Source organism: Chelon labrosus, assembly GCF_963514085.1.
Source record: "Chelon labrosus genome assembly, chromosome: 7".
Taxonomy (NCBI): Eukaryota; Metazoa; Chordata; class Actinopteri; order Mugiliformes; family Mugilidae; genus Chelon; species Chelon labrosus.
Window position 1 is genome coordinate 8808773 of NC_140343.1, and position 65992 is coordinate 8874764.

The window sequence follows — 65992 nt, forward strand, 5'->3', positions numbered from 1 at the left end:
TGAAGACACACAGAAGGCTCTTCATCTAATCTGGACATTCAAATGCACAGAGTTATTTCTTTTAGAGGTGCAGTACACATACTGTATGTGTTTGTTGCTGGTAGTTCTTTGATGGATTTGAATCCAGGCTGACTGGGGCCTTTCTGTGTGGAGTTTGCATGTTCTCCCTGTGTCTGTGTCGGTTCTCTCCGGGTACTCCGGCTTCCTCCCACCGTCCAAATGCTTGTTAGGTTAATTTGTGATTTGTGTGAGTGTGAATGGTTGTCTGTCTGTCTCTGTGTTAGCCCTGTGATAGACTGCCGACCTGGCCACATATGTCTGGGAATTGTTGTTTGGTAGCATTGTCAAATCTCCTTTCTTACTTCTTGAATAGAACCAGAGGCACTGCATAAACTATGTTTATAGTGTCTACAAGACTCAGGAGCCTCAAGTCCATTAAACTTACTGTTACAGAGGATTCAATCAAGTCAGACATGGCCTCACTGCATATTTACAGACAATTTGATTAGTTCCTAAATGATCTCTGGCTTCAGTAAAGCTTTCCTCTTCTCCCCTCTCTCTCTCACTCTCTCTCTCTCTCTCTCTCTCTCTCTCTCTCTCTCTCTCTCTGTGCCTCTGCATTGCTTCCCAAGTGCATGCAGAGCAGTAATACATCACCGGCAGCTGCTGCTGTGTGAACAAACGTAATCAGTTAAAGATGACGCCCATTACAAGACATAATGTGGCTGCAATGAGGCCCTCTGCACATAAACAGACCTTCACTGTTGCTCTCCGTCTCTCACTGCGTACAATTCACTTTGCCAGCGCTTTACTTTTTGACACATTACCACATTAAAACCGGCACACACAACGCACGCCGACACATTCTTACAGGAGAGCTGTAAAAGGATGTACTGTCGAGACACTGCCAGGTGAAAAGTGTGATGATGGGTTGTTGGCAGCGGCTCCTGGCTGAGTACCAGAACTGCATGTAAAGCCGTGTAAGCCTTCCAGGTGTGTGCATACTGTGAGTGCACGTGGGCATGTGTGTGTACCTATATGATGATCATGTACACCAGTGCTGTACTGGAAAATGCAAGTCAGCAGTTTAGGCGCGGTGGGAGAGAACAGGGGAACGTTTAACCACCACACAGCTGCTCCTGCTCTCGCTCTCTCTCTTTTCCCTTCACACAAACTCATCCCATTCTACCTGATGTTGCCGCACATTGCACAACGTAACTACAAGGCAAACATCAGCCATGTTTTTATCTTTTAAAGGAGACAGTTTGTCGGTTTGAAGCAGGGCCAGCAATTTACAAGCTAGGAAAGGGTCTGCATCAATGCGTAAGGGCATGAGAAAACAAAGTGGAAGTGGAGCAACGGTTGACCCAACGTGTTGAGGTCAATCAATCAGTCAGTCTCCAAACTCTCCCGACCATGAGGTGGAAACGCAGCAAAGCATTTCATAGTAAAAGAAAACCAACATTTCTGCGATAAATAAAAGAAATCTTTAAAAAAAATAATTCTCTTTAGGGCTGAAGTGTCAAACGTAAAAGCTATTTTCATGTGTTTGTATATAATGCTTCAAAGAGAACCCTAGCATTTAACAGGCGAGACGTTATGGGGGCATGTCTCTCTCTTAACTGATATAGCAGCCCCTTGACAATATAGAAAAACATTTGACAAATATGCCCATTAAAGTCTCCTTTCTAGTACTTAGGCTGACGGATGAAAAACAATCGGCACCTCTTTTTGAATGTGTTTAGTTTCTTTGTGATGGACAAGCTCGATTTCGATAGGCCCCTCCGTCGCTGACCTGCGCTGCAGAGGGCTCCAAACAGTGTAGTTTTAATGAGCTGTCTGTCTGGTAGTCCATTTGGATTTAATAAGCTCATCAATCTCTATCTGCTCTGCTCTAGGCACAGCCGAATCAAAAAAACAAAACAAAAAAAAACCGAATCTTTCACCTTACAGTCAGGCACTCCTATTGATAAATAGTCTAAATGAAGTCCAGAGAAGAAGCTGTTTACGTCTCTTTTCTTTGTCTCTATTCAACCTCAAGGTTTTCTGGTAGAAATGGCTTTCGAGACAGGTAATGTCTGAATGGTGGCATATGAAAGGAATGATGACAGCGTTAGAGCCTGATGAAGAGAGATGAAGAGGAGAAAATGAGAGGAGCAATTGCATCACCTTTACTGGCTGATGCAACGGTGGAAAACTTCAGGTGACGACACCGCTCCTTTGTGCCCCTCTATAAAAGTCTGGTCAACCACTTTTTTCAGTTAGCAGCAGACAATAATTATTCAAACAGGGTCAGACAGCACCTGTCATTCAAGTGTGCAAAGAGCAGCCGGTGGAGATGTCTTCTGCACACACCCTGGTAAAGCTCATTTTCCAAACACTGAAGTGTCAGTGAAGGAAGCCTTTCCATTTTGGCTTCACAGTCACTTCATCATCATCATCATACTCCCTAAACTGTCCCATTTATGCTTCATCTTTCGACACACTACTTAGGTCTCAAAGAGCAGCAAATAGTTTTCAAATGTTTACCCCAGCGACAGAGAAAAACAGACCTGGCCTTTCATTCCAAATTTCTCCTTACAACTTATGACAAATCAACACGTCTTCATAAATAACAGAATAGGTCAATTGGCAATAATTGATAGATAGATAGATAGATAGATAGATAGATAGATGGTTGCAGGGAGGCTGGAGCCTATCCCAGTTGTCATTGGGCGACAGGTGGGGTACACCCTGGACAGGTCGCCAGCCCATCGCAGGGCTAACACAGAGAGACAGACAACATTTCACACTCACACCTACGGCCGATTTAGAATTACCTAACGAGCATGTCTTTGGACGGTGGGAAGGCCCCAGTTGACTTTTTCAGATATTTCACTTTTGTTTTCAGTCGTTTGTTTCGGTTTGAACTACTTGGTTAGGTTTAGAAAAAGGTGACGGTTTGGATTACAACAGACCCTTCTTTGCACATAAAGGACGGAACAACTGCCAGTGACTCGTGAAATGTTCTTGTTATTTATGCACTTTAAGAGACGGTACTTTTAATTTCGTTTTACTTGTGCAATGACAAAGACATTCATTCAAACCTGTATGTAATTCTTTGCAGAAACAACCTACGTATGGTATGCCTAATGAAAATCGTGCAGTATTTGCAAATTTGCAGATGGGCATGGTCGTCCAAAGTGCAACAGAGTCAACTTTCGGAGGTCCTCTCCTAGACTTTTACTCAGGGGAGTGGGGTTTGCGTGCCATGTTGGATTATAAATTGGATTAAAAGGCAAACGTCTGCAATCTGCAACAAGCTTGGCTACCACAACGAGTTCCCAACCCGGAGATTCCACATGCTAAATAAACACTGGTCATTTCAATCTGAACACTACTCTCATTTTTCTGGTGAGCTGATAGATAACACACCCTGGATACTCTGCAGCTCTACAGGGCAATGATTTAAACTGAATGTCATGCACAGTTGTTACGGCCTGGCTCGAAGGTCACAACATAAAGTGGAAACACATGACGGAATAACAAAAATAAGGGTTCATTTTGCGACAGGTGAGACATGGTGAGCTACTCCAGCTGAAAAGCAGTCCGTCTTAAGGCCTCTTTAACAGGGCCCTTAATTCAATCTTTTCAGGTGTGGCTAGTTGAGGTGAAGTCACAAGCCGAAGATGCTTGCACAGCCACTGCAAGGCCAGTAGAGTTGCAGAGGGGCGTAACAACGGTCGTAATGCCACACATGGTTTCACACTACTCACAGGGAACAAAAAAAAGAAAAGCCGCCCGGCAAAACACTGGTTTTACAAACGCTTTCTAAAAAAGGACGTGCATCCAACAGATTTGCGAGGCCTCGAGGATACTTTAAACACTCTGGGAAGAAAAAACAAATGAAAAGTTCATATGGAAAAGAAGCACATTAATGAGAATGTCCTGCAGCTTAAGCTTAAACACATTGTCCTTGATTTACAAAGCAGCGTGTATTTACAAAATTTGCAATAACCACAGTTTAACTGGTAGGAAATACGAATGTAGGGGCTTTACATTTGACAATGTCACAATCTAAATGTGTGTCAAGATTAAATATAAACGTCTTACTTGAGTGAAGTATCTTTAACTCCAGAGACCCACTTCTCATGTGTCAAGCTTCTCCTGCAAACACTGCAGCAGCAACCTGACTCCTCTTTTGTCGCTCGGGGTAAAGTGGTAGTCGCTGACAGATCTGACATTTAGCTGGACAACGGGAGGAAGAGGGAGAAGGCTGCAGCGGCAATTCAGTTCTGATTTCTCGACCAAATTACACTGTTCCGAGCGCGAGCGTGTGTAGTGATCATTCAAAAAGAGGTGATACTTTCACCCAGAATTTTAGCTTTGCAAAAAATTCCAGTCTAAGTAGCGGTATAGGGGTTATCCTTTCAGGGCACAGGGAGGAATCACTTGGGTAATGTAATCAGAGCTTTTGATTTGCAGCATGCATCGAATAAATGCGAAACTTCCTTGAATCCCTTTTTTCTGGCAAAAATTACGACATGGAAACATAATCTTTTCAGTGACCTTAGCCATCATCACACCTTATTATATCCGTGCTGATACACTTGAACCTTAAACTCCCTGCCAAGTTATATACGGCCCGTTTTAAGTTTCCTAATTGATGGCTTGACGTATTTATCATCCCTGCATGTCATGGCTGGTTCGGAGTCTTTCACTGACTCCATGTTGGGAGTGATTAAGTGGCCCTCTTCACTTTCAGTGTCTCAAATCACACATGAACACCTCCTATCTCCAAGACGCTTTAAAGGACTTGGACAAAATGTTTTTTTTCTGATAGGTTGATTGACTGATTGATTGATGGCGCAACCGTAATGAAAGCTGCGTTTCAGTTACTTTCGAGTTGCGAGGACTCCGCTCTGCAGCGACGGTATCTTCTGAGGTCGTGTTCCGCTGTCTTGAGAGCTCCTTTCACTCGAGGGGAGTGAGTGACTGCCAAGCCGTGACAAAGCCAGATCTTTTCCCAAACAAAGTGGCCACTTTGGCCCAGGAATTTGACATGAGTGATAACCCCATCGCTCTCTCCCAACAATCTCCCTATTCAAGAGATGTGAGCCATGGACACTTGGGTCTGTGTTATTAGCCCCACAGCTACAGAGGGTTAATGACGCAAACCGGTGTGGCAGTAAACATCACAGGGCCGGAGAGAGCTGCTCGTCTGGAGGTTAGAGAAACTGCACAGACACCAGACGATACGGGATATATCATTTAGATGTGAAGTCTTATCTCTGACTGACACTGATTTAAGTGTTTCCAATAATTGGGGTTGTTGTGTCAGCGGGAAATTAATACGGCAGAATATTTTGACAGAATAACGCATAAACCCCTCTACAAAATTACAGTCTTCACATTCAGCTGTCTGCAAATGTAGCTTTTGACTTTTTACTTGAGTCTGCACACACTGGAAAATATGTGGGTGTTATTAGCATTCATGCAGTTTTAAAATGAACAGGAATGATGCTGCTTTCAGATGGGGTTGTGTTTACTGTGTGCAATAGCTAGCGGTGGAAAAAAGATTCGGGATCCAGCTCATTTAACCGGCCATCAAAGACAACTCAAGAATCATGAATGTAGACGTCTATTTAACAGTTGAGTCCTACCACATTTGATTGATATATAATCAATAAACGGCACTATTCAAACATCTTACTTCTCACTCGGCAGAGAAACAAGACGTACCTGACCACTAGCAAGCAGCGCAAACTAAGGCACTCAGCTACTCATTCACTTATGCATGATACGCAGACAAACAAAACTTAACCGACTCATAACCGAGACTTGTGGATCCCTACTTTACCGAGACCAGGTCCTCATTCATTTTTATGCACAGCCTAATTTTGAGCTTTAGGTTTAGGCTTTTGTAAGCTACTTGATATGATCACACTGATAAATGGCAATAACAGGTAGCTGTAATAATCCGTTCTTAAACGGTGTTTACTATGCTTTATTATATCTCGAGTGAATGTACTGGAAATGCTTTCTTTCGCAATTGGGCTATTTTGGGTCAAGTGACTCAAGTGACTCGCACAACCCGGCTCATATCACTGAGTGACTCAAAATGAGCCGAGTCCCCCGAAAGATCCGGGTTTTACACTACTAGCAATAGCTGTGTTCCCTATTGTGCCATGCAAAACCTCAGTAAGGGTGCACAAGTTGAGTAGAGGTAGATGGTAAACTTAATAAATTGTAAATTATGTAGAGTTTCTTCCTTCTTTTTTTTTTTTTAAATACTGTAACGTCTGAGAAAAATGTTGACATTCCCAATGACTTCATCCTGTTAACTTCAGTGGTTCCTAGATAACAACTGTTTTCTAGGAATGCCAAGCATGTTTTAGTTTGTTGTTTTGTCCTGTGCTGTAATCAGTGCTCCAAGTGGACTGGCTGGTACTCATTACCGCAACTGATGCACAATTACGTAAAGGGAGTTCTCACAAGCAGTCCGTACCCTCTCCTTCATCATAGCCATTAAATTACATTACCCAGGAGGCACTAACTGTCACTCGCCTTTTCCTCTTCTCGCTGGCATTACGTGACGCTCACTTTTGTTAGATCAGAGCTGTAACGTCACACAGTAACTTGTGACACAACAGTTTTGGATAAATGGTGAAAAGCTGAAGAAAAGGAGCATGACAGTAATGTCCAGAAGGCACAGGGATAGCATAGACTAGAAAGGAGTTACTCACCAAGCAGTGAATGAGGGGAGTACCCTTCCAAAGTCATGTCGTCATGATTTCCTGTGTGGTTACTGGTTGGACAAAGCACTGTAAAACAAAACCATTTAGTATGCAACCATACAAAACCATAAAGATGTCAACTGACCAATAAAGTGAGAGAAATTTCATTTTAGGGCCTAAATAAATGAACCGTCTAACCCACAAATTATTATGTAGCACCCCCGGACGGGGAGTTTTTTCCACTTGAAGCACTGGTCGTAACCACAAACTCACAATATAGCTTAGCTAATTATTTCAGTCATGTTCCGAGTCCTGCCTTTGTTTTTCATGCATCATTCCTTTCCACCCAAATGAAGTCCTGAGTGTTTGACCAGTCACCTGTCCTCCCACCTCACCTGCTCCCAGTGCGTCAATCAGCTTATATACACCTGTTTTATATGTTCATTATACCTGATCTGCATTTTTTTCCTGCTTATTAGCTTGTTTGACCACAGCCTCTCTATTTTACCCTGTTTTTTTTCCTGCAAGCTTTCGCATTTTTTAAACCACTTTCATAACCCTCTTGCCCACCTGGGTTCGTCTACTTTTCGCTCAGTGGAGAGGGTATCATTTCATCTCATCATTAATCTTTCCGAATTTTCCAGGGTATTAAAACTTATGTTAGCAACTAGAGCCCGACCGATATATCGGCAGGCCGATACTATCGGCCGATATTAGGCATTTTCAAAACTATCGGTATCGGCATTTATAATGGCCGATAAATGAATATTTCAAAAATAAAATAAAAACGAAACACCCTTCAACCATGTCATGAGTGTTGGCGTTGTATAGTTTAGTTTGTCCACCAGAGGGCACTCTACACCGTCCCTGTTGGCAACACTCGTGTATAACTCGTGCTGATCCAGCCAGAGTCGGGCAGAGAGAACCAGTTATCCGCGAGTAAGATCATCGGTGAAGTGTGTTCATGGTGAGTTGGTCACGAGACATACATTGCTGGAATAACAATTAAAAGAACATCCCCATCAGTTCTCTTAACTCAAATAAGCATGACAAAATTCGTGACTATCATGTCCAGTTTTGCTGCTGTTAAATAAGCCGAGAGTGAAGCGGAATTAGCTAATTACGTTGCGTTGTTACAGTGTAGTTGACTGACTGTCCTTTTAACTTTTGACAATGTGACTGAAGTATTTCTTTAATAGCGTGACAGTTATAGCAATGAGACGTATCATCTCTCCTTGGCCTGTTATATTGAAAATGTATGTTTTACAATTTGCAGTATGACGTTATCCATTGCTAAATTATGGCTCATCATAGACTAGCTAACCACAAAGCTAGCTAATGCCACTATCAGTGGAAGAGCTCTAACGTTAACATTAATGAGCTTGGAAACCACAACGAACTTATTCTGCCTAAATAAAGTACTGTAATGATGACTGTATTTATAACTAGCATATCTCTAGTTACAGTCCCTGCATTGTAAAATGTAAGTTAGACTTGCGAGGAGTGAACATTTAGACATAGAGAAAAAGTATCAAACGTAGCTTGTGCATAAAAGTAAGCTTTTCTTTTACGCGTGTGTGAAATCCAATGACGCCAAGTGTGCGTTGCAGACTGTCGTTCAGCCGCAGCATTAACGAGTCACATAATGGATTTAGATCGCTAAATAGTAGGTTTTAGAAGGCAGGCAGCAACTGATGATTGAAAATGGTTTGATGTAGCTTGATGGAAAGAATTTAAAAAGTGCAGGTAAAGGGATGCATTATCATATTATTTCAGTTAAAACTCATAAATAACTACAAATAACTAATGTTAGGTAAATCAGTTAATGTTTTGTTGCGCGTTTCTGAAAAAAAAAATATCGGCCGATATATCAGCATATCGGTTTTTAAAACCAACAAATATTTGTATCGGTATCGGCCTTCAAAATCCTTTATCGGTCGGGCTCTATTAGCAACTCTGAGTCACATTTTCTCGGGAAAAGTATCATGTAGAAACAATCTTTAGTGGGACTTTCACCCATCATCACAATTTATTATATTTGCGCTGACACACCACCATTAAGCGATAGCCAGAACGAACCTTAAACTCTTTTTCGTCCATCTAATAATATGACTACAAGAGATGCCAAGTTACACTGTACAGTATGTTCAGTCCATTTTCCTAATTATTGCCTTTGTTTTTATTATCCCTGCATGTCTTCCGCTCATCTATAAACCAGCTTAAAACTCTGTGACGGCTAACATTATTTGGTCATTAAGTCAATGCTGCATTATTATTCTTGAAGTATAATTTGAGCTCTTCCCCACTGTATATCATCATAAAACAGCATGCACCGTCTGTTATGTTGCATGCCACACAATGTTTCCACTGCTTCCACATTCCCATTTCTGATGAATTGCACATTACCAGTGAGACTACAGCGGGTTTTGATGCATGGCTGCTGAGGCGGCACTCCAAATGGACATGCAAGGGATAAGCGATGATCGCGACCCTGCTATGAAAATGAAACATTTTCAAAAAAATCACTCACAAAAAGTTGCTCTAAATGCAACAAGAGATGATAGTCCTGCTCACAGCTGTGAACTCATTCATCCACCCAGGTGCTGAGCTGGAGCATGAATAATGCAGAGAAGCTGTCATCCGGCATGCTGGATGATCGGTTCAAATGCATAAACAGTTTTCAGCAAAGTGAGTTCTGCAGTTTATCATCTGGTTGTTGAGTGATATGTCCTCTTTTTGAGATCAAATTGAATGTCATATAGTGTGGCTCCATTTGTCAGACTCTTTACAAGTGTCTGTCATTTTTCCAGAACATTTTTGGATTCAAATTTGATCAGTAAAGCTAATGAAGTCTGTGATTAAATCAGAACAGTTGTAGAAAAAATGGAAATAGTAATAGACCTTTTTCACAACAGACATTTTTCCAGGTCATGACAGGAAGTGCGACGATAACACCAACGATGGCTCCATTCCATTTAAGTGAGCTCTCTCTGGGCACACAGTATTGTGCATGCTGGCTGGCTGACATAGGTTAATTAGAAACTCAATGGAACTTGAGCCATCGATAAGGTTATTAATTGCACCTGAAAATACAAGTGAAGGCGCATTCATCAGCGTGCGTACTTTCCTGTGCTGTGTTCAGTTCTGTGTTCTTGTGGAATTGTGAAACGTCGTCAGTCGTTGTCCGAGCGCTGCTCCACATTCAAAGCGTTCATCTGACCAAGAACAGTCCAAATACCCGGAGGTGTTCTCTTGCCTTGCTCGTTTTATCTAGGATGCATCTTGAGGTAACCTGTGTGAACTTATAAACAGGTATCTCAGGATGCATTTCGAGGTTGTCATCAAGGACGGTGCTGTTCCAGTTCTGGACTGTCCTGTACGCGTTAAATTAAACTTTTCAAATCCAAACTACCAAGTATGCGGAAGAACTCACCCTTGTGTTGTGTAATAAACCAAACAGAAATGTTGTCTCACAGTCACCGTTCGTGCAATAATCAGTTTATAAATATGGCAACTTAACATAAAATTGTTAGTACAGTAACTGACTATTCAGAATATTATCGGACTTCTAATGTCCATATAAATGCAACAACTGTTTGTTGACATGTCTTGAAATGCCAGCTAGTGTATCCTGGCCTTATTTCTGTGAATACAAAAAGTCTCTGGATGGTAAGACACTTAAGCACCGGGCTGAAAACCAGTCATTATGGAGATGATTGTCTGAGCAAACGCATCGGCTGGGATTCATGCCTCATCTCACTTTCTCAAGCTACATTTACTGATGTTCTCCAAATGATTCTCTCACAAGATGTTTGGGAAAGAGGAAGGGGGGTAGGGGGGCTGCCTTTAATCTCAATGTGATCTGTTCATGTATCGCACACAGGGAGTGGAAATCAGGACATTAAAAAAAATAATGTAAAAGGATTTTATTTTATTTTTTCTTAATGAAAACGATTGCTTCATGTTGCGATAAGGCTTTAGTGAGCCGTCTGACTTCAGTGCTGCACAGACAACCAGTAAGAACATTATGAAACCTTGAAATTGTTTTTCACTTTCCCCAGGCGAGTCTTTTCTCCTGATATGAATTCATTTGGAGAGAATTCTCACAAACAAATTAAAAGGTTGGATGTGCCCACGAACTCATTTCAACTTACCGAAATGAGACTTCCTCTGTTTATGATATTAAGCTGCATGCATCCTCATCTCCTGTTTTCTCCTTCTTTTCAATTCATAGCCTTGAGAAAAACCATTGTGTTAAAAACAAAACAAAACAAAAAACAACTCACAACTGACAACAAAGTTATTTTGCCTCGAGGTTTATTCTTCTTTAACCCTTTCACTCTCGCTTTCATGAGTATCGGTACCCTGTCTGAATCAAATTATGCATGGTTTGAAAGCACAATGCCTGACACAATGAAGATACACTATATTACCAAAAGTATTCGCTCACCTGCCTTTACTCATTCTATGAACTGAAGTGCCATCCCATTCCTAACTCATAGAATTCAATATGATGTCGGTCCACCTTTTGCAGCTATTACAGCTTCAACTCTTCTGGGAAGACTGTCCACAAGGTTGAGGAGAGTGTTTATAGGAATTTTTGACCATTCTTCCAAAAGCGCATTGGTGAGGTCACACACTGATGTTGGTCGAGAAGGCCTGGCTCTCAGTCTCCGCTCTAATTCATCCCAAAGGTGTTCTATCGGGTTCAGGTCAGGACTCTGTGCAGGCCAGTCAAGTTCATCCACACCAGACTCTGTCATCCACGTCTTTATGGACCTTGCTTTGTGCACTGGTGCACAGTCATGTTGGAAGAGGAAGGGGCCCGCTCCAAACTGTTCCCACAAGGTTGGGAGCATGGAATTGTCCAAAATGTTTTGGTATCCTGAAGCATTCAATGTTCCTTTCACTGGAACTAAGGGGCCAAGCCCAGCTCCTGAAAAACAACCCCATACCATAATTCCTCCTCCACCAAATTTCACAGTTGGCACAATGCAATCTGAAATGTACCGTTCTCCTGGCAACCTCCAAACCCAGACTCGTCCATCAGATTGCCAGATGGAAAAGCGTGATTCATCACTCCAGAGAACGCGTCTCCACTGCTCTAGAGGCCAGTGGCGGCGTGCTTTACACCATTGCATCCGACGCCTTGCATTGCACTTGGTGATGTGTGGCTTGGCTGCAGCTGCTCGGCCATGGAAACCCATTCCATGAAGCTCTCTGCGTACTGTACTTGGGCTAATCTGAAGGTCACATGAAGTTTGTAGCTCTGTAGCAATTGACTGTGCAGAAAGTCGGCGACCTCTTTGCACTATGCGCTTCAGCATCCGCTGACCCCTCTCCGTCACTTTACGTGGCCTACCACTTCGTGGCTGAGTTGCTGTTTTTCCCAAACGCTTCCATTTTGTTATAATAGAGCTGACAGTTGACTGTGGAATATTTAGGAGCGAGGAAATTTCACGACTGGATTTGTTGCACAAGTGGCATCCTATGACAGTTCCACGCTGGAATTCACTGAGCTCCTGAGAGCGGCCCATTCTTTCACAAATGTCTTGTTTCACAGTCTGCATGCCTGAGTGCTTGAATTTATACACCTGGGGCCAGGCCAAGTGATTAGAACACCTGATTCTGATCATTTGAATGGGTGAGCGAATACTTTTGGTAATATAGTGTACCAATACCACGGCAACAATAGTGGTCGCAGCAGACGTTGTTCCCTAAGGTGGTAAAAGTGCATACAGAGCAAAACTGCAGATTCTTAACTTTTCTGTCACCTTTAAGGCTCATTTCACTAACAAGACCACGCCTCTTGATATTCAAAGAAGTTTGTTTGACCAGGTTAAAGAGGAGGGAAAGATAAGAGATCGAGTGGAAGGGTCGACGGGATGGGATGAGAGGGGTCGAGGGGTAGGATGAGGGGGTAAGGGATGAGGGGATGAAGGGATGGAGGGATTGAGGGGAAGGGAAAGAGAATGGAGTAGCAACTGATGGTGATCCTTGGAAGACTGGACGTAGGAACCCAGGGAGATTCAGGGTGGGGGTATATCTCTGGAGGCGTTGGCTCCATGACCCCCCCGGTTCCTGCAAAGAGATTGTAAAGGAGAAGAGAGAACAGAGAGGGTTGGGGTGGAGGGGTTTGAGAACCGAGTCAAACGGGCGAGGGGAGGTTAGATGCGCCTATATAGGCAGGTGCGGGTAATTTGGTGTTTGAGGCGTGGCCCTGTTCCTGAACCTCAGTTATTTAACTTAATTTAAGGTACTGCTGGACGTAGACGCCATAATCTATGCGTGTAGCCTACACCAGTGTGAGCCATGTATACTTGTGCACTCCTCAGTCTGGCTCGTCTTTTTTGCGAGTCGGGTTCAGTTTTTCTACTTCCTGCGTCACTTCGCCGAAGTTTCGTAAATGTTTGCATCTCCAAACCTCCTCAGTTAACTTTTCCTCGATGTGTTCCATCTTTATTGATCCAAAACAATCAATTCGAAAACTGTGGTGATGGAGAAGCAGCCGGAGATACTAAAGCGGAAACAAGCTACTACCAAGTGGACCAATCTGCGTCACCGCAGTGCTTAGTTACATTTCTGGGGAGGTGCACGTCTTCAAATAGTAGTTACGGCATTAAGTGACGCAGAAGCCTGAACCGCCTACCAGGCTCACTGTTTTCTACATGTCTGAAACCAAAAATACTTCCAAGCTTTTTTTTTTTTTGCATAAATGGCATATCCATAGATTAATGCAACGCTGGATAACTGGACTGAAATGTAGAAACTAATCAAAGGTGTTTGATACAGGAAAAGATGCTAATCAGACAGGCAGCAGGGTGGCAGGTAATGCAGCACAGAGCTTTTATAGACAGGTAACAGAGAGACAGGTGCAGTTGATAGAAATAGCTGCAGTGCTGCAACTGTTTGGCAACACAGACAATCTGGCAACGTGGTCCTGTAAGGTGTACTCCATTTATGTTGGGAGGGTGACGAGGGAATAGGGGGGGTAGCTGAGCATCTGCTTGAGATTTGCCAGAGTCCCAGAATATGCAAAACACGGACTAACAGCAAAACCGTAACAGAAGATGGATCCTGAACACACACACTCGCTTTTCTAACTTTCTAAATTGATAAATTATTAATTGTATTTAATGAAATCTGAATTATTGAATGAACTATTGAAATACTTTGTCAGTTTTGGCTCGCACTCTTTAGTGGTATACTGTTTTACGGGTCCAGAAGTCTTCAATAACTTATTAAGTTTACTGGCAGGATAATGAGATTTAATAATTTAGCTAATTTAAAGGAAAAACGTCTTCAAGCAAGCACTGACATGGATAAACCCTCTGGGACGTAACCTATATGATTTCTAAAGAGCTGAAGATTTTGAAGCTCAGTGTCGTGACTCTGGCCGTCGACCATCTTGGCAGTGCCTGATTCCGCCTAACCCCTGGCTAATCCAGAAATAGGCAAATAGATGGAGCTGAAGCAGGCGTGGGACACCCAAGCTAGCAACTTAAACATGTGTGTGTGTGTTTTCTCTGCCTTGTGTTCAATAATGATGACATGGGAAATAGATCTTGAGTTTCTGGCCGATCTGTGGTACATGAAAACAAAAAAACAAAATGAGCTGTGTGTGCACATAGGCACTAGCCGCTCTCCTCGTGTATTGTCTTAACAGCCTTTTTTTATTTTTACATTGAAATAATTCAGCAATACATAAAAATTTGATTTGGCCACCAGGTTCACGTTTTTTTTTTTCCAAAACATCACAATAAACTTGGTCCCATAAATACATTAAATACCAAGTACAAAATAAAACATTATCAATTCAATATTTATCCCCATACCTGTCCTACATGAAAACAAAAATGAGCTGCGTGTGCACATAGAAGCCAGAAAAGAGCAAAACTACGTTAATAGGGGACAACGAAGCGACACGAGCAATACGGCTAACGTAGCGCGCTAGCTGCTTTTCCGCGACTAAACACCATTAAACACCAAGAAATTAACAATTTGAAACCACGGGACTCACACAGGACAACTCGGACATAATGCTCTGCAAGGTTCAACAGTCTGTGTGCCTTTAATACCAACTATAATAAACTTTAAAAATATAAAACTGCTGAACGCAGCAAAATAGCGCTTACCTCTGTAGGAACAGCTTTGACCCGGAGCGCGCACGCACCTGCGTCGCCACGCCACATGCACACGCATCGAGCACGCACACACACAGGCAGGAGATACAACCACAACACAACAAGAACTCCTGTTTTGGTGAAATTCATACCGTTAATGAACACTACATATCAAACACACTGCAGAGACCACAGCCAAAGACCAACTGTCTTATACACAAATGAGGCATAACATTGTGACCCCCTGCTTAATATTGTGTAGGCCTCCCTTGTGCCGCCAAAACAGTTTTGACTCATCAGAGAATGGACATGGGCCTTCTGAGGGTGTCCTGTGGCGGGGATCTTTGGGTCCAATTGGTTGAGGGCAGGGGCCTCTGTGGATCATCCCACAGATACTTGATCAGTTTGGGATCTAGAAAATTTGGAGGCCATGTCAACACCTTGTGCTGTTTTTCATGTTTTTTTTTTGAACGGTTCCTAAACGTTTTATGTGTCTGTGTCAGGCTGCATCCTGCTGGGGATGGCTGCTGCCATCAAGGAGTGTCATTGCTATGATGTGGGGGTGTCTGGTCTGGTCTAGGTGGGTGCTACATGTCTAAGTAACATCCACATGAATGCATGCCACGTCCAAAAGTTTCCCAGCAGAACATTGTATTGTCACAACGTTAGTTACTTCTCCCGTCAGTGGTTTTAATGTTGTGGCTGATCCGTGTATATCAAATAACAGTCTTCATAATAATAGTAAAATTCTGAATAATTGTATGGAAATTACAGACCTGTAAGACAAGCATTTTTCTTGTTAATTAATATTATATTTATGTAGTTTTTTTCATCTTGTTAAGCTGCATAATTGGTTGTGATGAACTCAGATGTGTCTTGTGAGGAAGTCACTGATTGAAGATTGCCACCAGGTGGTGTACGTGATGGGGGGCGGCTGCTCTGGTCATGCTCATCCTGCAGGAGAAACAGGACCGAAAGAGTGGGGCTACCTGGGCTAAGTGTTCAGGATGCCTGTACAACATGAGTGTCTGTGTTTTTGGCACCATGTTTCCACTGAGCACTCAAAACAAATTCTCCCATCAAGCAACCCCACAGCCCACACACCTGCCCACATACAGGCCACATCTGGAGCTCTGATGAAAACAGATGATTTGTTATGAGCTTGCTGCATGAGTGCACTCTGTATGTGTATACGTGTACACAGCCCTAAATGCGCCGTGGACTCTGGGTGTCTTCAGCAGAGGGCCAAACACACACGTTACAGAAGCGGGTGATAAGTGAGGCACTGGGGCGGAGCGCGAAAAACACAGTTTCTTCAACAAATCGATGGAGTGTGCGACTCAGAGAGCACAAACAATCGCTCACATTCAGAAACACTTCATCTAGTATATCCAGGCACACTAGCTCTCTCATGCACGAACAAGTGCACAAAAACCCGGGGGTTTCCTGTTTTACTACCACTTCTCCAGCTCAAGTTGAGCTAATCACTTGCTTGCGCTGGAAGCCAAAGCAGAGGAACCCCATCAACATAACACGCTCACTCCAGGCCATCACTGAACACGAAGACAAGCTCTTGCAGTCAAAAGGCGAATACAAGGAATATTATGAGTCACTTAAAACCCTGTTGGTAATGTTTGCATCTGGGCAGCACTTTATTCTTGGAATGCAATCTGCTTTTGCACCGCTGTCAAAATACAAATCACACTTTCATGTCATTTTACAGCATTATGTGACACAGTTTGAGATATGTCTAAAACCGGTAACACACCAGGCCGATAGATGGGCTGCCGGTGAGCATCTGTGGCCCTGGTTTTGGCATTGAATCCCTCCCCATTGCCACCAGCCCGACCTGTTTTGGTTGCTTGTTACAAGACACAAATGTAGAACATACACCGGTCAGCCACAACATTAAAACTACCTACAGCAAAATGAATTAATATTGAGCATCTTGTGGCGGCACAGTGGAGAGGTGGTTAGCACTGATGCCTCACAGTGAGAAGGTCCCGGGTTTGAATCCATGGGCCGACTGGGCCTTTCTGTGTGGAGTTTGCATGTTCTCCCTGTGTCTGCGTGGGTTCCCTCCGGGTACTCCAGCTTCCTCCCAACATCCAAAGGTTCATTGGTGATTCTAAATTGGCCGTAGGTGTGAGTGTGAATGGTTGTCTGTCTCTCTGTGTTGTCCAGGGTGCACCCCACCTCTTGCCCGATGACAGCTGGGATAGGCTCGAGCAGACCCTTAACAGGAACAAGCGGTTACAGAAGATGAATGAATGAGCATCTTGTGACAATGCAATGCTGGGAAACTATTGGACCTGGCATTCATGACAAGTACCACCCATCTAGACCAGACACCGCCACCCCATAGCAATGACACTCCTTGACGGAAGCAGCCATCCCCAGCAGGATGCAGACTGACACAGGCTGGTTTAGGAACAACTAAAAAACATGAAAAACTATGAGTCACAACTGTTTTGGAGGCACAAGGGAGACCTACACAATATTAGGAGGGTGGTCATAATGTTATGCCTGATCGGTGTATGTGCCAGTTGGCCGTTGGCTGCAGTCTCTGTGATGCGTTTAAGTCCAAAGTGTTGTCCATACGCACTTGTGGATTATTAAGGTAATCAAGCCCGTGCAGCGCCCAGAGACACAATAAACACAGAGCAACAGGGCAACGGCGGGACTTCATGTGTTACTCATGTGCAATTGGGTGACACCGGGCCGTGTAACATGGTGCTGTAAAGCATTACGTTCTTCCATGATCTCACCCAATGAAGTGTGAAAGAAAGAGTCCTTTGGGGCGCAGTGTCGACGAAACAAGCGCCATTATCCCTATTAGAATTCAGTGTACCATCAAAATGATTTTGAAGCTGTTATTTTAACGTAGAATCGCCGTTAAATCATTTAAATCACAAGAAAAACACTGTGGGACACGCGTTTGTGTGAAATTTTGAGCATTTTGCACATTTGAACATTTAAAAGTGCTTTAAAGGAACTACATAAATCATGTCAATATATTGCTACTTTCCAAGATTAAGTAGAAAATAACAGTTTTAACAAAACTAGTTGTGGTATGCCTACTTTAGTGTGTCTTCTGCCCTAGTACCAACATTGTGGACATGCAACGATGTCTAAACTAATCTATACCACAGTAATCTCTTCTGCGCTCTGTCCCACCTGAGAAAGTTTCCTTTACTGAGACAAAACAGGAGATTACAGACAAGAGCAATGGTGACACAGAGCTGCCATCTGATGGAAGACGGCTTTCCCACGACCACGGCGTCTCCAGTGGGACCCAGACACCTACGTGAATATCAAAACAAACGGGAAAGCACAGACGTGCACTGTATGTGTGTGTTTACGCGTGCACCAGAACGCGAGATCTGATATCGGCCGTTGTTTCCAGAGGAAGGTGGACGGATCACACAGCAGAGGTGGGTGTGAGTCCCTGCAGAGGTGCCCTGCTTCTCCAAAAGAGACGAGAATAAAAATCCATCAGATAAGTAAACAACCACAGGTCAAAAAAAGGAAGAAAAAAAAAGACAATCAGATAAAAAGAAAAAATGAAATTATTATCACAGTACGTGAGGAGACAAAGGGGTGAGATGGGTGGGATTTTATCTGTTGTTAGATTGGTGTTTTGGTTGACTGGCAGCCACAGACTGAGCAGACACGGGGGTCCAAAGCCAAACCACAAAACCACTTTCTCACGGTCTTTACTGGAGATTGTTGCACAGCTTAGTGTGTGCCCAGACACCATACCTCAAATCTTTAAAATCAGCTGAGAAACATAAGCTCTGAATCTAAATATGAATAGCACGCACATACCATTTAGTTTCCTCGTTAACCCTCACAACATACACAGATCAGGCATAACATTATGACCACCGTCCTAATATTGTGAAGGTCTCCCTTGTGCTTCTAAAGCAGTTGGACATGGTCATGGGCCTTCTGAGGGTGTCCTGTGGTGTCTGGCAACAGAGCGTTGTTAGTGGGTGCCTTTGGTTCCTATGGGTTGAGGGGAGGGACCTCTGTGGATGATCCCACAGATACTTGATCAGTTTAGTTGTTTAAGTATCTTAGTTGTTTAGTTGTTCCTAAAGTGTTTTTGTGTGTGCGCTTGTGTCAGGCTGCATCCTGCTGGGGATGGCTGCTGTAAACCATCAAGGAGTGTCATTGCTACGGGGTGGGGGTGCCTGGTCTGGTCTAGGTGGGTGCTACATGTCTAAGTAACATCCCCATGAATGACAGGTCCAGAAGTCTCCCAGCAGAAAACTGAATTGTCACAAGATTGGCAACATTATTCACTTCTCCTGTCAGTGGTTTTAATGTTGTGGCTGATCGGTGTATACTAACCACGCATCGTGCTTATTTTAATTTGGGGAAGTTGCGTCACTCCTTCATAGTTTGCTTATCACTGGTTAAACTGGTTGCATTTTCAATGAAAGTGACTCTTTAAAAATCCATTTCTGGCTGCATTTGAACACAAGATCAATTTACATTTTTATCAAGTGGTTCCTTCCTTTGAATCTCGGTCACACACTCTCCATCAAAAAGGTCAACAGTTACCAGGATAGAAGAGGGAAAAAAAATAGATAGATAGATAGATAGATAGATAGATAGATAGGACTTATTTGTCACATGCACAGTTATACATAGTACAATGCACAGTGAAATGTATTGTTGTACCTGCAGCCAGTAGTTAAAAAAATATAAGTACTACAGTAAACAGTAGTTTGCACACAAGGTAAGCAATATAAGTGTAATGTACACCGATAGAGAAATAAAAGAAAATAAAAATAAAAATATAGACTGTAAGACTCAAGTCTAAACTTGGGGGGGGGGGGGGGTAGTTGTATATGTACATAAATTTACAGTATTTAGCACCTACATGAATAAAGTGCAGTGATATTTAAGTCCAGTTAAGGCTCAGAGTTGAGCAGGCGGATGGCATGAGGATAAATACTCTTCTTCAGCCTCTCAGTCTTTGTCTGCAGGCATCGGAAACGCCGGCCTGATGGCAGTAGAGAGAAGAGAGAATGTCCGGGGTGACTGGGCTGTTTCAGGATCTTTGTGGCCCTTAACCTGCAACGTTTGGTGTAAATGTCCTGCAGGTTGGGGAGGGGGGTTCTGATGGTCCGCTTCACTGAACGGACCACCCTCTTGAGGGCCAGGAAGTCCTGCCTGGTACAATTTCCCATCCAGGTGGTGATGCTCCCACACAAGATGCTCTCGATGGTGCAGGTGTAAAAGTTCCTGAGCACCTTGAGAGGGAGCTTAAAGTCTCTGAGGCGTCTGAGGAGGTAGAGACGCTGTCTGGCCTTCCTCACGATGATGTTCAGATGGTGAGTCCATGACAGGTCCTGTGAGATGGTCGCTCCCAGGTATTTGAAGGTGAACATTTGTTCCCATACCGGGAGTCGAACCCGGGCGAAAACCAGGAATCCTAACCGCTAGACCATATATAGAGAGAGGAGTTTATTGAAGTTAAAAACATTTTCTCCTCTTAGAAAAGTACCTGCGACTTTCATCTGACAGTAAAAGAGTGCACATCTCTCATTTTGTTTTAATGCAATAGTGGAGAAAATAGCTGAATAATACGCGACACAGCTGGCGATGGAGGGCACTTGTTAATTAAAACAGAGTCTTGTTGGGAAAGGTCAGAGGCTGGTTCTGGGGCTGGTGATCTAGAAGTCTCTCATTTCCTATCGTCTCTTCTTAAGGGTCCAAATGCGAATCACTTCCTTCAAACTGAGATGGAGATTTTGTTCGTGAAAGCGTAATCGGGGCGTCTTCATCGTGATTAACCTGAAAATTGTCCTTGCACTCTGAGTAGACTTTCAGCTTGATGGTGTGGTGCTGTTTCAAACTGCTGCCTTGTCATTTCCCTTTGATGACCAGCACAGTACTTATAGAGTTGTTCTCTTGGGTTGGGTTGGACTGGGAGATGATCTCTTGGATGAAGTCGTCAGATGTTTCCGCCTTTTAACCACTTTCGGCGACATTGACGAGCTCCTTGATGGTCTTGCGTTAGGCCTTTTCTCTGATTCCAACCTCCTTTAGTAGCCTTGTGGTGGAGCTGGCTACAAAGCCCCTGCAGCCCATCTCCACTGGACGCACCTTAACTTTCCAGCCCAGGTCCTCTGCTTCAGCTGCTAAGTTGGCGTACCGCAGCTTTTTTCTTTTGTAAGCTGCATCGATGGCTTCTTCCCAAGGGACTGTCGGCTCTATGATGAAGACACACCCACAGGATTTGGACCAGAGGACCAGGTCTGGGCGCAGGTTGGTCGTTGCTATTTCGGGTGGGAAGTTGAGCCTCTGGTTCAGGTCTACACGCATTTCCCAATCCCGGGCTGCGTTCAGTGGACTTGAGTTCGGTGGTATGTTGCTTTGCTGTAAGAGGGAAGAAATGTGTCACTGCTAGAAATAAAAGAAATTCCTCATCGGTGCACTTTCTGCGCTATATTAAGACCAAAAAAAAAAAGTTTCCTTCCTACCAACACTCAGGGGATGACAGAGATTAAATCCCCTTAGTTAAACCACATTACTTCACAAACAAATGGCTTAAAACGCCTCCTCTTAATCTGTACTGTCTGAGGGGAAGAATGGGAAATAGTTTTCTGAGAACCTGTCACATTTAATAAACTCACACACCATCTGTTGTACCTTCCTGGGCAAGTACGAGTTGAACAAACTCACAAACTGGCCTTTGACTGTTCCCTGCCCGAGGAACTCAAAAGCCACTTTGATGATAACGTGGTCCGACGCTGTGACAGGAGCCGGGGAACAAATCTCGACACCAGAAGCCCTCCCATCCTCCCGTAATACATATTGCTCACTCTTCCTCGCACACATACACAAACTCCACAGGGGCCTTGTCGCCCACCCACACCGAAATCTCCCGGCCTGCCTTTCCAGTGTTTGAGTTATTACCTGTTTCCATTATATCTCTCACGCGGGGCCAATAAAGCGTGAATCGGGTTATGAGACGGGAACCAAGAGCCGAACATCTCAACCTTTATTAAGCTGTCTGTTACGGCGAGAGGAGGCACGCACGTACGCACGAATGCGAAGTTCAGACGATCAACAAAGGCAGAAACAGGGGAGCAGAAAAAACACAATGATTGCTTCCAAGAAGAGCAGATGGGACGGTGTGAAGGGGCGGGGGGCTGGAAGAAGAGGGGAAACCAAATGAAAGGGAAATGAAATAAGATATGAGGAGGCAAGTGTTAGGAAGTCTGCAGGTGGTGCAGGATTCTCGCCGCAGCCTTGAAAGTAAATCGGTGCGTCCACAGCAGCCCACTAACCATAAGCACCGTTTACAAAATGTGAAAGTACGGCTATTTATGTGGCATACGTGACACCACAGAGAGCAGGGGAAGTCAAGTGTGGTCCGAGACAATGTTAAGAAACGCCACTCCACTTTCTTCACGCACACTGCACCAAAGTCACTCGGGGAGTTTGTTGCTTTCTTAAAAGTTCGACTCCAGTTAGTGTGAAACGTTCATAGCACACACACACACACACACACACACATTCAGACAAAACGTGTGCAGAATTTAAGCTTACAGCACAGACCCGGTGAATGAGCTGAGATAAATATCTGCATTGTCATCTGCCGCCTTAAGAGAACATATGCAAACAAAAATCATGCTGGGCACATCCATTCATTCATCGCTCCTCCACTACATCTTGACAGGGCCGGGTTTGCGGCAGGTAAACATTTCGTCGTGAAGCAGGAGTGCACAACTAATTAACTGTATCTATTAATTAAGCACAAATAATAATAATTACTTCATTGTGCTGCTCTGATCAACAATAATATGGTTTTGTGTTTATTTATTACCTGAAAATGGGAAGAAGAACGGCATTGCAACTGATATAACACTCAAACATTTGGGTGTCAAAGCTAAATTTTGATGTAATTTCTGTAGTGTAATATTTCTTTCAAACAGCCATGTAATTAATCAAGCAGTGTAGGCCATTCAATATGAAGTACTCCTGGGTACGGTAATGAATTCAGTTACAACAATAACCTTCGCTTCATTAAATATTATAGTGTTGGTTTAAGGTTTGCATCTCTTCTGTGCTTTTATCTGTTTAGGATTTTATAAAGTTGAGGTGGTGATAGTTTATGATTCGGTTTATAAAAATCTGAGCACGTGGCGCCATCATGTGGTCGCAACTCAAGCTGCACCAGCGGGACTTTTTCTTATTCTTTGAAAATTGCATTGTGGGACATGCAGTTTGTGGTCACTGTACTTTGTAGTAGTATTCTTGCTCTCTCAGGCCACATGAAATGAAAAGATGAATCACGAGTCTGACACGTGTGGTTTACAGGATAGGCCTACTACGAAACTGTTTGTTGACACCGATTTGTTTCATGGCTGTATTTATGCGCCAAACTGGGACAATCCTAAGGTTTTTAATAATTTTTTTTTTCTCTTCTACCAAACATGTCAACACATAATCCTATTATTGGAGGAGATATAAACTGTGTACTGTCATCTCTTGATCGGAGTACTCTTGGGAGAACATCCCTGACCAAATCTGCTCAGTCTTTTAATCTATTCCTTGAGACTTATGGAGAAGCTGATGTGTGGCGCTTTCATAATGCCACTTCAAGGGCCTATTCTTTTTGCTCTCCAGTCCATAAAACCAGAGCCGTTTCTTGCTATAGGCGAACTAGGCAAATGCCTAGGGCCCCCAAGCCACCAGGGGGCCCCAAAGCTGCATGTTCATCCTCATCTGAGGAGAATTAAAATGTCCTGTCTTTATCTGTAGCTATCTCGTGTGTTTGGTTACATACCTTATATGATTAAAAATAAACGTAGGATATAAATAAAATAAACTGCAATGATAAGCAGTGGCTGGTGTTTTTATGGCATTATTGTGTCTTCCAGTGGTTTTCAAAGTGGGGGTCGCGACCCCCTGAGAGGCCACCAGGGGACGCTTGGGGGGCCTCAGACAATTGGAGGGAAGATAAGAAAAAAAAATTAGAAAAATGAAAAAATATATAACCGAATTATTGTTAACCATTATTATAAAATATAATCTAATTATTTTTTAAATCATTATCATAAAACATAATTATTAATAATATATCATATCTAAATGTTATTTGCCATGCTCATCTTTCTGATTCCCTGCCAGTCAAAACATCGTTCATGACCTCATAATCTGTGTAGACCTGGCGGTTTGCACCATTTATCAAGCTGCTTTGCCCCTCAAGCTAGCATGTAGCTAGCATGTAGCTAGCACAAAATGGACACGTTTTTGACAAGAAAGAGACCGAAGGACTGCTGCAAAAAAACCTAAGAACTCCAGGCCAACTAAAACCAGAAAATATTAGGCAGAAATTATGCTAAACAAATGTAATAGTTATTGAATAGGCATAAAAGTAAGAACAAACATTATAAAAGATGACGTTTCTTTACATATTTTGTAGCATTGTCTGTAGGTTTGCAAAGGGGGTCCCCGGCCAGAAGCTAATGCTGTTTGGGGCCCTTGGCATGGAAAAGTTTGGGAACCCCTGTCTTATACCATGGTCTAGGTGAATACTCGATTCTGATTGGCTGGAGGGTGTAGGTTAAAAAGTGTTAATGTACACCTAGGAAAGACGTTCCGTCAAATTGCCTGACAGTTCTAAATTATTGCGCTGGCTCAAATGTGACAACCCATGCAAGAGCTTTATGTTTACGATAACGTTTGTTTTTGAGACAGTGCGTTGGCAGTTGGCATACGAAGAAAATTTCTGTCTAGAGTCTAGCCTGAATGTTAACAAGGCCGCGCTAACGTTTAGCTATGTGGCTAACGATTAGCGTTAGCTAACGAAAGTGCGGGTCAGGAAAGGATGAACTGCACTGTTTTGCTGTTAAACTTCCTTATTCATTTTGACTAAATGATATAGATGAACCTTTGAAGTAGATATAGAGGAATGGAAACACTTGAGGTCTGACCAGAATATTGTCATCATGATCAGTTTTAATAGAATTACAGTAGCCATATTACCTACCTAATGACACAAAAATGTTAATTTCCAATCATCTGTGCTTTGTGAGTGTATGTTTCAGCTGCTGTAAAAAAAAAAAAAACAACAAAAAAAAACATTTGCTTATTCAAGATTCAAGATTTCTTTATTGTCAATTTCTCAATACGTTAACATGGAAAAAAAAAAACGTTTCTCTCTTATAATAATAAAAGAAAACCTAAGTAGACGAAAGTGAATGAAGTTGACAGTGAAACAGTTACTAAGTTAACAGTGATAATAAAGTTATAATACTGTACTTGTTGATTATATATATATGTGTGTGTGTGTGTGTGTGTGTGTGTGTGTATTTATATAAATAATCTGGATCAAATATGGCACATAAATTAAATGGCTGAGTTAAAGGGCAACTCCGGCGCAAAATGAACCATGTGGGGTTAATAACACATGTGTACCGAGTTTGACCGTTCTCTGGTATTTGTTTTCATGCATTTGTTTTGTTAGTCAAACGTGACCAGTTTTCTTGCAAACCGCTGTTTAGCGTATGACGCTAGCCTTCGGGGCACACCTACACATAAAAAGAAATCGCTATTTCTATACCACTAACAAGGCTCACAATATCACCACACTTACACAGTAGCATAACTAGGGTCTCTACATGTAAACCGAAGCATTGAGAACTTTGCAAGTATACAGGCAGTTTATTAAAAACGGAACACAGTACCATTCGCGTCTGGCTTGCATATCCAGGCGGGCGCCATCTTGGGGAAACTGAACTCTCTTCGTTCAGTGCTTCTCTATGCTCTCAGTGTTTTCTTCCGGCAACAGACAGTTCAGTTTCCCCAAGATGGCGCCCGCCTGGATATGCGAGCCAGACGCCAACGGTACTGTGTTCCTTTTTTAATAAACTGCCTGTATACTTGCAAAGTTCTCAATGCTTCGGTTTACATGTAGAGACCCTAGTTATGCTACCGTGTAAGTGTGGTGATATTGTGAGCCTTGTTAGTGGTATAGAAATAGCGATTTCTTTTTATGTGTAGGTGTGCCCCGAAGGCTAGCGTTATACGTTAAATAGTGGTTTGCAAGAAAACTGGCCACATTTGACTAACAAAACAAATGCATGAAAACAAATACCAGAGAACGGTCGAACTCAGTACACGTGTTATTAACCCCAGGTTCATTTTGCGCCAGAGTTCCCCTTTAAGGTTGAATTAAGGCTGACATCAGAAACCACTTCTGAAGATGGTTTAGCCCACCTTGGGGCCAGATTAGGGCCAGCTCTGGTTGCAGTTTGGATGAGTTGTGAGCCTTATGTGGCACACATGTTGGATGCCAAATGTGGACCACATAAGGGCTGCAATTCATTCACGCATGTGGGCCAAGTGTAAGTGGGTTGTGTGGCCCATCACTAGGCCAGACCAGTTTTGCTATGCGCGAATGACCGATAGCATAGGTCTTGTATGAGAATCAATGGAAATTTGTGAAAACAGATCAGATCATTGTAATATTGAAATAAATGAAGGTTTCTGTCCCTGCTAGCTTAAAATAGAGTCTCATGCCAGAGATACATAGCTTTCAGAAAAATATTTTTTAGTCAGTTAGTTAGTGCATACTGTAAGCTAAGTCGACTAGCCTGCTAGCAAGCTGCAAATGATAATTTTGGTGAAGTCAAATGCAACATAACGACACAAACATTGCCTGCAGGCCAAGGTAATTAAACATCCATTATGGGTGTTGAATTACCTTGGCCTGCAGTGATTTGTCCAAATTCAAAACACGTTGTGAAATCTGGAATATAACTCCAAATGGCCTCCAGGGAGAAGCTCGTCTTCATTCCTTCTGTGTTTGTCTTCAAGGAGTGGAAACGCTTGATCTCAACAGAGCGAGGAGGCTGTTGTTCTGGCTGTCTGCTTAGCCTTGGCCCAGCACCACTTGTTGTGTATTGACTCCAGGTCTCTGCAGATGGTATGCTCCATCCTCCACTCCTGCACCGCCTTCTGGACTTAAATTCATGTTTGTTAAGACTAATATAACACTGTATAAAAACTATTAAGAATTTAATTTAACATTATGATATGGTGTACCCCTGCCTCCCGCCCGATGACGGCTGGGATAGGCTCCAGCAGACCCCCACCACCCTTAACAGGGGTCTGGATAGGAGGGGGGGGGGGCGTGGAAATGTATTGTGGAAGTGGGTGAAAGGGACAGGGAGGTCAAAGGAGGTCAGTCAAAGGTGAGCATATGGGAATACTTAGAGCCTTGTGTGAAACTCACAAGAAATTCAGATAATTATTTATGAGGTGATAAGTTGAAACAGTACAGTGTGTTAGTGTTTTGATGAAGTTGTAAGTGGCTCGATCCACTCTGGCCCTCTGCCACACAGGCAGACACGCATGCACGCACACACACATACACACACACGCACACACCCCCATACTCCCCAGGGACCAGTCCAGACATTTAAGCGGGAGATTATGAGCATGCGCAGACATATTTCTATGCAGTTTTGCACCGGCCGGGACTAGTCCAGACATGTTTAACGGGAAGATTATGAGCATGCGCAGAAGGATTTCTATACATTCACGTGATGCCAACCAAGCAAGCCCGCCCATGTTCTGAGCACGGTGAAAAGCTAACGTTAGTGAAAGATAGTTTCAGTCGATGAGATCGTTTCAGTGCTTCATGCTTCAGTCCAAGCCAGATTTAAAAAATAAAAATGAGCAAGAGAGCGTACACATCCACGATCGTTAGTGAGACGCCTGTGAGCGTCATTCATGAAGCCTCAGTGTGGTGTTTAAATGTAAATTTCAGTTCAGGATGCCCCAGTGAAATTAAAGGTGTTTAAACGTAGATTTCAGCAGCCGCAAAAAAACAATCAAACCATGTAAACAATAAGAACCAACATCTCATGCTGAGTTAAAAGCCAAAGAGAAAAAATGTGTTTTAAAGGAGGATTTAAAATGAGGAAGACAGTCGTCCTGTCTAATGTGCAATGGCAAATTGTTCCACAGTTTGGGGCCAGCAACTGCAAAGGCACGGTCACCTCTCATCTTCCTCTTTGTCTTTGTCAGAAAAAGCGAGAATTAAAAAGAGAAAAGCACTGGAGACAGATGCAGCCAAATGTGCAAAAATCGGCAGCTTTTTCAATAAAACGTGCTCGCGGTCTGAAACGACCAATGAAGACGATGAAACGGGTAAGACAAGATGTTGAACAAAATGCAACTGTACCTGCACCGTTCAAGTTAATTAATTATCGTGTATATCTGATCAACTATGTCGTGGCTGTAATTTGTTTGTGCATAGATGTTGGCAAGAAATATTTTTCTTTTGACTGAAGAATGAGGATAGAGAGAAATGACTTCATCACAGAGACCAGTAGCGGTTTTAGGCACGGGCGAACCGGGCAGCCGCCCGGGGCGGCATTTTTTCATGACACAAGGGGGGCGGCACGAGAACTTGGAAAAAAAAATAAAATAAACAAATAAATCTGCGCCGCTACGTGGTTTTCTATTATCTGTCATATCTGTGTAGGGGATTGGCTAATTAGCGCCCCCTGCAGTTGCAGGCGCCCCTGCTGCTGAGAAGGTGCCGTGCATAGAAGCTGTGTGTGAGAAAGGGAAAGGGGAGGAGGGCGCGGGGGACAGTTCGAGCACAGATGCGCCCTAAGCAGGGAGAGCTCTGGGTCTCTCCCAAATTGAACGGACGGGGGGGTCCACTGTATAAAAGTTAGTAACACCTTGACTTTCTTCCATATAACGCACATTTCAATCATAATATAATAAATACAGGCCTATAATTCATGCACGTTTTGGTTTTTATGAATTGTGTGAAATGGCCAAATAAAAATAGGTAATTATGTGGTCACCAAGGTGAATTGGTTTAGTCTTGACTTCTGGTCGTGAGTGACAGCGTTGGAGGATGGAAATCTGTTGATTGTTGAGTGTCAAATAAACGCAGAGATGGACAGAAAAAGGAAAGATAAAAGGTATGTTCTCTCTGTATGATTACAGTATCATGTCATGAATGAAGGGCTAATGTTAACTGGTGCTATACGTTTGTTAGCCTTTTTACTATGATGCTTGCTTATACAACAGTAATTGTCGTCTTAACAAACACCAGATGTAATTTCACCATAAGATTGTGCTTTGCAACAAAACTGTTACTAGTTCAGTTATTATTTATTTCCATCACGTTGGGTCCTGTAATTAGCCAACAAAATTTTCATATCTGTAGGTAGTTTCAAAGATGAACATTTGCCATTTGCTACAACAATTTCGTGTCAAAACATAGTTTAACCAACCAAAAGTGTGCCAAGCGTAGAATTGGAGGCAGTAACCAAGGATCTAGTTGTTCCTCCCTGAAAGATAGATTAATATAGCGTCTAATGACAGACACTTTGAGTGTAAGGGCATGTTTATTTAAATTTGCAATTCATGAATGCTCTTTTCTTTAAGCGCCGGGGGGGGGGGGGGGGGGGGGGGGGGGGCGCTCGGAGGTGGTCTCGCCCGGGGCGCAATTCAATGTAGAACCGCCACTGACAGAGACTGATGGCTCTGTTGATAATGCTGTGGTCCAGATGATTGTCCCCTCGAGAAAAGATCTTCCTTTTGCAGCAGATTGCAGCACATCTCTTGCTCTTGAGGTAACTCTCATCTGGATGTCTTTCCAGAGCCTCCTCTGCCAAATGAAAAGCTTCATACATGGATAAATAGTTTCTGTACAGCCTCAGTAATGGTTTGAAACCACTGTAGCTGCTAACTGGTTTTCATAAAATCTTTTCTGCCAACTCACGTGCTTTTTCTTCAGTGTCTGTTCCTCTCTGAGCACATGCCTCAAGGTAAAGAGCAGCAAGGTACAAGTTCTCTGGATCGTGTTCTTTGGCTTGTTCCAATTCCTCTAAGATGTCATCCCCCAGCTCAATGCCACGTTGCTTAGAGGCATTTACTAATGCTAACACACGGCTGGTCTGCCACTCCACCCTGTCCTGCTGCATCCTGATGGCTCTCTGGAAGTAATCTGCAGCCAGCAGCTTTTTGTCTGCACAGAACTTCATCAGGGTCCAGGCCTTCTCAGCGTAGATCTCTGGATGGAGCTCGTCCTCTGATGGAGATGGGTACTCGTTCATCAGGGGATCGACCTTTGACAGGTAGTCCTCACTCTTTACTCGTTCTCCCAGGTGGTGGTGCATCCAAGCTAGGTTCCCATAGTTCACCACCAACCAGGGACCATCTGAGACTGTGTTCCTCATCTGGTGGAAGGCCTCAGTGGCCCTGCTGAAGAATCTCTGGGCCTCTTCAATGAAGCCCAGCTGATAGTGGATGAACCCCTGCAGGTTGTAAATGTGACCCAGCCAGCTGCTTCCTTCCGCTGTACCAATGTCCTCTAGTTTGTCCCTGAGACGGAAAAGTTTGGCTGGAGTCCAGATCCCAGGTGAAGTGGCTCTGGAGGGCCTCCAGCTTGGACTCCAGTGTTGGCTGAGTCTGAGCAGCACTGATAGGGAATAAAAATGACAAATATTAAATCACATATACATATAACATATAGCCTGTCTAACCTAACGTTACATAATTTAAATAATAGTATGATGCGATGCCACATAACTGGCCACAAACTTTGTCTTGTAGCCCCTCAGATGCACGATGCATCAGCAAGCACCAGCCATGAGCCCACAGGTCCAGAGTGTGCAGGTAGGATTGCTCATTAAGTGAATATTATTAGAATTAATATAATGTATGGTGTAGACCTGCTCTATATGATAAAAGCCCTGAGATAATTGATGATGATAGATGATTCAGCACTACAATAATGAAAATGACTTGATTTTTTGACTTGAAAAAGGGGAGATTTGTGTTGAGATTTATGACCATTTTTATGATTTAGTGTCAGAGGCAGAGCCAGGAGCCAGTGGTGAGGAAGAAACAGGTGAGCTAGTGTGTGAACAAGCAAGCATCAGTTCCAATAAAACCAATATCTATGCCCAAATGATAGTAGCCCGTTATACTTTTTATCATTAGTAATAGTAAAGTAATATGGAATAAGTCTGCCTATTTTGCCATTGAACAAAATTATTTTAATGTAATAGGTCGTGATCTAAAGTGGGCCGGTCTGAGGCATAACTCGTAAGGAGATGGGTACTCGGTCTGAGGCATAACTCGTAACTAGGACTTAGGTTCATACCATTATGTGAAAGCAGAGAGGTGGACAGCAGACACTGTCTGCTTTCCGCCTCTCTGCAGACACAACTCTCTGCTTGCACATAATGGTATGAACCTAAGTCCTCACATGCAGTGGCGGTTCTACATTGAATTGCGCCCCGGGCGAGACCACCTCCGAGCGTAACCATGTCCTTACACTCAAAGTGTCTGTCATTAGACGCTATACTAATCTATCTTTCAGGGAGGAACAATTAGCTCCTTGGTTACTGCCTCCAATTCTATGCTTGGCACACTTTTGGTTGGTTAAACTATGTTTTGACACAAAATAGAGTTGTAGCAAATGGTAAATGTTCATCTTTGTAACTACCTACAGATATGAAAATTTCGTTGACTAATTACAGGACCCAACGTGATGGAAATAAATAATAACTGAACTTGTAACAGTTTTGTTGCAAAGCACAATCTTATGGTGAAATTAGATCTGGTGTTTGTTAAGACGAATTACTCTTGTATAAGCATTGCAAGCATCATAGCAAAAAGTCTAACAAACGTATAGCACCAGTTAACATTAGCCCTTCATTCATGACGTATGATACTGTAATCATACAGAGAGAACATACCTTTATCTTTCCTTTTTCTGTCCATCTCTGCGTTTATTTGACACTCGACAATCAACAGATTTCCTATCCTCCAACGCTGTCACTCACGACCAGAAGTCAAGACTAAACCAATTCAGCTTGGTGACCACATAATTACCTATTTTTATTTGGCCATTTCACACAATTCATAAAAACCAAAACGTGCATGAATTATAGGCCTGTATTTATTATATTATGAATGAAATGTGCGTTACATGGAAGAAAGTGAAGGTGTTATTAACTTTTATACAGTGGACCCCCCCCCCCCCCCCCGTCCGTTCAATTTGGGATAGACCCAGAGGTGAACTGTCCCCCGCGCCCCCCTCCCCTTTCTATTTCTCACGCACAGCTTCTGTGCACGGCACCATCTCAGCAACAGGGGCGCCTGCAGCTGCAGGGGGCGCCAATTTGCCAATTCCCTACACAGATATGACAGATAATAGAAAACCATGTAGCGGCGCAGATTTATTTGTTTATTTTATTTTTTTCCAAGTGCTCGTGCCGCCCCCCTTGTGTCATGAAAAAATGCCGCCCCGGGCGGCTGCCCGGTTCGCCCGTGCCTAAAACCGCTACTGCTCACATGTGATTGGCCACATGGAGCCGGCTGCGCACGACACATCACTGTTTTACATACAGTTTATGACTCCGCGGAGGAGGGACTTTTTTTTTTTAACCGGAGGAGAAAGAAGGGAAACAAACGTTTTAAAATAACGTTTTTAAACGATTATCAGATGGACCGAGGGATTCTTCTGGTACATGAAGATGAAATGGAGGTGGAAGATTTGTTTCACGACTACTGTCGACGGTTAGAGGACCTTTTCGAGGGACTTTTTGAAGTTGAATGTCGTCTTGAAACACGGAAGTCACAAATGCAGCTGAAGTCTCCCTCGCCTTTTTTTTCTTACATGAATGTTTCAGGCTGGCGATTGTGTGCTTTTGATGTGCTTCGGTTTTGGGCGTTTCACTCTGGGGTGGAAGGAAAGAGTGTAGAAAGTGATGTTAACCTGAAAGACACATCACATCCATGAAGGTACTGCATTCAACAGGGCCCTGTTCCTGTCGTACGCAGAACAGAAGATGCAGTGCATGTATCCTTCCGCGGTGAACTAATTGCGCCGTCCCTAACCCGTAACCCCTCCCTTCCCTTCCCTTCCCTTCCTCCCTACCTTCCCTTCCATCCTTCCATGCACTGAAATAACGAATCGATGCCAGATGATCTTATAACCAGCCACCAGATAAATTCAAGAAAGAAAAAATAACTCTGGTAAGTAAAATGTTTTTTCTTGAACCTATTTCATCGACTATTTAGGCTACTCCTTTTTATGTGGTTTTATATTATATTGTATAAACTATTTTGCCAAAACACAAGGGAACACTTTTGAAACTGAAAAATTAATGAAAATAACTCGACTGATGACTGTTGTAATGTCTAGTTTATGTTGAAACAGTGTAATATAAATGGTTATTCAACTGTGCGGTCTCCTTGGAGGATGTAATTTGTGGCGTTGTCAAAATGCATTGAACATGGTTGTGTGGTTATTCAGGCTGACCTGCCGATTAAAAGGAGATTGTCTAAATAACAAAAACACGTGTCGGTTAAACACAATGAAATAGTACTACAGACCACAGCTACGGTGAAATGGGAGTTCTTGAGTCAACAGCTCACTGTTATTTTATGCAAATGCTAAATGCCATAACTTTCATGGAGATTTAGCGCAGGATTGTTGCATTTGAATGGATTGGTTTTCACTGGTGTGCCTAATGAACTGGCCTATGAAAGTGATTTATAATGGGAGAAGTTGTCAGAAAGGGAATAGAGATTTATTAACTATGCAAAATATTCACAAGCGAAACCATCCTGTAACCTTGACATGCCGGTTAGCTCAGTTGCCCCGTACCGGACAGTTAGTTATCACAGTGCTTTGTACCGATGCCATGCTGTTCACTGTCACATAGACGTGTGTGAATCATGCTTATAGCTGAGTAGCAACATCATGACATTCACTCTCTTTCTATTCGTTGATAATGGAATGATAATATTTTCATCATTACATCTGTGTGTTATGTACGCATGTTTAGCTTTTACACTTAAAATAAAGATAGTAGGTCCGCTTCACCTAGCTAGTCGCATGACAGCCCATATATGGTCTGCATATATCCTGTCAGCTAAATGAATGACGAAGAATTTAAAGAAATTTCGCTCTTTGCATTTGACTCATCCATTCGTTCACACTGTAGTGAACACTCTGGGTACACTTGGGTAGCGCAATTGAGATCATTTATTAGAAGCATTCAGCTCTACAATAATGTAAAGCTGTCCTTTAACTAAACTTTTGTTAACTTCTCCCTTTACAATCTTGTCCTCCTTTTTTTTTTTTTTCTGTTGTCCCCCCAGGGTGTCAAGATGAACTTGACCTGCTTCAGCGCCTCTGATGCAGCTGCACGTAATGCCTCCCGCCTATACGATTTTGACGATGACTTTGGGAATTTGTGGATTAGAGACGATCCTAAGAACCCACTCCCCTTGTGTTCCACTTCCTCCCCACCTTCTGACTCCCACTGCCTGGTCTGTCTCGATGAGGTCGTCTTCGCCGTCTGTCGTAACTTGAAGAAGGGTGTAGACGTGACAATGGAGGCTAGAGCTACCGTTGGCATCGTGAAGAACGGTATGAGACCGTTTTTATACTTTTGTAATTTGCCAGTGTCTCTTTACTACTAGCTTATCAACAGGGGTGGGCAGAGCAACCAAAACTGTAGGAAGTGATCAAACACCTATTGTAGAGAACAATAATAATATAAGGTCAAATAGTAAGTCCAGTATTAGGCTCATCAAGAGATAAAAAGGACCTTTCATCATAAGTTGTTAAAGATGCAATTCAGTTCAATTCAATTTTATTTATATAGCGTCAATAACAATACAAATCGTCTCAAGACACTTATATAAAACCTGGCCTGAAACCCCCAGAGCAAGCCTGAAGGTGACGGTGGCAAGGAAAAACTCCCTTTTAACAGGAAGAAACCTCGAGCAGAACCCAGCTCATATGGAGGGGCCCATCTGCCTAAGGCCAGCCGGGTACAGACAGAAGAAAGAGAGAAGAGAACAGCAAGATAAACATACATCTGTCATAGATACACATATCTGACTAAAGCGTACATGTGGAATCTTATGATACAAACTGATGATGTTACATGACAGTTTGAAAATTTAACACGGGAAGGAAACACAAAGATGTGTTCACTTCATAGTACGCGTAATTTTGTCTTAACTTTTTCACTACAGAAATTACAACTATGTGATATGTGAAAAAAATGACCCTGTAAAATAATATTTCATTGTATTTTGCTTTTGTACCAACAACTGTTCCCTGTTGCAGACTGCCCAGGCCTTTTGTCTGAAGGTAAGTGTCATTCATTTTTCTTCTGCACAGTCCTCTGGGATCCAAGGTGGAAATATCCGATTATAAGTTGGAGTTCCGCATTCAGAAGTTAAACTGATAGTAGTCGACCACTGAGTCTTGTTCTTGAGTCTTTCTGCATCACTGGTGTTTGTAGTTTGTCGCAGGCTGAGTTCATGCAGTAACTTCTCTCCATGTGGTTTATTACATTCAGTTGGCCACGCAGATGGCAGTCTGGGCACTGCTGGCATCTGCATGATTGTCTTTTGCCTCCTCTTTCTCATCGCCATCCTCATCGTCATTGGATGTGTCTTCCGAAAACGCAGCAGGTAAACAGCCTGGCTTTATAGTCATAGGCTTATAAATAGTAGGTTGTACCAGTCTGCAAGTAACGTGGGTAACATGGGTAGCGTGTTAAACAAATCGCTGCGGTGTAGATGATTGTATATACGCTGAAACCACCCATTCTACGCATTCTCAGCTCACAGAGTGTGATTTCTGTGTTCACACCAACTTCAACACCATACCTGGTGCAACCCTGCTAGTCTCGCTTTACTCTGGCTTCAATTCAAAGTGTTGACAACAGCGAATTCATACAACATACAGATAACGTTAGGAAACCACACTACGGACTGTTAATCTCACAATGTCTTGTGAAAAATAGCATCGTACTGGCCCCTGTTGGTAAAACAGTTTTATTCTAAATTATGTATTATGCCTTGGAAAACGTTAAATTCGCATTCTGTATGAATGATTTCTGTTAATTCATCTGAAAAGACAAATTGTGTCTCATTCTAAATAAATATCTATTCTGGTTGGACCGTGATTTGGAGTCAGTCCTCTCTCTGATTGAGTTTGACACCACTGCATTAGACTAGGCTGGGTGTTCCTATTTATTTGCATATTTCGGAGTAGCACCTTTCTGTAATCCTGTGATAGTTGTCTGCACATAAATGAGCTGCTAATAGTTAGCATTATGGGAACTGTAATTCCAAAGCTTAAAACATTGATTATGAAACGTTGCTTCACTGTGGTTCTGAGGTGTAGTTATCAGGACCCATGACCCTTTGGTGAATTTCAATCATCAGTAATTTCCTGAATGTCTCTTTATTGTTCACAGGTCTGCCTAAAGAGACGAAGCGATGCCCAAAGATTTGATGCTGGATAACCTCTGAATGCATCGAGTGTCACAGTCATTCAGATTCAGAAAGCTTTATATGTCCCCGGGGGCCAATTTAAGACACATGTGAGCAGTGTAACGTGGACACTTTTAAAGAAACAAATAATGGAACAATACACAGTATATATACACTGATCAGGAATAACATTATGACTACTATTGTGTAATATTGTGTAGGTCTCCCTTGTGCCTCCAAAACGGTTGCGACTGTTTTAGAGTCACAGTTTAAACATGGGGGCCACTGGGTCCTATGGTTTGAGGGGAGGGGCCTCTGTGGGCCATCTCACAGATACTTGATCAGTTTGGAATCTAGTGAATTTGGAGGCCAGGTCAACATCTTGTGCTGTTCTTCATGCTTTTTTTTAGTTGTTCCTAAATTGTTTTTGTGTGTGTGTGTCTGTCAGGCTGCATCCTGCTGGGGATGGCTGCAGCCATCAAGGAGTGGCATTGCTATGGGGTATGCAAGTTACTTCTCCTGTCAGTGGTCATAATGTTATGCCTGGTCAGTGTACCAAAACCATGCTATATATGTTTGAAATTTTCAAACCGTCCATAGAGAATGTAAACACGGCTTTATAGATTAAGTTATGGAACCTGAGATTACAGCAATCACATCAAGGATCCATAATGCCCACACTGTCATTTCCCTAACAGAATTATGTCTGTTTTTAATGCATTGCCCTTTTAAATAGATCAACTGTCTGAATGAATAAAGAGATGTGGCCAATATATTTAACCATATTGACTGATAAGCCCTCTTTATTGACGCCCCCTTCTCTTAACCCTCATGCATCAGTTTATTTTACAACCCTCTTGAGTCATTAAGGACAAAAATGTCCACATCCAAAAAAAACTTTCATAAAAACTTAACCGATTCATATTTATTCTGCTTTTTCTGCATAAATCTCTTTAACCACTTCAGCACTTTACAAAACAACCAAAAATTCAATCATTTTGAGGATTTTAACCCTTTAAATGTCAGTTTGAGTCACCGTTGTTTTTTACGAAAAGTTATTTTCCAAAATTCCATAATTTCCATAGTTTTTGTATAGCATCATATTTAAAATTTACTATCCTCTTGCCATTATAACAAAAATTTTTAATCTCTCAGCCATGACACAATATAAACATTCATTCTGCAATATTAAGGTTTCATTTTTGAAAACAAAAATAAGACATAAGACATATTTATTGATCCCACGTATGGGAAATTAACTTGTCACAGTAGCACGGAATTTGTCAAAAAATATATACAAAACAGTGACGACTTTGACTTCGACAGGGGAAAATTACCAGGGGAAAAAACCCCACAAATACTGATTTGAAAAATATATACAAAAAAGTAACAACGCTTCGAAAATGTATGGAGAAATATAAAGACATTCTGTATATACACTGTGGTGGTGGAATAAAAATTTACAAATAAATAGATTGCTAAAACCTTTAAGAAAAACTAAGTTGGTGAGGTAGTGGTTTGTGCAAAAAGGCAGATTTATTTGTGCAAAATGACAGTTATTATTGACTCAGGCTGGTGGTGTACAGCCTGATGGCAGCTGGAATGAAGGACCTGCGGCAGCTGTTGCATCCACGCTGCAAGAAGGAGCTGATGGTCAAATGACTAATAGATTACCCACTTCCTTTTGCAAGAGGTCGGAGGAACAGTCAAAAAGAGGGAAGAAAAAACAGCAGTGAGTTTAAGACATAAGACATGTTTATTCATCTCATGTATGGGAAATTTCTTTGTCACAGTAGCATGGAATTTGGCAAAATACAGCTCTGGAAAAATTAAGAGACCACTCCCACAAATGTTTCTTAAATCAGCATCTCTACATTATGGCAACCAGTCCATTCCAGTGTTTGTTCGATTCCAACACAAGCCTCCTCATTCTACTTAATGAGACACTGATCAGGTGATCACCTGAACCAAATTTTATTTTATGAGGAAGATATAAAAAACACTGCTGTGATTAAAGATTGAGATTATCCCACCAATAATGATTTCTAAACTCTTCCTCAGTTAAAATATTAGTGTTGTGTTGTTTAAGAAATGTTTTCTTTGCATTATTCGAGGTCTGAAAACACTGCATCTTTTTTATTTTGACCAGTTGTCATTTTCTGCCAATAAATGCTCTAAATGGCAATATTTTAATTTCAAATTTGAGAGAAATGTTGTCAGTACTTTATAAAATGAAACAAAAATGTTCATTTTAATAAATACATAGCCACACCAGCAAAACTGATCATTTTGCAGTGGTCTCTTAATTTTTTCCAGAGCTGTATACATCTAGTAGTTGCAATGTTAAGAAAATGTCTCAACTCACTAATGGTTGGAAGTCAAATGTCAGCGTATATTGCTCTACACCAAAACAGAAGACTCAAATGCAAATGTTCTCTCTGAGCATAATTATGATTTTAGCCTCATCATGTATGACAGAGCTTAGTGTTTATTACATGAATCATGAAAATAAAGATAAACTACAGCGTTACAACTAATATGACTAACATGATTTAGCTATAGCTTTCCTACAAGATAAGACGAAGAGGTTGAGCACTCTTCATAGGCCTAGTTATGTTATATTCTATTTTGTGCAAATTTGTCGGATCTATCTAATAATGTGAAGTACAGCCTATTAGATTGTTTTAAAGTTTACATCTGCATCTGTAGATGAGATTACTGTATTATTTAGCGTAAAAGGATTACCAGGTAACTGGATGGATTTGTAATGCTATTATGCTCATTCACAGCCAGATGTCGCAGTGGAGCTGTGCGTGACATTATCACCAGTGATTCATTAACAGTATATCGTTGGGCATTTATTTCCCAGCGATATATTGTTATACATTACAAACAAAATTATATATGTGCGTTGACCCCAACTGTCTTCATTTGGTGAGCATGGTGCTGGTCCGTCAACATCTGTTACGTTATGAGTGCCTCTTAAGCCGGGAGTCTCTACAAAATTTCGTTATGTTCTCATAATGACAATAAAGAAAACTATTGCTTCTTGAACATCTGTTTAAAGACGTAAGCAGCTTTCAGCAATTGTTCCAGATGATTGTTAAGGCTGCTCGTACTAGGCTACTTACCCACGTAGCCTGCGCCGGTGCGAGCCATTTCAGTCTCCGGGTTAGACTCCAGGCCGACTGGGGCCTTTCTGTGTGGAGTTTGCATGTTCTCTCTCTCTGTCTGCGTGGGTTCTCTCCAGGTACTCCAGCTTCTTCCCACCGTCCAAAGACATGCTTGTTAGGTTCACTGGTGACTCTAAATTCGCCGTAGGTGTGAATGTGAGTGTGAACGGTTGTCTGTCTCTGTCTGTGTTAGCCCTGCTAACGACCTGTTCAGGGTGTACCCCGCCTCTCGTCCGATGACCGCTGGCTCCAGCGCCCCCGCGACCCTTCACAGGACAAGCGGTTATATTATAGAAAATAAATGAATGAACTTAAGGTAAGCGCACTAAATAAGAATGGCGCTCGTGTATGTACACACACACAAGAATATAGCCTATGTGGTTTTTCAGGTGGTAAAGGACACAGTTGATACACAAAAGTTTTACGCATTTCTCTTCTTTAATTTCACTTTGTTTGTTTTTTAGTCCAGTTTGCAGCAATCATTTCCGTCAAAAGGCCGATCTGTTACTTCTCTTAAACCGCTGATTGTTCCGCATTGTCCAACATTTCATGGAGCAATTTTGCTCTATGTATGAAATCTACGACATCACTAAGTTTACTACGTTTATTATAATTAATTATTCATATTCGTGGATAGCCTGTCATCGGGCGACAGGCGAGGGCAGGGCCCAGGGGCGTAGCACCAAATCTGGGCCTTTTACACTCTTAATGTCATTGGGCCTCTATCCATGCCAAAAAAATAAAAAATGAATAAAAAAAAAATGGGGGCATTTATTTTTTAATAAACAAGCATAAATCGGGTTTTAAGCTAAAATAAGATCAGATTATATTGATGACTGGTTCTTTCATTCACCACCTGAATTGATGCATTTGGCCTACTTGTGCTACACCTATAAACATGGCTACATCTGGTTTGTGTACTAACGTTTTGATCCATGACACATTTTGATTTAAAAACATTTATTCTTGAACAGGAGCCAACGACTGTACACAGAGAATCAAATCAAATATGTAATACCTAATCTAATTTTTCAAAAAAATTGTTCTTCAGCTTGCAGAAAAAGAAATAAAGCCTTGCTAAATCTTTAAGGTGTCAGAAGAGGGACAGTGCAGATGACTCAGAGAGGGAAAAGAGAGTGACACGTGTGGATTACAGGTTAGGCCTATGAAACTGCTGATGCTGATTTATTCCCCCCCACCCCCACCATGACTGGGCATATATTCGAATTAATGTTACAATATATCTGCAATATCTGTCCCATACATTTGAGGCTGCATTGAAAAGTCCTATTAATGGTCATTTGTTAGGGACCATTATTTAGCTCTCTTTTCATTTCCCTTAATGAATTGTTGTTTGTCAATTACAGACATGAAACCCCACACCGGCCTTTTCTTTGAAATGTGTAAGTATTCTTTGAACTAGCCTTAAAGTGGCTCTGTTGAGGCCTACAAAACGTCCCACTTATTAAACCACCATTTACACAATTGAAAACGTAAACTATATTTGACAATAGAAATTCATTAACAATATACCTAAAAACAGTCAATGGGGACGTGTTCTCGCCGATCAAAGCCATCTCCAACAATAGAGAGAAGAAGCAAGGGGCTGTCCCGGCCATGATATTGTCCCTTACTGCCAAACCATGACAGAGTATTAGCTCATATGAGAATTTAAAATAACACAACAATTTAGAAGTAGTAGTCGACTTATCTCGCCTGGTGATGACACAATAATCCAAGTTTATTTTTAAATTTTACTTTTGTTTTATTTGAAAAGGCCTATCAAAACAGATTATATTGATATTATACTTTGCTGGTAAGCTTCTTTAATTACCCTTATTAACAATGAGTGATATAAGTCGTGCTCACTTGCTTACCACACAGGTTCTCTAGTTAATGTTACACTTCTGCATTAGCAACCTCAGACCAATAGGAACTACTATTACTTTAAATGATCTAATTTAGAGAAAAGACTGTTTGCTTTTGTTTTATCTCTTGTCACACAGGTCAAAATTACTTGTTATATGACAAAAGGGAAAGCCCCAACAGGAAAGAGTTTACATTGCAACCAACAAGTGAACAGTGTTCAAAACACACTTGGTGAATACAGAATACAGAAAGCTTTATTAATCCCCAAAGGGCAATTCAGTTTCTACAGTCCACCATCTAAACATACAACCATTCACACAACAATAGTGCATAGCAGGAGTAGCATGATATGGCCTGGGTCCAAGTACAATTAATAAGTAAAAAACATCAGAAGCAGAATAAATTACGATAAAAAGAATACAAATAACTGATTGTCCTGAGAGAATAAAGTAAGATAAAAATAAGATAAAAATAGTTATATTTTGTGCAGCTCCTATTGGAGTTTGATTAGGCCTACTTTTATATAGTTTCTCTTCTCTACCTTATTCTATTTTTTGTATCTTGCTGTTCCCTGCCGCTGTAACACAACAAAGTCCTATCTTATCTAATTCTAAATACCTCTTAATACGATCGTTATGACACCATTGCAACAGAAACCATCAACAACATACGGATAAAACAGGAAGTTGCATCGTATCTCATATAGCGAGATAAATGCCACAAAGCAAGAAACTTGGAACAATTCAAAAAGTCTCCTCTCACTCACTGCAGCAACCGCTGCGCTGCAGCTGCGCACCAAGCCAACCAAGGGTAGCGCGCATAGTCGCTTTTCTCGCAATATCCAGCTTTTCCTTCAAGGTCCACCATGAAAATGATATGGCCTCTCCTCCTTCCGCCAAAATAGCTATCAAAACGTTAACAGGGACGGTTTGCTTGTGCAACACGCGAACCGCCCATTCTCTACAAGAGGCGTCCCTGTTTTCACAGCATGTTTAGAGAAGACCATGCAGACCACAATGTTGGGTGTAGATAAAATAATTGCATGAATTAAGCGTCGAAAAGATGGAAACGGATCCGTTATTCGCGGACATTAGCTTGCAAATCTCGTGGGGAAAAAAAGAAGAAAACTCAAATGAAATTGCCGCAAACATTTTTTCTTTTGTGACATTCAGCTTCCTCTTTTTTACAACCGGCGGTTTACAGTGTTTCGGGTTCAAATCAACGTGTCGCTATTTGTTCTTTTGCAGATTTGAAATGATTTGATGTGACGATATGAAAGCTGCTGACGTTATTTGGCGTTAACTATCTAAAACATTGACAATTACGTCCGAAATTGAAAGTAAAACTGCAAATGTTCCGCGAAAGCCGGCGATGGGGATGGGGGTTCCAATGGGGCGACATCTAAAACTCGGGCGCTGCGCATCTTTTCTCACCGACCCGCTGTGGCCGATCTTCAAGCGACTGCAAACCTGAGGTGAGTAAATAGTTGTTGTAGTTCTTAATGCACCGAAAATAATTCTTGGGGGGAAGTCATGCTTCATTTTATTTTCTGCATGGTTTGTCCGGGAAGTAAATGGCTCCTTGAAGCAGACAAATAATTTTGTCGACTCCATAGGATTCTTGAGGCCTGCTCTCTTGAGGGCTGACATATTGTCGTTGAGGCCAGGGCAGATGAGTCAGAGAGTTTTTCCTCTCTGACTCAGGAGAGGGTTGCGTCAGGAGCGAAAAAATTGTGAAAAAGCCCCCCTTCTTTAAGAGGTTATTGAGAGGACGAGAGGGTTCTCTGACAAAGCTCCACTCTACAGAGCCTTGATATTCCTGAAATTACATCACAGGGTTATTTCCATCTATTTCCTCTCGGTGTGACTCACTGTGAGCCTCATCAGAACACTAACACTTGTTTTTTTGTACAACTGTGTTGGCGTAACACTGCAAATGAACAAAATGATGCCATTTTAAAAAGTGTTATTTTCTTTCATTGTCATTTCCTACATTGTCTTTAGCCACCTAGGCTACATAAAAACTGATAACTCAGAATGCTGCCTGCTGACACTTTTCCTTTTGGTGAGTGGTGGCTTTACACTTCACCTAGCCAGTCCCATGACAGCCCATATATGCTGCCAGCTAAATGAATGAAGAAGAAGAATTTAAGAATTACTCCCATATTATATCTCTCATGGAGAAATTTCTTTCTTTGCATTAGACTCATCCATTTGTTCACACTGTACACTCTGGGTACACTTAGGTAGCGCAATTGAGATAATTCATTAGAAGCATTCAGCTCTGCAGTAATGTAAAGCTGTCTTTTAACTAAACTTTTGTTCTCTCTTTACAATCTTGTTAGGGGTCCATGCAACAACCTTTCAGGATCCCTATTGATTTTGTTGTGATTTTTATTCTTCGCCTTAACCTCAATTTTCTGCTTAGCTAAAAGTGTCTGCCCAGGACAAACTGCAAGGGCGAAAGGCATCATACCTGGTAACTGGTCCTAGCATGTCACTTTGCCAAGGTGTCAATACACACAGCTCGTTGACGCTATAATAAGCCAATTTACGTTTTGGCTCATATCTCGAGAACCGTGTGCCCTAGAAACAAAATTCTACCTTTCGCCCTCTGATTCCTTATATAGCACTGGTTCTAATGAACTAGGCCACGCCCATTTCCGCCTGCCATTTCTTTCCGCCATTTTGAAAAAATTGCACCTCAAAGCAAAATCAACTCCTCCTAGCCCGTTCATCCAATTCTCACCAAACTTGGCATGTATCATTTATGGACAATGATAATGAAAAGTTCTCAAAAGAACCTTAGCAGGGTTATTAATTACAAAGTTAACAGTATAACTCAAAAGCCAATACTTTGTGAAGTATATACCCAAACTTAATCAAACTTCATATCATTGATAATAATATGATTCTCTGGCTGTAGGGGGCGCTACAAGGACTACATGTTTATATCTCACAAACCACCACAGTAAACTGCTTAAAATTTGACAATGGTAATCTGTGGATGACTCCTTACAAGTCTACTGGTGACTCATGCCTCTGCATCCTGCTTGGGGACGACTTCCCCACGGCATGGACCCCTTTATGATCACTTGCGATCATCTAGTTCTTTTTTCTGTTGTCCCCTCAGGGTGTCAAGATGAACTTGACCTGTTTCAGCGCCTCTGATGCAAGTGCATGTAACGCCTCCCGTCTATTCGATTATGACTTTGGGAATTTGTGGATAAGAGACAGTCCTGAGAAGCCCTTCCCTTCTGTTCCGCTTCCTCCCCACCTTCTGATTCCCACTGCCTGGTCTGTCTCGACGAGATCATCTTCTGCGTCTGTCGTGACTTGAAGAAGGGTGTAAACATGATAATGGAGGCTGGAGCTAACGTTGCCATCGTGGAGAACAGTACGAAACCGCTTTTATACTTTCATTTTTGTAATTTGCCAGTGTCTCTTTACTACTAGCTAATCAACAGGGGTGGGTAGAGCAGCCAAAACTGTAGGAAGTGAACAAACACCTGTAATTATTGTAGAGAATAAGAATATAAGGTCAACTTCATTTAGTCTTATGTCTCACTGTTGCTGTCTGTTGTCTCTTCTGTCGGACCGATGGTCACACAGGTGGAAATCTGGGTGCTACTGGCATCTGCGTGATTGTCTTTTGCCTCCTCTTTCTCATCGCCATCCTCATCGGTTGTGCAGTCTTCCAAAGACGCAACAGGTAAACAGCCTGGTTTTACAATCATAAGCTTATAAATAGTAGGTTGTGCCAGTCTGCGGGTAACATGGGAAACGTGGGTAGCGTGTTAAACGAACCGCTGTGGTGTAGATGATTGCATGTGCGTTGAAACGACCCATTCTAAGCATTCTTGGCTCACAAAGTGTGATTTCTCAAACACCATACCTGGTACAGCCCCTCTAGTCTCGTTTTACTCTGGCTTCAATTTAAAGTGTCCATAACAGCAAATTCATACAACTTACAGATAACGTTAGGAAACCATACTGTGGACTGTTAATCTCACAATGTCTTATGAAAAATAGCATCATACTGGCCCCTGTTGGTAAAACAGTCCAGTGAAATTTCAATCACCAGTAATTTCCTGAATGTCTCTCTATTGTTCACAGATCTGCCTTAAGAGATGGAACGATGCCCAAAGACTTGATGCTAGATGACGTCTGAATGTATCAAGTGTCACAGTCATTCAGATTCATATATGTCCCCGGGGGCCAATTTAAGGCACATGTGAGCAGCATAACGTCATATACAAGGCACTTTCAAAGAAACAACTAATAGAACAATACACAATATATACACCGATCAGGCATACCATTATGACCATTTGTGTAATATTGTGTAGGTCTCCAAAACAGTTGCAACCGCTTTGGAGACACATTTTCAACAGTGGGGGCCACTGGGTCCTATGGTTTGAGGGGAGTGGTCTCTGTGGATCATCCCACAGATACTTGATCAGTTTGGGATCTAGTGAATTTGGAGGCCAGGTCAACACTTTGTGCTGTTCTTCATGTTTTTTGAGTTGTTCCTAAACTGGTTTTGTGTGTGCCTGTGTCAGGCTGCACCCTGCTGGGAATAGCTGCTGCCATCAAGGAGTGGCATTGCTATGGGGTATGCAAGTTACTTCTCCGGTCATAATGTTATGCCTGGTCAGTGTACAAAACCAATGCTATATATGTTTGAAATTTTCAAACTGTCTATAGAGAATGTAAACATAGCTGTATAGATAAAGTTATGGAAGCTGAGATTACAGCAATCACATCAAGGAACCATAATGCATTGCCCATTTAAATAGATCAACTGTCTGAATGAATAAAGAGATATGGCCAGTTTATTGACCTATATTGACTGATAAGCCCTCTTTATTGAAGCCCCCTTCTATTAACCCTTATGCATCAGTTTAATTTACTACCCTCTTGAGTCATTAAGGACAAAAATGTTCAATTCCAAAAAAACTGTCATAAAAATGCAATTATTTTAGTAATCAAACTGGTATTTAAAGGGTTAAATCGTCAGAATGATTGAATTTTTGGTAGTTTTGTAAAGTGCTAAAGGTTTAAGAGATATATGCAGAAAAAAAAGCAGGAGGAAAAAAATATTAATTGGTTAAGTTTTTATGGCAGATTCTTTGGACGTTTGGACATTTTTATCCTGAATTACTCAAGAGGGTCGTCATTTTTTATCGCAGTGTTCTGTTCTATTTATTTATTTATTTTTTTAATTTCAAACTTTGCGTAGAGTAACTTTGTTACAAAAAATTGTGCCACATGCACTAACACAGCGAAAATGAAGGCCAGATAAAAAGGTAAAATTTGCCCAAAAGTGTCCCTAATGATGCGGATTTCTAAGTGAATATATTGCATCTAGTAGTTGCAAATGTTAAGAAAATGTCTCAAATTGTTAAAAGTTGGAAGTCAAATGTCAAAATATATTGCTCTACACCAAAACAAGACTCAAATGCAAATGTTTTCTGCGAGCATATATTCTGTCTGTTGAGCAACATATAATAAGCAGACAGATCATGAAAAGAAAGATAAACTACAGCATTACAACTAATATGACACAAACATTTTTATTTATTTATTTATTTATTTTTTTAGCCACAGCTTTAGCCAATAGGAGGTTGAGCACTCTTCATAGGCCTACTTATGTTATACTTATTCTATTTTGTGCAAATTTTAGTCAGATTTATCATTAATCACATTATGTAGGACAAATAATGCCCAACGATATATAATGAATACTGTATAATGAATTACTTCAATCCAATCCACTTTATTTGTATAGCACATTTTTAAAACAACGAGGTTACCAAAGTGCTGCACAACAGATACACAACAGTAAAATAAAGAAAGTAAAAGTTAATACAATAAATTAAAACATATGAAAGCAATAAGAAAACCATAAGATCTGAATAAAACACTGAAAAACACAAAATTACAGTAAAAAGACAGACAGAGGCCACACAATTCTCATGCTATATTAAAAGCCATGGAATAAAAATGAGTTTTTAGGTGAGATTTAAAAGTATCCAGGGTGGGGGCCATTTTGACATGGGTGGGTAGCTCATTCCATAACTTAGGAGCTACCACTGAAAAAGCACGGTCCCCCCTGGCCTTTTGCCTACTTTTTGGCACAGCAAGACGCAGTTTATCAGCAGATCTCAATGCTCTCGGTGGGGTATAGACATGTATAAGGTCGGCGATATACTGAGGTGCCAAACCATAATGAACGTCTGTTACGTTATTTACACGAGTGCCTCTTAAGCCGGGAGTCTCTACAAAATTTCGTTATGTTCTCATTAATAAAGTTGACACAGTTGACGGTTTACACAGTTGATAAAAAAAACAAGTTTTACGCATTTCTCTTCTTTAATTTCACTTAGTTTTTTTTTTTTAAATCTACGATTAATTATAATTAATTATTCATATTCGTGGATAGCTATGTATTTTATAATCAGCATTAATATGTGTTCATTGCAACTGTCTCAGTAACATTTAGCAAAAAAGCACAATACATTGATAAACTTTAAGAGTAGCCTATGAAACGAAGCAATCGGAAGCCTGTCATCGGGCGACAGGCGGGGGCAGGGCCTACACAGAGAGACAGACAACCATGCACACACCTACGACCAATTTAAAATCACCAGTTAACCTAACGAGCATGTCTTTGGACGGTGGGAGGAAGCCGGAGTACCCGGAGAGAACCCACGCAGACACAGGGAGAACATGCAAACTCCACACAGAAAGGCCCCAGTCGGCCTGGATTAAATTTTATTTAGTGATGCATTGCTGTGAAACATCAATGCTAACACCACAACACTGTCCCACCCACGTTGGGCTTGTGGAATGGTATTTTTATTTTCTAACATTCGTTGGGCTATGTTGTGGAGTTTCTATTGCGTCTTTTAAAGCGCCAGAGACAGCGCAGATGACTCAGAGAGGGAAAAGAGTGACACGTGGTTTAGGACAGGCCTACGAAACTGTCTGCTGATGCCGACTTTTTTTTTTTTTTTTCTCCCCATGACTGGGCATATATTTTAATTAATGTTAAAATATATCTGCAATATTAGTCCCATAGATTTGAGGCTGCATTCAAAAATCTCATTAATGGTCATTTAGGGACCATTATTTAGCTCTCGTTTCCTTTCCCTTTAATGAATATGTATAGGCTATTGTTTTGTTTGTCAATTACAGACATGAAACCCCACACCGGCCTTTTCTTTGAAATGTGTAAGTATTCTTTGAACAAGTCCTTAAAGTGGCTCTGTTGAGGCCTATAAAATTTCCCACTTATTAAACCACCATTTACACAATTGAAAACATAAACTTTATTTGACAATAGAAATTCATTAACAATATACCTAAAAACCCTGAGATTTGAAAAAAAAAAAAGGAACCACTGATGTCAACCCCTATAACCCTTAAAACACTGCAGATCAACAAGACAAATCTTAAGACATCCTAACACTGTAAAAAGAGACAGCAAGCATGTTAATCAATAAGGACCTCTTCTCAAGTATGCTGATCAAAGCTATCTCCAACACTAGAGAGAAGCAGGGGCTGTCCCGGCCATGACATTTTCCCTTACTGCCAAACCACGACAGACTATTAGCTCATATAAGAATTTAAAATAACAGAACAATTTAGAAGTAGTAGTTGACTTATCTTGCCTGACACAATAATCCAAGTTTATCTTTAAATTTGACTTTTGTTTTATTTGAAAAGGCCTACCACACAGGTTCTCTAGTTAATGTTACACTTCTGCATTAGCAACCTCAGACTAATAGAAACTACTATTACTTTAAAATAGTTTAATCTAGAGAATTTTTTGCTTTTGATTTGTCTGTTGTGTCCTCTGGGTTCCAGATTACACGATAATCAGTCACACAGGTCAAAATTATTTGTTATATGACAAAAGGAAAAGCCCCAACAGTAAAGAGTATACATTGCAACCAACAAGTGAACAGTGTTCAAAAGACACTTGGTGCAACTCCTATTGGAGTTAGTCTTATTCATGATAATTATGAATGTCAGTGTATACTATATTCCGCCTCCTTACCACCTCAACCCTCTATTTAAGATAGTTGTTTTGTTTTTTCAACTTTTGGTTAGCTACTAAAAACCTGATGCAATATGTCATTTTTTTTGTACCATAACGTATTTACTTTTATATAGTCTGTCTTCTCTGCCTTATTCTAGTTTTTTTGTATCTTTTTGTATCTTGCACTGTTGTTCCCTGCCGCTGTAACACAATAAAGTCCTATCTTATCTAGCGTAATTCTAAACACCTCTTAATACGATCGTTATGACGCCACTGCAACAGAAACCACCAACAACATACTTATACGCAATAAAACAGGAAACCGTATCTCATATAGCGAGATGAATGCCACAAAGCAAGAAACTTACTTGGAACAATTCAAAAAGTCTCACTCACTGCAGCCACCGCTGCGCACCAGCGCCACACACGTCAAATCCAGCAGAAACAAAACATCAATGGCAAACATAAAAATATACGTAAAAGATACTTAAAAACAATTTAGAGTTCTCCTCAGAGCCAGTCAACCAAGGGTAGCCCTCGCAATATCCAGCTTTTCCTTCAAGGTCCGCCATGAAAATCACTTAAGATCTGCAACCAAATCAATAGCCTCTCCTCATTCCGCCAAAAAAGCTATCAAAGCGTTAACGGGGACGATTTGCTTGTGCAGCTCGCAAAACACGAACCGCTGGCCTGGCTTATACGTAGCTATCTGATCTGACTCCAATCAGAGGACATGAAAACGCTGACGCTATCGTAGGCCACAGACAAAGCCTAAGAATACGAAGCTGAAATGTGATTGATTAAAGGAACAGCGTCATTGTAATGTGTTTCAAGCTTCAGCCGCCTGCAGTTTTAATTATGAAGGCCCAGGCAGATTTCTTTGACTCCGGCAGAACATGATGGCTGAAGTATGATTGGATAAAAGCTCTAATTCAAAGTTACACAGCTGGAATCATCGCAGACGAGAGATAGACAAGCCGTAAAATGAAAAGAATATGCTATTTGATAATAATTCTATAAGCTTAATGGAAACAAATTAAAATGTATGTGTGATTTTGATCAAGTTTAGACCAGCAGAGAAGGATTTGCTGGCCCTGACGGCCCGCCACTGGCAGCGCTGTTAAAAATCTTCATGTGTGCGTTGACCCCAACTGTCTTCATTTGGTGAGCATGGCCCGTTAACATCTGTTTAAAGAAGTAAGCTGCTGAAAATAATACGCAGGTTCAACGAGCTTTCAGTAATCGTTCCAGATTACCGTTAAGGCTCTTTTCTACTGAGGGCTCCGAAATGATTCATTTTATTTTGCTTCACTTTAAACAATGGAACTGAAACTTTCGCCGAAGACCAATCATTTAAATGTTGGTAGCCTCAGTTAACTGACTTTTAATTTCCTCTTCCCTTTACCCGAATGTGGATATCAGCTCTGCTTCGATCCACTCACCTTCAGTTAAATCTACAATTACATGACTTATACAACAAGTAAATAATTTTGCTAGTGCTCTGAGAAAATGTATTACAGCCCAGAAATACCATTATCAAAAGCATTTCCCATAGGTGGGATTAATAAACATGTCTTATGTCTTATGTCAAAGCCCTTCCTCTCATCCAAATTTAGAAAATTATTTCTTAGTAGCGGTTTTAGGCACGGGCGAACCGGGCAGCCGCCCAGGGCGGCATTTTTTCATGACACAAGGGGGACGGCACGAGCACTTAGAAAAATAAATAAATAAAATAAATCTGCACCGCTACGTGTTTTTCTATTATCTATCATGGCAGCTGCTCTGCAGCAGAGAAGAAAGCTCTGCAGAGGGTGGTGAAAGCTGCACAGAAGACTGTGGGACACAGTCTATCCACCACCACGGACATTTACACCTCCAGATGCAGGAAAAGGGCCACCTGCATCAGGAAAGACCCCACTCACCCCGCACACACACTGTTCGTCACGCTCCCCTCAGGCAGGAGGCTACGGAGCATTAAGAGCAGGACCACCAGACTGAGGAACAGCTTCTTCCCGGAGGCTGTGAGACTCTCGAACGCTGAAAGACCTCCGTAGCCCCCATCCCCCTGCCGCCCCTCCAACAGCCACCCACGGACACACCTGCACAGATTGCAGTTTGTTTTGCACTGTCACTTTAACTCCATTTGCACACTACCTCAATTCATTGCTGTTAAATTCTATGTTGACACTTTACCGCCTATATTTATAAAAATTTTTTATACCTGATATTTTGTATAATACTTGGAAAGCTAATTTTTATTCTATATTCTATATTTATACTTTTGTTTTTTTTTGTTTCTTTACTTATGGCTTGAATCGGGACCAGAGTAACCAATTTCGTTCCTTCCCATGTACCAACATGTGTCGTAATGACAATAAAGAATCCTTGAATCCTTGAATATCTGTGTGGGGCTGCAGGCGCCCCTGCAGAAGGTACCGTGCACAGAAGCTGTGTGTGAGAAAGGGAAAGGGGAGGGGGCGCGGGGGACAGTTCACTTTGGGTCTCTCCGAAATTGAACGGACGGGGAGGGGGAATCCACTGTATAAAAGCGTTAATGGAAATTAGCTGCACCCTTCTGGTTGTTAACACAACAAGCAAGTTTCAGTATGAGTTCCTGTTTAAACCTCAGACTTTCCACCAGTCCCGTAGAACCGAAGAAGCTACTCGGATGGGTGGTGAAACGTCTTCTCAAAAAAAAAAAAAAAAAAAAAAAAAAAACTCTACAAGTCCAGTTGCCTTTTTTTAACCTTTTTGGATATACCATGACCTGGATGACTGAGAACCTTCACAGACACACTGTATAAAAGGGCTAAATTCAGTCACACCTTGACTTTCTTCCATATAACGCACATTTCATTCATAATATTATAAATACAGGCCTAGAATTCCTGCACATTTAAATTGTTTTTATGAATTGTGTGAAATGGCCAAACAAAAATGGGTAATACAAAACGATTATGTGGTCACCAAGGTGAATTGGTTTAGTCTTGACTTCTGGTCGTGAGTGACACCGTTGGGGGATGGAAATCCGTTGATTGTCGAGTGTCAAATAAACGCAGAGATGGACAGAAAAAGGTCAAAGCCATCAGATGCCCAATTTAGGAAAAAAAGAAGAGGTGAAACGAGCAAAAGATAAAAGTATGCTATTGCTATGTTCTCTCTGTATGATTACAGTATCCATGTCATGAATGAAGGGCTAATGTTAATTGGTGGTATACGTTTGTTAGCCTTTTTGCTATGATGCTTGCAATGCTTATACAACAGTAATTTGTCTTAACAAACACCAGATCGCCCGGGGAGTAATTCAATATATGTATGTATGTAAGTCTATTATATTTAATTATTCATATTTTTTATAACGGTTATAACTTTATAATCAGCATTAATATATGTCCATTGCAACTGTCTCAGTAACGTTTAGCAAATGTTTTGTGCCCACACACACACACAAACAAAAAAAAGCAGACAACCCCGTGCAAATGAGTCACGCGGACACTGTTCCTTTGACTCGCTGGTAGGCCATTAGGGACTGAAGAGTTTCCAAAGTTTCCATAACAGACGATGGCTTACCTCATGCAAACAGAGCGGGAGATTGCGTTTAAGGCATTTGAACGACTTTATGCTTCTGGAGAAAGGGATTAATCCGGTTACCGAGTAAAAAAAAAAAAAAAAAAAAAAAGAAATGGCCGCAAACACTTTTTCTTTTGTGTGGACTATTTCATCTTCCCTCTTTTAACAACCGGCGTTTTACACCGTTTCCGGTTCAAATCCACGTGTTGCCATTCGTTCTTCTGCAGATTTGAAATGATTTGATATGGCGATCTGAAAGCTGCGTAGCCTACTTTATTTGGCGTTAAAAACTATCTATAACATTGACAATTACGTCCGAAATCGAAAGTAAAACCGGTGGTTGCTTTGCAAATATTCCGCGATGGCCCACGCGAAGGAGGTGGGGGCAATCACCAAGGGGGGACACCTGACTTGGGAACGGGGTATGCGCATTCTTTCTCACCAACCCACTCGGGCCGATCTTCCATCAGCACGCGACTGCAAACCTGAGGTGAGCAAATAGTTGTTGTTGTTCGTAATGCACCGAAATTAATTCTTGCTTCAAATCTTTTACATAATCTTATTTTCTGCATGCTTTGTCCGGGGAGTAGGCTACATGGCTCCCTGAAGCAGGCAAATACTGTAACGGAGACAGATGAGTCAGAGAGGAGAAAGGGAGGGTCGCGGAAGGACAGAAAACCTGTGAAAAAGTCCCCCCCTTTTTTTTTTTGTCTTTTAAGAAAACCAATTGCTTAAGTAGGCCTAGCTACTGCGTAGAAATGTGCCCGACCTGGAATTTCCACTCACCGAAAAATGACTAGCTACATCAAAGAATAACAGTAGAAACAAAACCTTGATAATTTCCATAAAGAGCCAAATGTACAAACAATCTAACTGCAGTTTTTAGAATAAGCATTTAGCCTATGGCGTTGGTCATTAAAATCATTAAGATGGCACGCCAGACTCGTTCGATTTTTAAGTTAAATAACTACATGCATTTTTTTTTTTCTGCCTCTCGTCACTTAAGAATTATGAAGGATGTGCTGTAAATCAAAGTCTGGAGAAAGGTCGTTCGTAATTTCTTTCCCGGGATCAATAGTCTCATGTTTTATTTTTAAAAACATATTTTTTATTACCAATTAGAATTCGCAAAGTAAAGCTGTCAAAATGTGTAAAATCTCCTTTGACATGCAGTGGAAAGAAGCGGAAAGTAGCAGAGACATAAATATGCATAGTAAATTAGAGTGAAACACAGAGTTTGCTTAACCCGTGCGAATGCGCCACATGAAACACAGACGTATAGGGTCGTTTCTGAATCACATGACGTCCCCAGGTAAAAGTAGTCTCGTGCGAATAATTTTGGGGTGTGTTTTTACTTTTTCAAGACCGTTTGATTCGCTGCTTTTTTCTGCCTCTCGTCACTTAAGAATTATTAAGGATGTGCTGTAAATCAAAGTTTGGACAGATGTTAGGGTACAACGTCGAGATGGCACTTAGCCTACCCAGTAACCCATTTAGACGGATATGAATATGCCACATGAAACACAGACGCAGGGAGGGTTGTTTCTGAACCACACGACGTCCCCGGTTAAAACTAATCCCGTGAGAATAGGGCTTTAGTTAAAATAAGCATGTGGAGCAAAGTGGAGCATTCATATTCCTGAAATTACATCACAGGGTTATACCCATGTATTTCCTCTCAGTGTGACTCGCTGTTAGCCACATCAGAACACTATTTTTGTTTCCGTTTACTCTATCGAAAGATCAGATCACCTTCTCTTACTCATAAAATACTCAACAGATTGTATTCGTGTAGTTATGGACTGTTGGGTTAAATATTAAATAAGTGTACGTGATTCCACACAGTTTCATAACGAAACTGGTTTCTATGTGGCCTTTCACTTGGCGAGACTGCATAACATCTGCAAATATCTACATACAACTTATTGGTGTGTGTAAAATAAACAGAATTTCCTGTTATTTAAATATATGGCCACTGGCCTTATTTAATACATTTGCAAAATGTAAAGCTGCCCTGTAACTAACCTTGAAGCGATTTTCTTTCTCCATGTCCTCTTTTGTTTCTGTTACCTCAGGATGGAATTTAAATGCTTCAACTCATCAGATGAACATGCACGGAAAGTCATTCGGCTGTATGATTACAACGATGACGACAGGAATTTCTGGGAGAGGAGCAATCCCGAGGAACCCCTCGGCCCCTGTTCCTCTACATCCTCACCCCTCGACTCCAGATGTCACGTCTGTCTCCAAGAGATCGTCTTCGCTGTGTGTCGTAGGTTGAAGGATGACGTCAGGATGATAATGGAGGCCCATGGCACCGTTAGATATCAGAGAGCGGTAAGACCCTTTTAATTGTGTCTGTGTCTCTTCAGAACTCCAAAACTGTAGTAAATTAAAGTCATCAGAGAGAATACTTTACACATACAAGTATCTGTTGCAAAACATATTGCTTTTTACTGAAATTAAAACCCTAGCAATCCTCCACAGAAAGTGAACAAACACCTGTATAATAAGAATATAAGGCCAATGAGTGAGTCCAGTATTTTTGAAGAAAATACTCAAAATATTATCTCATTCATTTAGGCTCATTAAGCAATAATAAGGACGTTGGATCATAAACTATATACGTATTTACTTCTTCACTGTAACACTGTAAAAACTGTCACTTAGATCTAACTCAAAAAAATTAAGGCAACATTTTCCAACCACTTTTTCGAAGTTTAGCGAACTAACTAGTAATTTGAGTAAGGAGAACCTAATAATATGCATTTGACTGTATGCTAAAATATTAAGTAGCATTTGCAAACAATGGGCAAGAAATTGAGTAAATCAATGAAAAAGCATCAGTATATGAAACTTAATTAAACTAAGTAACATGAAATTAAAAATTAATAACTCATGTACTCTATTTTATTATTTTTTATTTATTTCTTTGTTTTAGTTAGCATTATCATACATTTAACAAATAAAGAGAGATATCAATTTCGAACATTCATTAAATCACTACCATATCCAAACAGTGGTAAGTAGAAAAACCAAGTCCATCCATATTCAGTGCATAAAAGAACATGAGCTTATAATGTGCTGCTTAGGAAAACACCATAAGTACATAATAAAAACATTTCTACATTAACATTAACACTTTTGCAACAATTTACAAGCATGAACATCTGACCTCATATTAGCATAACATCTTTAAAAGATATTAGCAGAGCATTTAAAACAACACGGGCAATCTAAATGAATGCATGGCAAGGCGTGGCTGTGTCCAAAGGTCCTTCATCACGGATCCAACTTTAGGCAATAATCCAAAACATCATGTAAAACCCCCACTGACTTTTTGTGATGATATCATCATATAGCGCTCTTATGTGGCAGTTACCTAATTAAAATATCAAGAGGAAGGATGGTAATGCAAATAACAAGTTAATCAAAAATCTAACTTAAATGGCTTCAAAACGTATCAACAAAGTTAATACACATCAAGAAATCTGGGTTAGGCATTTTCAATCAACAAATACACAGAAAAATGAAATTATGCGTACAGGGGCGGAACAGTGGCGAGGTGGTTAGCAGCACGGATGCCTCACAGCGAGAAGGTCCCGGGTTCGAATCCATGGGCTGACTGGGCCTTTCTGTGTGTAGTTTGCATGTTCTCCCTGTGTCTGCGTGGGTTCTCTCCAGGTTCTCCAGCTTCCTCCCACCGTCCAAAGACATGCTGGTTAGGTTCATTGGTGATTCTAAATTGGCCGTAGGTGTGAGTGTCTCTCTGTGGTAGCCCTGTGATAGACTGGAGACCTGTCCAGGGTGGACCCCCGCCTCTCATCCGATGACAGCTGCGACCCTTAACAGGAATAAGCAGAAGATTAAAGATTGAATTATGCGTACAGTACATGGTGAACATACACTTGTTAAGCTGTAAAACTGGTATACAGTATTCAAATCAGTGCCGATAATCCATGTTTGCAGCCGATGGGGCCTCTCAGTGAAAAGGTGTGTTAGTGGAACAACTGGAATGACTGACAAATGTGTGAATGTACCACAGTGGGACCAACAGATACTGTTGGATATCCATAGCAAAGCTTCTTGTTAGGACACCTGGAGGAGCACTACTGTTTATCTGTTACTGCAGGCGGGAAATGTGGCTCCGTGCTAAGGTGCAGGGAGCTCTGCTGGCTGAGAATACTAGACTGTATTATGGTGCCGGGACGCCGTGGTAGTTTGCACTGCTCACCACAAGCTAATGACTGTTATGCCGACCCTTCGGGTCATTCCACACTAAGCCACACTTGTGCGGATAAACGGTAATATTCGCCAGTGTTTATCGGGTATGTGACAGTCACCACCAGCATGTGTGTGTGAGCCAGACAGACAGTGAGGAAGTCTTAGCAACGATAATGTTTTTTTTTTTTAGAAGTTACGCACTATCTGTATGAAATAAACTACTGCACAAATACATAATTTGCTTATCATAAAACGCGCACAGGTATAGACAGTAGCTAGCTAGCTAGCTAGCTAACTGGTTGAAGGTCACGAACTGTTGTGTATATTTGAAATGGCGTTGGCGGCTGCTAATGTAGCTAGCATAATGTAGGAAACACAGTAATGCCTTTGCAACAAGCGCAATACAGTCATGTTAATTCGGACAAAATCTAACTTTGAACAATACAAACTTACTTACCTGAGGTGGGTGAAGCTACACTCTGGCTACACTCAGAGAAGATGAAGAATCTGTCCGGGCTCGTTCTTCCGTTGCTGGTGGGCGGGGCGTGTCGTTCTACGTCTGACATAAGCTTTTAAACTGAGTTTTGTAAAAATTAATTTATGGTGTAATCCAATGAAATTAATTTTATTATAGAAAATATTAAATTACGAAAATATACACACGTTTTACTTAACTCAAAATTCACGTTAACTCAAAAAACAAAGAAAACAAAAAGAAATCAATTTGTTGGAGTAAATATACTTTTAAAAATAAAGTCATATCGACAATGCCACTGAGAGGCTTAAAAAAATTAAGTAATGTTTGATGAAAACTTAAGTGAATTTAACTTAAAAAAAATGAGTGGATGGCATTGTTACTTTGAGTTCAATACACTTAATACCAAGTTTGTTCAACTTAAAATCACAAGTAATATCAATTGCTTTGCCTCTTTATTCCACTGTTAATTTAAAGTTAAGTGCACTAACCTCCAAGATGATTAAACTTAAAAACATTAATAAAAGCAATTGCTTTGCATATTTATTCCACTTATAACTTCAAGCTGAATACACTAACCTCCAAGTTGATTTACCTTAAAAATTCCTTTGCCCAATTACTCCACTATCTGAAGAGTAAAATAAAATAAAAAAAAAACTATACAGATTAAATTAAGAAAATAAAAAGCAAAACCACAGGAGTACATTATTGTCTACATGTTTTATTAAACTTGTCTTTATCATGTTATCAAACAAAATAAGTCTGCAATCAAAAAAATCAAATAGGACTCCTGTGAATCAGGATGGCATTAAACTACAAAATCAATGCCAATGCTATACAACATAGGTAGCAATAGGAATTAAACTAGATCAGTGCTAATAACAAATCACACACCAATCAGGATGATATCAAACAGCAAAATCAGTGGCAATGCATAAAAAAACTTGCATATCAAACAGGTCCCACAGTAAACATGGTATTTTTAAAGTGCAACATTACAGATAACCAAGCACTCAGATCCAGAGCTGTGGTATAAGTATTCAGACCCCTGTTATAAACACATAGTTGATTCTTCAAAGAATTTTGGGTTTCAGCTCACCTCTGCCCAGGTTTAGCATGACCTGTTGAATAAAGTGGAAGGTGCCTTTCATGCACTTGGGGTAATCCAAGTGCAAGGCATAAATCAGTCCAAAAAGGACACAGAAAGCCTGTGGCAGGTTGGCCAGCTCCTCCACTACCACACTCCCTTCCAAGACGATGCTCACTCTGGATGGGATGAGATGAGGATGTTTGTCTTTGCAGAGGATTCCCACTGGAGTTTCACTGTACACGTCCTTGTCAGTTGCATCCTAACAGAAAAAGAAACAGACAAAGAGAGGACATTGTAATGTCAATAATGCTGTATTGACCACAGAAATTAAGAAAGGACAACAACAATTTTAAATCACCATAATTTGGTCTGTGCATTACAAGAGCTGTTTGAAAACCTGTGTGCTGAAATGGTTTTGTAGCTCAGAAGAGATGGAGAGCTTTTTCAGTCCCAGTCAAGCTGAAAAGTTGTGTCAAAACTATTTCCAGTACAGATGCAATTGTTGCAGTTGATACAAAATTAATCTCAAAAAGTAAGAACTTATGTAAGGGTTTTTCATAGTCCTCAGCAAAATAAAAAGAGGGGTCCTTCCCTGTGGCCCCATCTCACACTAGCTGATGTCAATTTCACAGAAATAAAGACAAAGGTGAAAGTTCAAATTTTTGTACAATGTTAATTTGTAATTTAGAGTAGGTAGTAGTAATTTAACTTTTTTAAGTAAATTAATATCAGATGGTCGTGTTGTGAATCAATAATGCAGATATTCAAAAAAAATTCAGTTATTACCGAGCAGGTTTTGAAGAACGCAGAGGGGTCATCCCCAAAGACGACTGGCAGTCTCCGAAGACAAAGGCACCTGATGTCTGTTGGCTCAGTGGTCTGGAAGATAGTGGACATAACCAAGTACACTCATACTGTATATTGTTAAATAGGTACCAGAAAATCGATTTACACAATTTAATTACTTTAATACAAACTTCCTGGACAGAAAGCAGAGAGGAGTGGATAGAAGGACAGAAGAGGAGAGATAAAAACAAGAAAAGAGAAAAGTATAAAGAGTAGGAGAAAAGAGGAGGCAGTCAGCTTAGGTAGACAAGTCAGCCTACCTTTGTCTGATGTAAAAGGTCAGTTAATAGCTGTCCACTGAGGCCCCTCTTCTTCCTGAAGTGGTCCATCAAGTTTGGCGAGGAACGGTCAAGTGCCCCAAAGAAGGTTTCTTTGAGATTTTTCCCCACTACTCGGGTGAACTTGTAACACACCTGAAAACATAATGTATAGGCCCATGGTCAAATGAAAGACATTTATGACCCTCAACACAACACGATTTGGGTCACACAGTGTTAACCACTTTTTGTAAATATTCAAAACAGGCATACAAACCATTGACTGTATACAAACCTGGCTTTCAGAGAAGATTCAAAATGTCGGTTTTGAGCGTGCGTGCGGGGGGTGGGGTCTTCACTGTTCACTCTAACAAGTGAAAACATCAGTGTTAATACTTAAGACGTTGTTTTCACTGCTCACAAACGGATAATAAAGCTATGTGTGTCTTAGAATAGAAAAATGTCCGTTAAAATGCTTTACACTGCTAGCCAATTGTGTCTTAACATTACCATGTCAGTTTCGCTAATGAAAACGTTTTTTTCACTGCTCTAACAGTCACTGGAGCTAGCTAGTGCTAACTTTAAATCAAAAGCCACCACAGAATAAAACGCGGTTGCTCACTCACCAGTAAAATGTCTGTCGGACACAACAGCAGCCGCAGACAGTTGAAAATACACGCAGTGTTGCCAGATTAGATTGTCAGTTTCCAGCCCAATCACATTTTAGAACCCGCCCAATCCAATAGAGAGCCGAAGTCCCGCCCCTTCCGATTGCCTCCATGGGACCTATCTTTCGAAAAAATATTAACGGCAGTCTATGGCGAAAGATAAATTATTTTCTGATCCCGATCGACTTGTGCCTTGGATTATACATACGTATATTGTTTTTCAGAATAAAAAATGATTTTACATGTCAAGAATGTCACAGTTTGTCGCAATAAAGTTAAGTAAAACTCTATGGAAAATACGTAATTAAACGAACTACAAGTCCAAGTCGCTTACCTTACCTCACATGCTGGCGCGTACAGAACCGACCAAAACTCCCTTCGTGTAACTACAGCTCTCGACATGACCCGATTTATAATGATTTTCACCTCGTTTGATGCTTCTGCCTTCGTCCTGGAAGAAGACGGTAAAGCTCAACAAGGAGACAGCCATAGTTCTCTAGTGACGTACTTTGTTCGAGATTAGAGATGTAGTTCACTAAGCGATCTCATACAAAACCTAATGTTGTTCTGCTTATTTATGTCAAATAATTTATCTCTTGACGTGAAAAATTATCTTTTAAATTCACACACATCATATTCATGCCACAATTCGAACGGGACCAAAAAATAATTATGATCTCTCCATTAACTCCCGTTCATATTTTTTCGAAAGATAGGTCCAGAGCCCGTCTACGGAGAGCCTTGCCACTCTCTATTAAGTCCCATTGTAACGAATTTTGGTTGCAGTCCCACCAGATTTCCACTGGGGGCGATCGCCATGAGTGCAACATGAATGGTAGTCTATGGAGCTAAACGGCTAAATGTGTCTCTTTCACCCGATTGTCGTTGAGAAATCTCAGATTTGATAGGTTTTGCAAGTTCAACATGGGTTATAGGTCAAAAGTTGAATGAACGAGAACTTATGTCCTTTCGTTTTCTTACAGGTTGAGTTGTTGTTGCCCATAACACGCTAGCATTGTGCTAATGAACGCTGATTGGTCAGTGAAGGACTGATTACGACCAGATCCCGCTTGACGGCATCGTGGCATCCGAAGCGGGATCAGAATGTTAAGGCGGGCTTTTTCGCCTAAGTTTTTTTTTTCAACGTAACAACTTTTAAAACAACAAAACAAAAATTCTTCTAGCACGTGTATTTACCTGTGTCAGCTGTGTTGTCCATGCCTCGAGAGAAAAGAAAGTGCAGAGCGCGAAAGCACCAAAGCAGTGACTGAAGGATTGCTGTAAAGCAGTATCTGGTCGTACGATGTGTATGACGTCATTGACATTTTAAAATACTTTTTAAAGCAAATAAGTGACTCTAAAAAATCTAACACTCAGCAATGTGTGATTTCTTTGCATCTCCTTTCAAATACAATATTCAAATTACTGCACAAAAAAGTATATCCTGAGAAAAGTGGATTTTGAGGGTTATTGCTCCATAGACCGCCATTCATTCTGCAGTCGTCCTGAGAGCGCCCTCATATGGAACCAGAGTGGAACTGCAACCAGTTCAGAAGCCGGAAGTTGACTGAGAGTGGCACTTCTCCCCTTGTTAGACATTCTCTGATAGGTCCCATGGACCGGAAGTAGAAGGGCGGGACTTCGGCTCTCTATAAAAACCAGCCCAAACCACGAAGTTGTCACACAGGAAAAGTTCAAGTGACGCGCTGCAACCATTGACTGTATATAGATTAGTAAGTTATTTATTTGCATAAACCATGATATCAATAATATCAAGTTATTAATATTTTTGTGATTTTAGGTATTGTAGAGTCTACTAGTAGACTACAACCATTAGTAAAAAGTGTTTCTGCATTGTTGATAACAACATGAAATACCACCAGAAACGGCTAACCATGTCTTTTTAAATGTCTTGATTATTAAAATATAAAAAATCTTCTTTGTAGCATCCACTAAGTTGAAAAATGACCTCGGGAACGTCAAACCTTCCTACACTACTTGAATGCAGCGGGAATTTAAGAGGCATGGTCATGTCCAAAACTTAAAAATTCCATCCCATTTAACTTAAAGTTACTCATTCATGACATTACTTTCAAATGTAAGTATATTCTACTTCGAATTAGTAGAATCGCTTAAATTTGATAGTTACACAATAAAACTTAAATTATCTATGTACGTTGAAATTGATTGAGTAGAAATGAAATCCAGGCTAACAGGGTTGACAATATGCATTTTCAAGTTGCTCAATAATTTTCCACAACATAAATTATGATTATGGTTAGCTACAGGGTTTACAGCACAATAGAAAGCCTGTGGATGCAGGTAACTTATCTGCAGGAACACGCTTGATCTGCTCCACTTTATCCTCAATGTCAGTTGCCAGACCTGTTTGTCCCCACCCTAGCATGATACACTGTAAAGAGTTGCGAAAGAAAAACAGGTTTTTATTTCAATAAAATTAATTAAAATGACAAATGTGGCAAAAGTACCACAGGTGAGCATTGGCATCCAAAGAGTGCTGACTCCTGCAGGTATCTCCAGACTTCAGCTTACCATCAAAACCCATAAGCCCAGAACCAAAAGCTGCAAAACAATGACAGAAATACTAATAAGGTACTATTCTGTCACCTAACTTCACTAATGATAAGATAATCCTTTATTCATCCCACAGTGGTTAAATTTGCAGTGTTGCAGTAGCAGCATGCTGTTTAAAGGACAGTTCACATTAATAGCAAGCCATTCTCTCGGAGTGCCTGTCACACAGAGTGGCAGGTGCAGAGGGCCCTAATAGATGCGGTTGTCAAATCTGTAGTACCTCTGTGATCTTGGAACACTTACCCTCATCTGTTCTCTATTGCAGGGTGCCCAAACCTTCGCTCTGACAGTAAGTGTAAATCACTTTTCTTCCGTACAGTCTTCTTGTCAGCATTAATTTGTCAGAGACAGTGTCAAGTTTATAAATTCAGCTGTCGTGGTTGATTATGTATGGGGATCTGAAGTCAGTGTTCAGCTTAATCTAAATTCACCCCTTATACCATTGTATCTTAAGATGCTGAACCAACCACAGTCTTACCCCTGCTAGTTAGTCTCATATCATCTAAAATCTAGATTCTAGATGGCAAAAATGCTGTGGGTTTAGTTTTGTGTCTGATTGTTGTTGCTACTTCTTTCAGATGACTTCTGGATTGCCATTGCCCTCGTCTTTGGCATCATCATTGCCATCATTGCCATCTTCATACTCAGGAGGGTAAGGACAAGAGACCAGAGAGGGTATGTGTTTAAAGGTGTACTTACTCGTATTTTATGTATAAAAACAAGTGGATAAAATGAAGCATGAAGAAGATCAAGTTAGGTGTGTGTGTATCTAAACTGATAGCCTCGCACAGCAGTCCTGTTGTCTTATATTACATGATACACTCCATTACAGTGTTGGGCAACACCTTCTCCCACATGTCAACACCAATCTCTGCTAATGGTGCCAACACACAGTATGCCATTGCCTGTTTAGTTTCACTTTACTAAGGGAGTCACCATGTTGTCATCTTTATTTACAGTCTGTGTGCTTTGTAACCACGCATTATGGGAGCCGTAGTTCCAAAGCTTAACATGTTGATAGTAAAACGTCACTTCCACATGTTTCTTGAGTAGAGGGAGGTGTAGCTGTGGAAGCCCTTGGTATGAGCAAAAAGAGAAGTGAGAAGCTGAACTTTAGTCACTATAGTCACAGACTATAGTCATAGACTTCTAATTACATCTCTCTATTATTCACAGGTCCAACCGAAGAGAGGAATCACCAAACACCACCCAGCTCAATGACGTCTGAATTTATTGCATGTCAGTTACAGAATTTGTGGTTCTTTGTTCCATAAACAGCTCAGATTCCAGTAATGCCCATGCAGTGATACCAGCAGTGATTTTTATTTTTATTTATTTATTTATTATTAGCATAGCAAAGCTCCTAAACATGTCTCATTAAAATTTCCTGGTTGGAATAAGAGATGATTCTGAGTGACAATGTGACCAAGTAGTGGGGATTTTATTTACCTATTTATTTGGATTTTTCACCAAAAAAAAAAAAAAAATGTAACCCTACATCAAACCATGCAACAATAATGTACTAATAACGTCATAATATTAATGTGTGAACTCTATGTAAATTTAGCTAATTATATATAATTAAATTTATATTTAATTAATATTTATATTTAAATTTATATTTAATTATATATATGAAAACCTAATTTACGCAAATCGTGTACCTTTAAATTACTTGAGATTAAGCGTAGGCTACTTGTCCCTTGGAATCACTAAACGGCGGAGAGTCACGTACTGGTGCTTAAATGGCTTTATTTTTGTACACCGTGAAAACTGTAAGTAATTAATACATATAAAGAAAATTAGTTAACCAAACTACAAACAAAATCTCTGAGCAAACTCATTAGACACCAATAAAACATTTGCCCTATAATCCCCTTGCTTGAAAGAATTATTATAAAATACATTTATTCATTTACATAAATTTTAAAATTTAAGAGGGATGATTGTTAAAATTAAACAACATTTGACACAAAAGATTAAGCGCTGCATACCTCTTTCCACACCAAGGGAGCTAAATTATGATGATACCAGCGATATTGCCGTCAGACATCTGCTTCCTAGCAATCCCAACAAACCAAACGTAAGCTTAACAATGGCTAAACAAGTTATCAGACCATCGTTAATAAGCACTCCCAACACGACCGTACATAAACTCACGTCTGAATAATCCAGGAGCGAGCCGAAACCAAGGAAAATACTGCCACAAAGTAACGCCAGCCAGGAGAATAAAGGAACAACCGCGATCACCCTACCTGCCCAGGACTGCCAAGATTTTTTTTTAAAATATGCTGTGTTCATGTCTGTAATTCATTCATCTTCTGTAACCGCTTGTTCCTGTTAAGGGTCACAGGGTCTGCTGGAACCTATCCATCGGGTGAGAGGCGGGGTACACGCTTGACAGGTCGCCAGTCTATCCAGGGCTAACAGATTCACACACACACTCACACCTACGGCCACCCTGAACAACATATTTTTTGTTTCTTAATTGCAAGTACTGAACAAAATCCCATGCCAGCCTTTGCTTTTACAGTAGACTATAACTACAGTTATCTGCATTATCGTGTCTGTGAATATATTATATTATTTAAGTAACCAGTCAGTAATTAGTGCTATATTTTTTGTATCATTTCAGTTTTACAAAAATTGTTTCATGAGAACGAAGACATCAGTAAAGACCATTCAACTTTACTCCAGCCTCTGAGTTTATCTTGAAGCTTGTTCGCTATCTGTCGATGTGTAGGTACACCATGTCACATTATGCATTTAATACTAATTACTTTCTCTTGTTAACTCAAAGTTCAGTTATTTAACTTGTGATTTTTTTTTAGCATTTGAACTTGTTAATTTGAGTGCAAACTACTATGTCTATATATATTCATACCAATTGCCTTTTCAAGTTACTTTAACTCTTATTTTTAAGGGTCCCATTCCAAAGCACAACAATCAAGTATATAATAATAATCAAGAAACTGATAAATCTGATAAAGGCTCATTTTATCAATGCACGTTCAAGTGTGTGTGTGAG

General features: G+C 41.0%; 1 protein-coding gene, 1 long non-coding RNA gene and 1 pseudogene across 3 annotated transcripts; 2 read left to right on the forward strand and 1 right to left on the reverse strand.

Moving 5' to 3' along the window:
- Positions 1–20869: 20869 nt before the first annotated feature.
- On the reverse strand, positions 20870–30322 carry LOC311491131 (interferon-induced protein with tetratricopeptide repeats 2-like; annotated as a pseudogene). The gene is made up of 3 exons: positions 29367–30322; positions 21506–21606; positions 20870–21232 (listed from the first exon to the last, which is right to left on the reverse strand). The product of its transcript is annotated as an interferon-induced protein with tetratricopeptide repeats 2-like (transcript).
- A 2045-nt stretch (positions 30323–32367) lies between these two features.
- On the forward strand, positions 32368–38338 carry LOC311491203 (uncharacterized protein). The gene is made up of 5 exons (XM_084549062.1): positions 32368–32884; positions 34016–34286; positions 34995–35018; positions 35230–35344; positions 36136–38338. Exons 2-5 carry the CDS (start codon positions 34025–34027, stop codon positions 36143–36145), a joined length of 411 nt encoding a protein of 136 aa, XP_084405188.1. The 5' UTR covers positions 32368–32884; positions 34016–34024; the 3' UTR covers positions 36146–38338.
- A 5707-nt stretch (positions 38339–44045) lies between these two features.
- LOC311490371 lies at positions 44046–46140 on the forward strand. The gene is made up of 3 exons (XR_014699153.1): positions 44046–44589; positions 44805–44904; positions 45309–46140. It is a non-coding gene; the product is annotated as an uncharacterized lncRNA (long non-coding RNA).
- Positions 46141–65992: the final 19852 nt, after the last annotated feature.

Coding starts and splice junctions, on each gene's coding strand:
- LOC311491203 (XM_084549062.1), top strand. CDS start 34,025: ATGAACTTGACCTGCTTCAGCGCCTCTGATGCAGCTGCACGTAATGCC. Junction 34,287..34,994: donor CGTTGGCATCGTGAAGAACG/GTATGAGACCGT, acceptor TCCCTGTTGCAG/ACTGCCCAGGCCTTTTGTCT. Junction 35,019..35,229: donor CCCAGGCCTTTTGTCTGAAG/GTAAGTGTCATT, acceptor TATTACATTCAG/TTGGCCACGCAGATGGCAGT.